Here is a 69,613-nt window from a genome sequence, read left to right on the forward strand (position 1 = left end):
AGATGCCCGAAAACTGATCCCTGGACCTCAGAAGAGTTCGCTGGAGGGAGACTGGAGTTACCGGCACTGAGACCACCGAGATATGCTGTGAAATTGAAATTTAAAGGGCAAGAACAAACAAAACCCAGCAGGGCTCAGCAGGTGTCCTTCCCTTTTTCTTTGAACACAAACTCGGCCGTGAAAGTGGCAGGGGAAGAGTGAGGGCTGGGGAGCCGGGAAGGTTCCAGTCAAGTTTTTGCTTTCTGCTTCCTACTTGAATAATAAAAACAAGTAAACTTGAGAGAGAGGGCCAGAGAGGAGAAAGACAGGTGCAGAGCTGAGGCTGGATCCCGAGACCAGCATCCCACTGGTTTGTGGTGGAGGGTGTGCTGGCCCGTGTGGGTGGGGGTCTCTGAGGAGTTGGGCCCCTCCAGTGTGCACTGCAAGGGTCCTTCCAACCGAGATCGGTCCAGTTGGGTCGCACTCCCCAGGTTCTCCTGTTATTATGAATTTCCTTTCTCCCACCCCCCCAGGTGCCACCAACTGGCAGCACCCGCAGCTGGTCCAGACTGCTCTCCCTCTGCACAGCCTGTCCAGGATCCTGGCCACCAGCCTGTGCTCCTCTGCCCCACCCAAAGTACCTAGTGGCCAAGTTTTTTTCCTTCCTTCCTTCCTTCCTCCCCCCCTTTCTGTTAGCAGGTAGCAGCAGTCCTCCTGCACTCTTTACCCTCCCCTCTTCCTAGGTCTCAACCCCTTCATTATCAGCCACCCAATTAAGTAATTGGGGCATCCAGCCCACCTGGCCTTCTGCAGGGGACATTTATGACTGGACACAAATACATGCACACTGGACACACGCTAAGGCAGTAACACACACATTCATACACTAGCTCACCCAAATCATGGAGGCTGCACCAGCAACACGCTCAGCCCGGACACAGTCACTTACCCCTCACCTCACTCCCCCCCCCCACACGCACATCATGGGCCCTGCCCCCACAAACACTCAATCAGCCCCCCAGACAGACCGAAGCACCTTCGCTCACCCGGGAATGCGAGCCAGAAAAGAGAAGCAAAGTCTGCAATCACGGCGCTTTAGGGGAAGGGTCATCGGCGCTCCCGCCCACAAACAAGTTGAACACACATCTTCACTGGGGTCTCTCAATCTCTGTTCGAGCCCCTTTCTGAGTCAAAGTAAGGGAACGAAGGACCCGGCCTCTCTTGGCGCTGGCAAGGCAGAAGCTAGACTCAGGCGGGCACGGGATCCTCTGAAAGCGCTGGGGACTCGGAAGCCTCGGAGGGCCGAGCGCTCTGCACAGGAACCCCCACCACCTGGCTTCCCAGCCCAGCTGGCTTCTAGCCACGCTGACCTCCGCGCCTCGATTTTCCAGGGAAGGTGGGACCTGGGACCAGGGCTGGCTGGGGTGGGGGCATCTCCACAGTAGCGGGGTGAGGCTGGCACAAGGAAACGCCCATCTGCTTCCCAAGTCTGAGGGTGCGGGCCCCGCGTGAGGGCCTCCAGGCCGTGGGGGAACCGGGCGTTTGCTGCCTACCACAGTCTCGGCCTCACTCGACCCTCTGGGCTCCTGGCCCCTCTCTGCACGTGTTTTCTCAACCCCCCGCGAGTGCGGGTCACTCCGTCAGTCCCCTGGCCTCTCTCGGGGTCATTTACCACATTCTAGGCCTTGCTCTCCCAGGATCGCCGGGACGCGCCTTCGGTCCCGCTTCGAATGCGGGTGGCGGTATGAGTCTGGGGGCAGGGGTGGGGCACTGAACCCCAGACCTGAGGCCCTGCCTCCAGCCTCCCCCCCACCAGCCGAGCGCCCGAGCAAGGCCAACCTCCTGTTTTCTGCTGGGTCTCGCCGGGGTCGCCTTCCTGGAGCACTTTGGTTATTGATCCCGCCGAAAGAGCTGGAGCGCGGAGCCTGAGCGTCCCCGGGGAAGGAGGGAGTGGGGAGCACAGAAGGCAAGGGACTGGGGGAGGGAGTTGATAAACTTTAGGGGTGGCCGTAGGGTTAGGCCAGCACCCCCAGAATACCACCCCAGCCTCCCTCTGCCGGACTGGGAGTGGGGCTAGATCGGGGGTGGAGGAGTGGGACCACCCTCCCATCCTTCGGCGCTGCTCCCTCGTGAGCCGCTGGGAGTCAGAGAACCCCGACTCGCGCCCAATCAGCAGGGATGGGTGGAGCAGCCGGGTAGGGGCGGGGCCCGAGGAGTAGGGGCCGGGCGGGGGGCGCGAGGGGCGGGGAGCCACGGGCTTGGCCAGCTCAGGCTGGCCGGGCGGTGGAGAAGGCGGCGGTGGCGGCCGGCATGGGCGATGGGGGCGCGGAGCGCGACCGCGGCCCGGCACGCCGGGATTCGCGCGGCGGGCGCGGCGGGGACCGCGGCGGAGCGGAGGACTCGGGCGCCGATGCCGGCCGCCGCAGCCCAAGGGAGATTGCGGGGACCTCCGCCTCTAGCCCCGCGGGCTCCAGAGAGAGCGGCGCCGACAGCGACGGCCAGCCCGGGCTCGGAGAGGCAGACCACTGCCGCCGCATCCTGGTGCGAGGTAAGCGGACAGTTCTCGGTTCTGGCCCACCGGACCCCCACCCTAGCCCTTCGGCTGCCTCCACCTCCCAGTTCACACAGACAGCCAGTCATCAGTCAGTCATTCATTCAGCAAATACTATTTTGAGCTTCTATTGTGTGCTGAACACTGAGCTGAGTGCAGGGGACAAAGCGGCGAACGGGACCAAAGAGATGTCCGTGTCACCGCCTTACAGTTCTCAGCCTCTCGGGCCGGCCGCTCACCCTAGGCCCATCCCAGCTGGGTACGGCGGCGGGGACCGGGATACAAGTGCGGGGTGCGGACAGCCGGGTCCCCGCCCCGCGTCCCTCACGGCTGGTGCGGAGAAAAGCGTCACGAGCGCTCCGCGGGGTCAGGACGAGGAAGGACCAGCGTCCGGGACCGCGGGAGGGAAAGGCCGGCGCTCCGCTCAGCGGCCGGGACGCTTCCCGGTCGCCTGACCAGCCTCGTTTCCCGTTCCCGGCGACGCAGACCGCACCGGTTGCTCGCGGGAGAGGGCATCGGGACGCGGAGGGCGGCGTGCGGCGCTTGCCCGCCTGGGCTTTGCTCTTTCGGCTCGCGCTTCCTCTCGGCGTCTGGGCCCAGCCGGCTCTCGGTGCGGCCTTCCCCCGGCCTGGCCTTTCGCGTCTCTCCCGTTCTCCCTCGCCCTTCGCCCTCCTCTCTTCTTTCCTGGCTTTTCGCTCCGCCGAGCTCTCCTTCCCAGCCCTCTTTTCCTGCAAGCGCTTCTGGACTGCGCTCGAGTACCCAGCTCTGCCTGGTCTCCTCGCCGCGAGGCCGACCCCCAAAGCCACCCTCACGCGAAGCTCTAGATCAGCTTTCGCCGGATCCGGGCCTCGCCCAGAGAGATGGAAGGAGAAAGGGGATTCCGGGCACTTGCCTTCAGGCTGCCCCTAGGCCGCGGCCAGAGCCTGAGATCTGTTTCCCCCACTGTCTCTGAGCGCCGGGACCCGGAGACCGAGCGCCCAGAAGAGGCCACACGCGGGGAACGGCTCCCCCGACCTCCTTCTCCTACTGCCTGGCTCGGCTTCCTCCCGCTGCCCTTTTACTGCCTCAACTTCCGGAGCGCCCGCCTGCCAGCCGCGGGGCTTTGGGAGTCGACCGGCTAGAGCTGATTTCCGCAACCACCGCGGCCGCCTGGGGAAGAGGAACCAGCTTGAGACTGGCTCCAGGACCCTCCAGCACCAGGATCCCGAGTTTGTCTGATCTGAGCTGGGCCACCCACACTCAGACTGGGATACTGTGGCCCGGTTGCCCACAGCCTCCCCACGGCTGCTGAGTTTGGGTAGATCTGGGAATGGGGGACAGGGCCAGGGCAGAGCATGGAGGCAGCCCAATCTAAAGTCGGCTGATGACCGTCTTGGACACAGACTCAGCGACCCATGTCTTCCTGAAACACTCCTGGTGTCAGGTGTGGTCACCTAGAGATGGGGCGGTAATCGATGTTCAGGACACAGGCTGAGGGATGAGGGTGGTCCCCACCCGGCAGCAATTCCATCAGGTGTGTGGACCTGCTGGGCACCTGGGGTTAAATCAGATCCCTTTTCATAGACTATGGGGAGTCCTGAATGCAAGATGTCAACATCCACCTTGGAGCTCTATTGAGAAAATTTGCCTGGCTTCCAGAAATGGAGAAATCAGTCCCTTAAATTACCCACACTCCCTGTTTAAGACCCTCAAATCCCTGCCTGTGACACTCACCACCTCATACCCCATCTATGGGTATTTGTGAGTTGTGGACAACTGAGAGTTCTGTGCCCACCTACCATCCCTTCCACTCCACTAACTCTGCTTGTATAACAAATAAGTTCTATGTACAGATGTCAGTTTAGTAACTCCCAGGTGTAGACTTAGAGGAGGTAGGAGTCAAAAGTGACCCTCCACCCTGTGGGATGGGAGCCACCCATGCTAGGAGCAATCTAGAGCTGAGTAGAGATGGACCCCCCCCCCCCCCCCCCCCCCACTGTATGTGAGATAGCTTGTGTGCATTGTCAGGAGATATACTTTTATAAATGCATGTATGCATACACAGCAATGCCATTATATCTGTACAATATAATGGTAATGTAGTATAGAGGGTGTATTTACATGCCTAAAAGAAATAAAAGGTAAACAGGGCCCTCTGCCCTTTCTCATTTAATGAAAAGGCAGTTATTACAGGCCTGAGATACCAGGCACGTCATTTGGCACTAATCCCTCCCAGCCAGGGTCACCTGTGTCACTCCTGGCCCCAAAGGGACTCAGGGTGGAGGCTCTGACAGATGAAAGGCCTGGTACTGGTGAAGGGAAGTCTGCAGCGCATTGGCCTCCAGATGAAATGTCCCTCCAGTGTGCTCTTAGCAGAGAGTACATTTCACCCTTGATCTCCCAGGACACATCCTCCCAAAGTACTTCTGGAGGAAACCATAAAAAGGTGGAAGGGAGGTTTTTGCCATCGCATCCCATCAGGTTGTGGGGAAAGAACCCCACTTCCCTTGGGTCTTTGCACTTCTTTCTGCCTCTTTTCCACTAGGGACTTGCTACCTGAGGGCCCCACCCCAGCATAGCCCATCTGTTGGGGGAGTTCCAAGGCACAGGGGAATAGAAGGAAAGTGTGGGGGGCTGGAATAAAGTGAAGGTGGTTTAGAGTCCTTTAAACTTGAGCCAGTTCCTTTGCCTCTCTGTGCCTCAGTTTCCACATCTGTACAGAGGAACCTATAGCTGTTACCTTGAAAGTCAGTGCTAAAGGTCAGAGGTGATGTCTATAAAACTGCAAACACCCAGCGGGACCTCTATAAATATTCTGTTGAATGAAAGGGGGTGCTCTGAGGTGACCTACAAACCACTCTGGGAATGGGCCCCCTTCCTCAGAAGCCTCCCCCAGCTCACCCCCGCCCCTTACAGACTCCAAGGATTCCACGCCTTTTCCCCTTGGCTAAATGCTGCCCTGCATTGGGAGGTGGGCAGCCCTGGGGGGTTGAGAACAGCTGATGAAAGGAGGATTAGTGCCACCTTGCAGACCACGAGGTGTGGCCTTCCCCAATCCCCTTGGAGGAACCCCTCACTCCACCAATCACTCAAGTTTCCGGCTGCCTCCCCGAAATGCGGGTCAGGGAGCCAGGGAGGCTGACCGTGCTGCATCCCCGCCTCAAAATGGAGGCCACTTCGTGCCACACATGGACACAAACAAGGCCACAAGGATGACAGGGGCGTGTGCACACAGGCAGGCCAGCGCACCTCACCGCACACACAGCTAGGCTTCTACGGGACCAGACAGTGGCTTAGGCCACCCCACACCTCTGCGTGCACAGCCCATTGGCCAGTGACGGGTATGGATGGGGGTCCTTTTGTTTTATATTTAGGAAGGACGCACCAACTGCGAGGAGGAGGAGGAGGAGGAGGAGGAGGAGGAGGAGGAGGAGGAGGCGGCGGCGGCGGCGGCGGCAGCCGGAACAAACAGGCCTCCTCCCAGCTGTGGCTCTAACCGCCCGGTGCAGCCGAGGTACAACGGCCTTTTCGGTGGAGCCGGGATACCGGCGGTTAGAAGAGGTGGACCAACTCTCACCCACAACTTCCTGCAACCTCAGTCTCTGCTGGCACCCGCGCACTCAGATGAGCCTACCTGATTCCCAGATTAATCCGGATGCAAATTCAACAATCCATCTGAATAGAGCCCGTAATGGCCGCCTGTTGATGTCACCGAACTTTTATGAACAATGTACGGCGCTGCTACCTGCTCTCTTGAAGCGGTCCCTCAGGCCTATGCATCTCAAAATGCCATTTGGGCCACATCCTGTGTCCTCAGCCCTGTGGCCACCTTGACCCTGGTGAAGCAGGATCAGGCTGCCCCCAGAGGGCTCTCCCTTTTAAGAACTGCGGCCAGAGCTCCCCTCATTTCCACACTTCTCTGGGAACAGGAGGGCAGGAAAAATTAGGGATCCCTTGGCTGAGTGAACAACCGGCCACCACACCACCACCCATTATCCGGAGTGCTTTCACCTGGGAGCTTTATGGATGCACCTGGGAGCTAAGGACGTAAGAAAGCCCACAAAGACCCAGACCTCCGGCTCCTGCTGGCAATTCTCCTTGTGGATGTGGGTGTGGGGAAGGGAAGCATTTAGCGGGGTCCACCGCTCCCCACCCCCATCGGAGAGCAGTGCTGGGGCAGTCCAGAACCGGGAGCCTCTGAACACTTATAGACTGCACAATGGTATACACCAGGCAGGGTCCTGGCAGCCAGACTCATCGGAAGACGCTGGGCAAGGGGCCAAGACTTCTAGGGCTTGAGCTGAGAGAGGCCTGGGGAAACAGACTCTCCCTCCCACTCCAGCAGCCAGATCTGGGTTTAGCGTCATTCCGAATCTGCTGGCTTTCTGCTTGGATTTACTGAAGCCACTGGACCTACAGGAGCTCAGCTGGGACCTTGCAGGCCTCACCCTGCAAGTCGCAGTGGCTCTACAAGGGCACACCTACCCACTTGCCCAGTAGGCATTTTGGCAACTGTGAAGGTGGGGCAGATTGTTGTATCGAAATGAGCACTGGATTTGGGGTCACAGCTCTTCCACCCTGGATGGACCTCTGACCATAACCTCAATATGAGTCTCTTAATAGATACAATAACCAGGACCAGGCCTCAGGCAGCAGTTGAAAGGTTTGAACGGTTCATGCAAGGGACTGCACTTTGGAATTTTGTTTTTTATTTTCATTTTTGGTTTTGGGATTTGTGGGGGTATTAGGTTTCTTTTTTTTTTTTTAATTTTTCTGGGTTTGTTTTGTTTTATGTTTGTTATGTTTTTCCTTTTGTTTTGTTTGTTTTTGGCAGAAGGACCCACATTCTCAGCAAGGGTCTGACTGGGCTCTATCGTTTTGGTCTTATTTTTCCCTTTGTTTACATGCGTGCTGCGCCCCCCTCTCCCCCCCCAACTCGCAAGCAGCCCAGCAACCAAATGTGTTGTCTTGTTGGTGTCTTTTGTGTGCACTGTTTTCATTTTCAGGGAACTTTGCGTGGCTCCTTGTGTTCTCATGCTACTTTTGTTGTTCTGGGCAGTGGCTTGGACTCCGGTTCAGTGCACCCACCGCAGGGTCAGAGCTTCTAGGTGCCCCCCTCCACCTTCACCCGCTTTGACCCTGCTGGGCAAGGAGGCTGATTTTCCCCGAAGCTGGGGGGATGAGTGAGTACATGCACTGGCAAGGAGGAAGGGGACCACGGGAGCGTGTGTCCTTGGGCTTATATAGGTCGTTTGGATGTCGTTTGGGGCATTGGCCCACGGTGCACCACCTGTAGGGAGAGAGCATCTATGGGTCCTGTTGGCTCTATACCATTTCCTCAATTACCCCTGACTGAGCCTGGGGTCAGAGTAGCCCTGAGCTCCCTCCCTGTATCTCTCCGATTTGTATTGGGGGTGGGGTGGGGTGGGAATACGAATCATATTAATTTTGTTTCTATTTCCTGTTTGCTTAATATAAAATAAAGATTGGCCTTACGCTTCGTAAAGCCGGTAGCGGGTTACCGGCAATGTATCCCGCCGAGTTCCCTACCCCAGTTTGAGAAACTGATAGAGGACACCGAGGCTGAGCCGGCCTGTCCAGGAATCCCTGCGAGCTGGGTAGTCTAGGCGCCTGGTTCGTCCCCCACCGCATCCAGGAGGGAGGTTGGAGGATCTGAAGGTGCCAGGGTGGCACTGACTACTGCGGAAAGAAGTCTCAGCGCCAGGCCCGGATCTTGTCCCCAAAGCAGAGGAGTGGGCGGACCTGGGAAAGCCCGGGTGGCGAGCGCAGAAGTGGGGAGTCGGTTGTAAGGTCCTAGCTGGGGCCCCGCAAAGGCCTCTCAACCATCTCTCTCTGTCACCATGTTCACCCGCGGTCTTGCCCTTCACACGTTGATTCTTTCTACAAACATTAATGAATACCTACTATGTGCCAGACCGACCCGGCAGGGGCTGCTGGCTCCCAGCTTCCCAACCGAGAGCCTGTCTCTCTCTGAACACTGCGGGGTGCGGGCTTCCTGACCAACCCCCCCTCCCCCACCCCGGGGCGGCCCGCGGAAGTGGCTGGGGAAGCGATGCCTGCGCTAAGTTCGAAGGGGGCAGGTGCCCGAGGCCGGGTTCCCTTGATGCCGCCCCCGCACCACAGAAGAGGCTGTCACCGCGCCCAGCCAAATCCATGATCTCCACAGATATGTTCTTGGCACACAGTATACACTCACTAAATATTTGTCGAATGAGTGAAAGGAGACAAAACTGTCAACATCTCTCATCTCATTTGGTAAAAGACGGCAACGCCCTTTCCCCCCGGGGACGACGTTCGTTCTGAGAGGACATCCTCATTTTTTGACGTTACAATGTTGTTCCTTACAACTGTTACAATATAAATTTGACCATGCCACATTTTTGGCATTTTGTGCAGTCCTCAACTTTGGGAACCCCCGAAATATAAAACGTGGAAAACCTCAAATACGGTTCTTTTACTGGTAGCTGGGTCGGCAGGGCCTCCAGCTGGGACTGGAGCAGGAGGTCGCTCCAGGAGCAGGGCGGCGAGCGGAGGGTAGTGAGGCTCCCGCCTGTCTGCGGCTGCTTAGTGTGTGGTTCCACCAGCAAAGCCAGCCAGGGGGCGAGAAAGAAATAGCTGGATAAATCTGCGCCCCTCCTCCCCGCTCAATTCACAGGCCTCCAGTTATCCGCTGGAGCTTGAAATCACTGGGTGACTAAAGCCTGGGTTTGTTTGGTGGTTTGCTCCCGCGGCCGCTGCCCAGCCACCCACCCTCGCGGGGACCAGTCGACTCGTGGAGCTGCGGGGAAGCCAGGGCTGGGCGTGCAGGGCCACACTTACAAAGTAGATAGGTAGCTAGAGGATTGGATTTCAAAAAGTTATGCGTGCTCAACATAAAACAAAACAAAACTGAACCCGAAGCGGTAGAAGGCTCCCCCAAATAGCCACCATTCTCAGTTTCAGGTGGGCCCTTCCAGATTTTCCCACTCTCATATGTAAACATTAGCAAAAGTGGAATCGTATTACATAAGCCGTTTTGCAACTTACCTTTAAACAAAATTTAATCCGCAGGGGTCATCTTTTCGGGTCAACCATTTCGCGCTGTTCCGTGACCGTGACCGAAAGTATCCCTTTGGTTGGGGAAAGCCGAATTCTCCCCACCTCTGCAGGGAGGGTCCAGTTGGTTTTACCTAATGTAAACACTGTGGAATAAACTTCCAAGGCACAGGTCTTTGCGCACTTGAGTATTTCCGTGAAATAGATTCCTAGCAGTGGAACTGTTGCTTCAAAAGGTTTACCCATACTACAGTTTTTAAAAACGTGTTTTGCTTAATTTGAAAATGGTAATTAGCTCCTGTGATTCCGACATCAAAACGTTGTGCTGTTAAGTACACCGTGAAAAATCCCTCCCATCCCTGCCCTCTCTCTTCCAGTTCCCACCTGGCTCTGAGGCAGCCATTTTTTACTTTCTGGTTTGTCCTTCCAAAAGACATTCACGCTTATGCAAGTGAATGCTGCTCTGTTGTTTTCTTGCTTTTATTTATTTATTTTTTACTCATATATGACACCTCCCTATATTTTTCTGCACCTTGCTATTTTCACTTACCAGTACATTTGGGGATGTAAAGAACGTCTTGTCCCTTTTTCACAGATGTATAGTATTCCATTTATATGGACTGGGTGGGGCCATAATGCATGTTGGATAACCCATGTCCTATTGGTGGAACAGTTAGCTTTTTTCTTATATGTTGCTATTATATACAATTCTGCAATAAACTTGTTCCTTGGTCATTTCCACGTGTGTAGGTATATGTCAGAGAAGTTCCTAAAAGGTGGAAGAGTATGTTAGTTTCTAATTTAGAAGATAATGCCAAATTCCCTCCATAGATGATACACCACCCGTGCCTTATCTACCCACCTCTGCTCCCCCACCCCTCTCCCCAGTCCCAGCAGCAATGCCTGAAAGTGCTTGTAGCCCCAAATCTTGCCATCGCAGTTTAGGCTTTATATCTTGAAAGATATTGTCAAGTTGCTCTTTGCGGGGGAAAGTTTGCAGTTTATATCCCCATCTTTTTCCTCTGCCCATATTGGGCATAGATATCTTTTCTACCTTTGCCAGTCATATAGGTGATAAGTAGTACCTCATTGACATTCTAATTTTTATTTCATTGATTATTAGTGAAGTTGACTATCTTCTCATATTTGCCGGCCAGGGTATTTCTTCTGGTGTTATCTAACAACTCATTTCCTTTGACCACTTTTAATTTTCAAATATTCCTTTCCTTACTGATTTGTAGAAACTCAGCATTAAGGATAGTAGCTCATTGCTTTCAATATGTGTTGCAGTTTTTTAAAGTTCATAATTTGCTTCTAATTTGTTTCTGATGCCTTTTGTTTTCTAAAGTGTAAAATAACTTTCTAATTATAAATCCAACCATGTTTGTTTTGCCATATCATGTATAAACGGAAAGGTCTTCATTTTTTCCTGCATAAAGCATGTACACTCCCAAGATGGAACCAACCAAACACTCATTAGTAATTGAAAAAGATAAATATTTTCTTTTTGTAATACGTTGCAAAAGTGGGAAATTTTTTGCAAATTTTTTTCCATTTAATAAACATTTGTAGAAATCTTGCTTGCTGTCTAAAACTGCCTCATTCTTTTAACAGCTACATGGTATTCCATTCTGCAGATATCATTAATTTAACCAGTCCTCTATTGATGGGTATTTAAGTTGGTTCTACTTTTTCGCTATTACAAGCAATGTCTCAGTGAACATCTTTGGATCCTAATTTGGACAGATGGTTTTTTAAAGTCTCATTTATGAGACAATCTGAAAAATGTGTAACCAAGTGGGACTTTTTTATATTAAGGAATGATTGATAATGTCTTTGGCTGAGACAGTATTGTTGTTATTTTGCAAAGGAAGTTTTTTTTTTCAGAGACACATATAAAAATATTTCTGGATGAAATATGATGTCTGAGATTTGCTTAAAATTATGAGGATAGAGAAGACACAGGATTATTCATGAATTTATAATTGTTGAAGTTGGGGGATAGGTATGTCAGGGCTCATTATACTACTTTCTCTAATTTTGTGTATGTTTGAAATTTCTCATAATAAAATGTTTAAAATAATAGGCATTATTTCACACATATGTTAAAGTTATGACAGATATTTCTGAATTCCATGCCCAAAATTTATACTCCCAGCAATTGTGTATAAATGTGTCATTTCACCTCACCCTCCCAACCAGGATATACTGAATCTTTTAGAGTGAGATCTTGTCAAGTGAAAAACATTTTTATTGACATTTTTAATCACTAGTAAGGTTAAGCATATATATTCATGTACTTATTCTTCATCTTAATTTCCTGTTCTGTGAATTTTTTTATTCATGTGCTTGGTTATTTCTCTATTGGTTTATTGTTTTCTTATAGTTGTGAATGCTACTTTTATACTAAGGAAGTAATCTCTTATGTTATATGTGCTGTAAACATGCCCAAGTCTTTTTCTTTTTTTAATGTTTTTTGTTTAATATTTTTTAATGTTTATTTATTATTTTGGAGAGAGAGAAACAGACAGAGTGAGAGTGGGAAGCAGAGAGAGAGACAGACAGACAGACAGACAGAATCTGAAGCAGGCTCCAGGCTCCAAGCTGTCAGCACAGAGCCCGATGGAGGGCTCGAACTCATGAACCATGAAACCATGACCTGAGCCGAAGTCAGTTGTTCAATCAACTGAGCCACCCAGGCAGCCCTCTTTTTCTTTTTTTAAACTTTGTTGTGAGGTTTTTGTTTTTTTTTTACTGAACTCAAATTTAAATTGTAATCACATCTAACGGTCATTCCTTTTGGGGATTGTAGTTCTCTGTTAGAAAGGTCTTCTACCAAAGATAAAACTGCATTTTGCTACATAGTCTTTGTGACAAACCAAACAATAAAAATGTACACAAGGTAAGATAGAAGAAATCTTTTCTCCCTGACCAGCTTTCACTCCTAAACAGTGAAGAGAAGAGAGGTGTTCATCCTGCAGACTTGATCCTACACAAGCACAAGTTCACACACACACACACACACACACACACACACACACAGTGTTGTTTTACTCGTTGTTCTTTATAAAAATAGTTTATACATACTTGCCGTTTTTTATATAGCAGTATGTAATGGACATCCATCAAGTCAGTATATGGGGATGTACCTCATTCTTGTTAATGTCTACATAAAAACCAAAGGCATCACTAATACTGTTCCATTGATAAACATTCAACTCTTTCTTTTATTTTTCTCTTACAAACTATTCCACAAACAGTAAATCTATCTTTATCAAGTATATCAATAGTTCTCTGGAGTCAAAACCTTTATAAAATTTCTAGGACAACAGAACTATGCCATTTTTAATTTAGCTAGGCATTGTGAAATTGCCCTCTAAAAATATTCTCAACAACAGAGCTTGAGAGAACCTTTATTTCCCCCAGCTTTGCCAGCACATTTTCTCTAGTCTGATAGGTAAAATACGGCATCTGGAAAAAAGAAAAAACTAGCTGTCATTTGCTGTTCTAACTTTTCATTTTCTCTGATTCTCTCTAAGCTTGAGTACCTTTTCATAGTTATTAGACACTTACATTTCTTCCTCTCTGAATAACCCATTCATATAATTTGCTCAGTTTCCCTCTGGGTTGCTCGACTTTACTCCTTGGTCTATAGAGGCTGTGTATTTAGACATTAAGGCTCTGCTATGCATGTAGTATGAATATTTTCTCCTAATCTGTCCTTTGTCTTTTAACTGTCTCTTATCCTGCAGAAGCTTTTATTTCTAGGTGCTCAAATCTATCATTTATTTTTTAAAAATTTGTCTATGTGGGGCACCTTGGTGACTCAGTCAGTTAAGTGTCCAACTTCGGCTCAGGTCATGATCTCGTTGTCCAAGAGTTCAAGCCCTGCATTGGGCTCTGTGCTGACAGCTCAGAGCCTGGAGCCTGCTTCGGATTCTGTGTCTCCCTCTCTCTCTGCCCCTCCCCTGCTCTCTCTCTCTCTCTCTCTCCAAAATAAATAAATATTTAAAAAATTATTTATGTATTTCTTTAATTTTTAGAGCTTATTTTTTATATTAAAATTTTTCTTCTATATTGTGTTTATTTTTACATGCAGTGTGAGATGAATTATTTCAAATAACGAGCTAATTGTCCAAAAGCCAGGTCTTTAATAATCCTATCTTTCCTCCCACTAACTGAAATGTCCTCATATATGCATGAATTTGCTTCCAAACTCTCATGCCAGCATCGTACCATTTTCATTGCCATAGATTTGTAATATATTTTGCTGTATGGTAATGCAAGTATTTTCTCCTCATTCTTTAACATTCTTTCCTTAACTGGTCTTCCATTTTCAATTTTCCTATTCAACTTGAGGATGAATTTTCCATAAGGAATTTTTATAATAATCACATCGTGGATCAAGGAAGGAAGGACTTTGTCACACGTAAAAATAAGCACATGAGCAGCTTGCCGTGCAAAGGAACTAGTCTGGTGTTGGGAGATGAAATCAGTTAGGGTTTTGTGGGAAGCTACTGGGAGGAATACCAGAAAGGGGTAGTAGTTCATCCTATTCATCCTAGAGGTCAGGGGCATTAGCTAGCCATTATCAGAGATCACCCCCTCCCAAGGCAAAGGCTGGTTGGACAGAATCACCCTTTCCTGTCCCCCTAGGGCTCACTCCTCCTTGAGGAGACCAGAAAGGCAGCAAGACTCAGGAGTCATTCCCTTTAGACTCCTGCATTTTCACCCTACCCACAAAAAGGCGCTGGAATTAAATCTGTCCTTCCTTCCTGGTGCTTCCCCCAAACTCCACCCAGAAAAGGAACAATTCAGGAAAGGGGGCTGTGTCAGTAAGGATGGGCTAGGTTTTGCTGCAGAGACAACCCCAAATCTTAGAGTTTTAACAGAACACAGGTGTGTTTCTCACTCACATGATAAGTCTATCACGAGTGGGCATAGGCTCATCTTCATACTCAGAAATTCAGGCTGATGATGCTTCATCTTGACTCTTGATTCCAGGACCATCACAGTAGGGGGAAGAGGGTGTGGCAAATTATGAACCAGCTTTTAAAGTGTTCATCTGAAGGTGACTTCATCTTTTCATTTGGCTGAAGTAAGTCATGTGGTCATATCTAATTTCAAAGCGCAGAAAATTAGTGCAACCCTACCATGTGCCTGGAAGGAGTTGGGAACACTGGTGAACAGCATTCATGATTTATCCACTATCTTAACTTTGATGAGTAGCCTTCTCTGGCTGTCATAGCTAAAATAGCAAACACACACACAATGGTTATTGGGTTTCGGTTATTTGGAGAGGATCAGTAATATCCTCTTATCTTGTTTTATTGTCTTCCCAGCATTTCTCATTACATTACATATTCATTTTTTTAATTTATTATCTTCCTCTCTCTGCAATAGAAGGTCTATGGAAGCAAGGACCTTGTTTATTTTGCTCATTTCTATACCCCCCAGACCCTGGAAAAGTATTTGGTGCATAGTAAGTGCTCATCAAATATATGTTGAGTGGTTGAATATGCCTAGTTGTTTATTTACATAAATGAGATATTACTACATATGTTATCCTATAACTTTCTTTCTCTTCATGTCAGTTCGTATCGATATTTTGTCATTCTTTTAAATTGCTACACAGTATTTTGTAGTATATGCATTAGGGTAATTTGTTCAGCCGTTTCCCTTGTGGGGAACCGTGAGGTGGCTTTCAGATTTTCAGCATCTTGAACACTGCTGCAGCAAACATCTTTGAATATACCTTGGAGCAGATGAGCCCATGCTTTGTCTGGATAAATACTTACTAGAATAAAATTGTTAGGATAAAATTTACATGCGTTTAAGGTTGACAAATGCAACCTTAAAAGGTGGTGACAATTTACGGCCCTACCAACATTGAATGGGAGTGTGGAATCCCCTACAGCTCACCATTGATCTATTAATCATTTATTAATGTCTTTCCAATCCTACAGGAAAGAAATGATTTTCCATGGTTGTGTGAGTTTACATCATCCTGATTTCTGTGAAGCTGTACTCATTTTTCATGTGTTTACTGGTCATTTGGCATCTTTTTCTGGGAATGGCCCACATAAATTATTTGACTATTTTTCCTCCTGGACTATTTCCCTTTTAAAAAATCATTTATTGGGGCGCCTGGGTGGCGCAGTCGGTTAAGCATCCGACTTCAGCCAGGTCACGATCTTGCGGTCCGTGAGTTCGAGCCCCGCGTCAGGCTCTGGGCTGATGGCTCAGAGCCTGGAGCCTGCTTCTGATTCTGTGTCTCCCTCTCTCTCTGCCCCTCCCCCGTTCATGCTCTGTCTCTCTCTGTCCCAAAAATAAATAAACGTTGAAAAAAAAATTAAAAAAAAAATAAATAAAAAATCATTTATTTATAGTTGCATTATTTGTCATTTCTTTATCTTTTTAAAGTTTTTCCTTCAAGTTTGTTTCATTTTACTTTGGCTTTGGTACTTTTGTCATACAAAAGGGTTTAGCTTTAATATAGTTGGTTATATCCTTTGTCTATATGTCTCCATATATCCTTTGTCTTTATGGCTCCAGTTTTATATCTTGTTCTTCCCAAGCTTAGGATTATAAAAATATCATCCTATGTTTTCTTTTTTTTTAATTTTTTAAAGTTTTTATTTATTTTTGAGACAGAGAGAGACAGAGCATGAGCAGGGGAGGGGCAGAGAGAGGGGGAGACACAGAATCCGAAGCAGGCTCCAGGCTCTGAGCTGTCAGCACAGAGCCCAATGCGGGGCTTGAACTCATGAACTCTGAGTTCATGACCTGAGCCAAAGTCAGATGCTTAACTGATTGAGCCACCCAGGTGCCCCTCATCCTATATTTTCTTTTAGTGCTTTTATCATTTTATGGCCTATGATTTTCCCTCTAATCCATTTGAAACTTGTCATTTATGATGAAAGACAGGAATTTAACTTAATTTTATTACAAATAGGTAATTTATGGTTACTAATCTACGTAACTACATTTATTGACTACGCTGATCTTTCTCCATTTAGAATGTTCCTGTTATCATAAATCCTATCAATACATATAGTGGGTCTAATTGTGCACTCTTGATTCCATTGTTTCCCACATTTCAATCACTTGAATATTCACCATTTCTGTTATGTTCCATTTATTTACTTAATATTTTAGCATAATACATTTAAGAAAAAAAATTTTTTTTTTTTTTTTTTTTGGGACAGAGAGAGGCAGAGCATGAACAGGGGAGGGGCAGAGAGAGAGGGAGACACAGAATCAGAAACAGGCTCCAGGCTCTGAGCAGTCAGCACAGAGCCCGACGCGGGGCTCGAACTCACGGACCGCGAGATCGTGACCTGGCTGAAGTCGGACCCTTAACCGACTGCGCCACCCAGGCGCCCCTTAAGAAAATTTTTAATGTTTATCTATTCTTGAGAGAGAGAGAGAGAGAGACATAGTTCAAACAGGAGAGGGGCAGAGAGAGACAGAGGAAGACACAGAATCTGAAGTAGGCTCCAGGCTCTGAGCTGTCAGCACAGAGCCTGACACAGGGGTCAAACTCACAAACCGCGAGATCATGACCTGAGCCAAAGTTGGACGCCTAATCGACTGAGCCACCCAGGCACCCCAAGCGTAATACATTTTAAAATTAAATACCTACTTCTGCATCATCCTAAGCACATAAAATCATAGGTTTAAATTTTTTTCTAGTAAACATTAAAATAAGTGCATAACTTTTGAAGTAACAAATGTTTATGTAGCATTTAAAATCATCTTACAGACCACAAGTGGAATGCAGAGGCACTTTAGGGAAATGCTGTTGTTACTTTTTCCACCAATGGATTTGTCCATCTCTGTGACAAAACCTCATTGTAGCTTCATGGTATGTTCTGTTGTTGTTGATGTCTTATTTTGAAATCATTTTAGACTCACAAGAAGTTGTAAAAATAGTACAGAGAGGTTTGGCAGAGAGGTCCTGTGTACCCATCACCTTCTCTCGGAGGTGGCAACTTACGTATTTATAAAACATTGTCAAAATCAGGAAATTGACATTGGTACAATATACTTGACTAGACTACAGACCTTCCTCGAATTTCACCCATTTTTCCATGCACTCATTTTTTGTCTTCATATATAGTTCTATGAAACTTTTATATGAAGCCACATTTATAGACCTATATGACCACTACCACGATCAAAATACAGGACTGTTCTGGGGCGCCTGGGTGGCTCAGTCGGTTAAGCGTCCGACTTCAGCTCAGGTCACGATCTCACGGTCCGTGAGTTCGAGCCCCGCGTCGGGCTCTGGGCTGATGGCTCAGAGCCTGGAGCCTGCTTCCGATTCTGTGTCTCCCTCTCTCTCTGCCCCTCCCCCGTTCATGCTCTGTCTCTCTCTGTCTCAAAAATAAATAAACGTTAAAAAAAAATTAAAAAAAAAAATACAGGACTGTTCTGTCACCATCAAGGAACTTCCTCAGGCTACCCCTTGACAGTCACACCCTCCCTTACCTAACCTCTGGCAACCATGGATCTGCTCTCTTCCTCTATAACTTTGTCATTGTGATAGTGTTCTATAAATGGACCCATGCAGTACATAATCTTGAGAACTGACTTTGGTTTTCTCCACTCAGTAGAATTCCCTGGAGATTCACCCAAATTGTCACGTCTGTCCATAGTCATTCCTTTTTATTGCTGAGTCATATCCCATAGTATAACTGTACCCCAGTTTGCTTAACCATTCACCTATTGAACATTTGGCTTGTTTCCATTTAGGGACTATTATAAATAAATAAAGCAGCTATGAGCATTCACGTATAGGTTTTGATGTGAACCTAAGATTTTGTTTCTCTAGGATAAATGCAAAGGAGTGTGGTCACTGGGTTTTATGGTAAGTGTATGTTTAACTCTTTGAGAAACTGCCAGGTCGTTTTCCAGAGTGACTGCACCATTTACATTCCCACCAGCAGTGTAGAAAGTTCTACTTTCTCTGTATCCTCACCAGCCTTTGACACTCTCAGTATCATTTCTTTTAGCTATCCTTTTTTTTTTTAATTTTTTTTTAACGTTTATTTATTTTTGAGACAGCGCATGAACAGGGGAGGGGAAGAGAGAGAGAGGGAGACACAGAATCAGAAGCAGGCTCCAGGCTCTGAGCCATCAGCCCAGAGCCCGACGCGGGGCTCGAACTCACCGACCGCGATATCGTGACCTGAGCTGAAGCCGGACGCTTAACCGACTGAGCCACCCAGGCGCCCCTCTTTTAGCTATCCTAATATGTATCTCTTGTGGTTTTAATTCGCCTTTCCCTAATGGCTGGTGATGTTGAATATCTTTTCATATGCTCATTTTTATGGCACGTTTTGATATCTGGCGGGCAAGTTGCCTTTCTTATATGATTCCTGCCTTCCTCGACCCTGAGAGGAAGAGCTAACCTTGGCTGTTCCCTGAGGCAGGAATGCTTGTGTTAGCTCTTCCACAAAGAAGAAAGGGTGAGGGACATCTATGAGTTGACCTCAGTGGTCTGGAACACAGGCTTAGAGCTCTAGGTGGGCTCCAGGAGGCTCTCTGGGAAGAGGATGTAAAGCTTCCAGCACCACATACAACACCCACCACCCCTCCTCCAGTCCACACCCCCCCAAAACACTTCTAATAAAATCAGTGCCTTTGGATATGGAGTCATTTGGGTTTTGTGAGGGAAGTTCTGAGACCGGTCCCACAGTTGGAAATAATAGGATCTGAGCAAAGGGGACCCAGTTGATGGGGCCGCAAATATTACCCCACCTTTTCAGAATGTAGAAAGTACCGGAGAGGGAAAGCTTGAGTTGTCCCAAAAGGCCTGTGGGGTTTCCACCTCCACTCCAAGAGCCGGGCCCATGTCCATCTGATGTGCTCTGCCCAGTGTGGGGGGAGGGCCACCTCTGAGAGTGACATCCCCTGACCCAGACACATCTTCTTCCCAGGGTTGACTGAGCACAAAGGTTCTTGAGAACCTCTGAGATCAGGGGCAGGACTTGCAAGGCAGGAGGAGCTAACACATACTCTGGAGGAGTAAATGTTAGCTGGCCGGGGCAGGAGCCAGGAAGAACCACTCTCATAAATCATATGGTGGAGGATTTGGAAGGAGAGATGTTAGACTCATTCTCTAAAGCAGGGATTCTAAAAGTAGAATCTATAGTGGTGAGGCTCACAGGAGCCTCCTGGAAGACAGCAACATTCCAAATGCAGGTCCTTTCCTATGTCTTCCAGGGCACTTGATGAACCCATCCAGAAGATTCCATTTTTTTTACCCATGACCAAAGGTCTCTTCATTATAACCTATCCACTGAATCATTAAACATTGCTAAAAGAGGGTATTCGTAAAGGAAAATAAGGTTGTTTCTAGACCTTATGGAACACTGTCAGTGTGACCTCAGGGAGGTTATTTAAAATGTGTTCCTCCATTTCCCTATCTGTAAAATGGGACTAATAATAGTTCCAGCTTCACTGAGAACATTGGGAAGTTTCAAGTCCTCAAAACCGTGCCTGGCCTCGAGCAAACACGGCCCAGGTGTCAGCTTTCGTTCTGACTGAAACACGAGCAGCCAGGCCACTCACTTCTGGCCACACGGCAGAATGTGTGACCCCCGGGGGAGGGTTAAAACTCCCCCAACTGTGGAGGGTTGCTCTGTCACCTGTGCTTGATCAGCAGTGCCTGCGTTGGTTGATCAGGGCTGCCTTGAGCTGGTGGGTTTTCTGCCGACACTCATCTTTCTCCCTAATGGTAAACTACTGTTAGTTCAGCTTCATTGTCAGCAGTGTCATATGCTGGGAATGGTTTGCTAAGTCCTACAGAATACAAGACTGCATATTTCCACGTGCCAATTTTTGACACAAATAACTAATAACTAGATTTCCAGCTATCCGAGTGTGTGGTTCAAACATGTTATCATCTCTGCCCCTATTGCTAAAGCTGATGTATATATACAGCCCACCCTCCCCCAAATCATATTTTACTTTTGCTGAACACTTTGTTGCCATTTCTCAGTTCTTTAAGTGGAAGTATCTGGTGAACGTAGGCTGCAAGGTTTTCAATGTCTCTTAAGTAGCCTCCAAAATTTTGGAGACCCTGTGCATGGATGGCATTGGTTTAGGATCCAGGGGGGTGGCCTATTGTTCAGGACGACGTACGTGGGGAGTGGCAGAAATCTCCTCTGTAGAAGGCACCCCAGCAGCTTGATGTAGTGGCAATGGTCCTTGGACTCCTTCCTGGGGACCCCAGCTTCCCAGGCTGCCCTCTGCCCCTTACCAGCTAGCCTCTTCATGGAACCCAGGAGGGTCTGGGGACCCAGGTGCTCATGCATGCATACACACCCAGCACAGGACCTGGCTCAGGACATCTCCTCCAGTAAGCCTTACCTGCCCGGTCATACCCAATTCTAGCCCGTCCTTTCCTCTACACTTGAGGACTTAGTATATCTGTTTCCATTTATTCTTTTATTCTACTGAGGAAACAGAATCCTGGCTGGGTCAGAGTGAATTCTTTCTGCCCACGCTACGGTGGTAGACTTGAAATTTGTAACAAGGCCCATTCACACACATATACCCAATAGACACGATATACTGCGTTGGATGATTAAAGAAGCTAGGTCCAGAGAGGGTAAGCAACTTGTCAGAGGTCACAGAGCCAGGCCCCGGCTCAACGAGCTCCCTGTTAGATCACACTGCCTCCTGTTAATATGACTGTTGGTGGCCTATATCCTTAATTAGTGAACTAACCTGCCTCTTGTCATGGCCCCTGCAGATGCCAAAGGGACCATCCGGGAGATTGTCCTGCCTAAGGGTTTGGACCTGGACCGGCCCAAGCGGACCCGCACATCCTTCACGGCTGAGCAGCTGTACCGCCTGGAAATGGAGTTCCAGCGCTGCCAGTATGTGGTGGGCCGAGAGCGCACCGAGCTGGCCCGCCAGCTGAACCTCTCCGAGACCCAGGTAAGAGTGCAGGGCCAGGCCACTCCACCCCTGCCCTACAGCCTGGGAACTTCGTGGGGTGTGAGGCCTATGGGCTGCTGCAGGGAGACCCAGCTTTTGAGGAGTTCAGACACGCATTAGGGAAAGGCTTGGAGTTATAGGCAAACCAGAGCAATGAATATAGCGCTGACAAGAGAGAGCTGGCATATGCCAACAGGGGGCCTTCCAGATACGTCAGGCACTTTGGATGGAACATGGGAAAAGGCCAGAGAAATAGGAAGGAGGGGCATCCAGGATGCAGGGAGTTACTTGGGGCTGTTGGTGCGTGAGGGACCCTGCAGGAAAGGACGGTGAGGGGTTGGCTTGCTGGGAGCAAAGCTTCCAGGGAAGAGAAGAAATGATCCAAAATTGGATAGGGGACTTCTCATTTCCCCCTCCTGGGCTTCTCCCCATCCTCCGTACATGCCCTGCATCCCACTGTGCCTCAGAAGCTCTTGCTGGAGAGAAGGAGTCTGAACACCCCCTTTACTCAGGAATGCCTTCGCATTTTAACAATAATAAGCTTAACCCAAAGAAAAAGCTTTTGTAAAGTGAGCACCCCCTCTGCGCGAATGGAGGCATTTCAAGCTGGTAACAGCGACACATAATGATAACAATAATACTAATAATACCTAGTACTCACGGTGCGGAGGCAGGGCTCTAAGTGCTCTGCCTGCGGTAACTCACCAATGCCTCCCAACAACCCGATGATGTAGCTGCCTGTATTATCCCATTTTACAGAGGAGGAGAGGCTATGCCCAAGGTCATACAAAGAATACGCTCCAGAGCTAGGATTGGACAAGCAGTCTGGCATCTTTATGCCACCCGTAAACTGGCAACCATCCTGGGGCTTATAAAGAATGACTCGAGACCCTCAGTCAAGCAACAGCTCTGGTAGTTTAGCCTCATATATGGGGGAGCTCATGGATAGATGTATTACAGACATGACCAAAACAGGACTTACACAGGGTAGAGGCGAGGAAGGAGAGAGTGAGCAGGCAGACAGTCTGGAAGGGTGCGCTTCCTGGAGAAGGCTGTGGTGGGATATGCAGGGGTCCCTGCTGTGCCTGCTGCCGTGCTTCCCTTGGCACCCCCACTGCAATTCAGTCAGGACCGGCTGCTGTCCTGCGGGCCCAGGCCGTCTCCACCTGGACCTGTTGTCCGGCAGAGCCCCAAACAACACAGCAGATGGCCTGGGGCAGCGGGGGCCCTCCCTCCAGCGACACTCAGTCAGGAGGCTGGAAAGCCAGGCTCTGCCAGAGAGAGGGCTGCGGTGGCTGGGCCCGGCCAGAGCTCCTGGGGGGACATCAGGCATAGAGTCACCCCTCAGTACCTGCCCCTCTCGTCCTATCTGCCCTCTGCCTAGCCTAGTTTTGCCAGCACACTCTACCCTGAAACTTTGCTCTCCAAAGGCACCTCAGATGCCCAGGCCAGCAGCTCCTTCCCTGTCCTCATCTTTCCCCTGCCCTGCCCCCTATGCGCCCGACATTTATCTGCCCTTGGTGGTCAGGGCCAAGCCCCTCCTCTTCCAGGAAGACTTCTTGACTTCATCCCAAGAGACCCTTCCACATGTCTTGGTAAAGTGTGTGTGTGTGTGTGTGTGTGTGTGTGTGTGTGTGTGTACGTGGTGGGCACCAACTAGCACACACTTTCCAAGAACAAGAATGTGTCTGAAAGCCACATCTCCACTTCAGGCCTCCATGGGGAGCTCAGAACACAGCTGAGCTAACAGTGAGCCCTCAGTGAATCCTCAACTTACTGACTTGCTTACCACTCCCCTTTCTTTTTCCCCCGTCCCCGGGGTCTTACAGGTAACATATGGTACAGGAAACCTCTGTTGAGACCTTCCCCTATACCGGGCACTGCTCCAAGGGCTTGACGTGTCCTAACTCATTTATTCCTCTCACCACAATCTTATGGGATGGGAGTGAGGTTTTCTCCAGACAGCACTTCTGACACCAAATGTGTGGTGTTTTCTAACACCAACAGCAACCAAGTCCCCCTTTCTCAATCACCAACTGGTACTCAAACTATTCAATTCAATTCTGACACTGGCTCCTGGAGTTAGCACAGACACTATAGGTTACAGCTCAGTCTCACAGGACAGTCCCACATCAGATGCCAGTTGCATGTCCCTGGGGCCACCTGTACTTCCGACTGGTCAGCTGAAACATTGGGGGTTCCCTCGTCTTCCTCCTCGGGCTTGTCAATTTGTTGGAATGACTCACAGAACTCAGGAAAACACTTTACTTTCCTTTACTCGTTTATTGTAAAGGATACAACTCAGGGGGGCACCTGGGTGGCTCAGTTGGTTAAGCATCCAACTCTCGCTTTTGACTTAGGTCATGATTTTGCAGTTTGTGAATCTGAGCCCTGCACGAAGCTCTTAGCTGGTGGTGTGGAGCCTGCTTGGGATTCTCTCTCTCTCCCTCTCCCTCTGCCCCTCCCCCTGCTCTCTCAAAATAAAGGAATAAACTTAAAAAAAAAAGGATACAACTTAGAAATAGCCAAATTTTTGGGGTGGGAGGGAGAGAAATAGCCAATTGGAGAGATGCATACAGCAAGATGTTGGGGTGCAGGTGTTCAAGGAGCTTCTATACATTTTATGGATGTGCCACCCCCCAGAACTTCCTTGTGTTCAACCCAGAAGCTCTCTGAATCTCACTGTTCATGATTATTTATAACCCAGCCCCTCTCATCTCCCTGGGGAGCCAGGGTGGGGGTTCCAAACCTCTAATCACAGACGTGATCTTTTTGGAACCAGTGCACATCCTGAACTATATAAGGTCCACCCTGAGTCACCTTGTTAGCATAAACTCAGGTGTACTTTAAAGGGGCTTATTATGAATGACAAAGGGCACTCCTGTCACTCAGGAAATTCCAAGGGCTTTAGGGGCTCTGTATCAAGAATGAGGAACAAAAGTCAAATATGTACGTTTTAATTTTTTTTTAAGTAGGCTTCACACCCAATACAGATCCCAACACACAGTTTGAATTCATCACCCTGAGATCAAGACCTGAGCTGAGTTCAAGACCTGAGCTAAGATCAAGAGTGGGACACTTAACCAACTGAGTCACACAGGTGCCCCGAATATGTACACTTTTTCAATAACAGAATGCGGAACACCTGGGTGACTCAGCCAGCTGAGCCTCTGACTTGATTTCTGCTCAGGTCATAATCTCACAGTTTATGGGATTGGGCCTTGCGTCGGGTTCTGTGCACTGACAGAGTGGAGCCTGCTTGGGATTTTCTCTCTCTCTCTCTCTCTCTCTCTCTCTCTCTCTCTCTCTCTCTCCTTCTCTCTATACCTCTCCCGAAATTGTACTCTGTCTCTCCCTCTCAAAATTAATTAAATAAATAAATATTTTAAAAATACCAGAATAGGCCTTTATTATTTCTGTGTTAAAGAAAGGGAAACTGAGGCACAAAGAAATTAAATAACATGCTGAAAATTTAAAGCAGGAACATTTGGGGCACCTGGCTGGCTCAGTGGGTGGAACACATGACTCATGATCTCAGGATTGTGAGTTCGAGCCCCATGTTGGGCACAGAGATTACTTAAAAATAAAATATTAAAAAAATAAAAATAAAGCAGGCACATTCATTAGCTCACCAGATTAATCTTTATTAAAAGCTGGCTTTATGGGTACTATTATCCCCATTTCAGGAAACTCAGAAGGTTTATTAACTTGCCCTTGGTTATATAGCTAGAATTCTGTGGAATTCTCCATATATTCACCCATACGTTTGTTCAAAAATATTACTGCATACCTACTATATACTAGGTACTGTTCTAGGCACTGGGGATATATCAGAGAAAAAAATAGATCAGGCACCTAGCCTCAGGCAGCTTCCATTCTGCATGAGAAATACAAATAGCATTTATTTATTTTAATGTTTATTCTTCTTTTTTGAGAGAGAGAGAGAGACAGCGTGTGCGCGGGGGAGGGGCAGACAGAGAGGGAGACACAGAATCTGAAGTAGGCTCCAGGCTCTGAAGTGTCAGCACAGAGCCTGACGAGGGGCTTGAACTCACAAGCTGTGAGATCATGACCTGAGACAAAGTCAGACGCTTAACCAACTGAGTCACCCAGGTGCCCTGACAAATAGCATTCAAAAGAGTGATGAGAACTATGAGGCAGATAAAATGTGATATGATAGAGACTAGGAATCTTTGACTGGGGTCATCAGGAAAGGAGATGAATGACAGTGGGCTGAGGTGTGAATGACAGGGAAGAGACAGCCAGGACAAGCGCCAGAAGAGGAGTCAAGACACAGGGTAACAACTGTGAAGACCTGGAGGTGGGAACTAGCATAGAATATTCTGGAAGTGTCTGAAGGCCAGCGTGGCTGGAGTCGAAGCGTAATAGGGAAGGTAGGCGGCAGAGCATATAGTGTTTGGAGGCCATGATGAGGTGTTGAAGAGAGAGTGCCATGAGAGGACCAGCATTTTACAGAGCTCACTCTGGTCACCATCTGGAGAATGGTGAATGAGTGGATGAGGTGGGGGCCACTGCCATGTTGTCTTGAACTCTGAGTAATGGAGGAGAGAAGTGAACAGATCTGAGATGTCATCTAACTTGGAGATAGAACTGTTAGGACTCGTTCATCATGACTTACGTGCACAGGGCAAGGGAAAGAGAAATGGTTTGGGCTCGAACTGGTGAATGGTGAGAAGTGGTCAGTGATGCCATGTAACAGGTTGAGAAAGCTGGGGAGGAGCAGGAAGGTGGGAGAGGAATCTGGAGTTTTGTTTTGCATCAGTTCAGTTTGAGATCCAAGTGGAGATGTCAGGAAGGTATGTCAGATATTTCTCCGGGGGCTGGTGTTTCTCTGATTTTACCTAGGAGTCTTGGTCAGGCCTCTTTTGTGGGAAAGGTAAGAGATTCCTTCAAGTGTGCTCAAATAATAGAGGGACTCCTAAGGGATAGAACAGGAGGCACAATCTTGTGTAAGTCCAAGAACAGGGACCACGGTGTAGCCAGGCCTCCTAGGGACCGACCAAAAGCTGAAGACCATGTTGGATCCCAGGACTTCAACATCACATGCAGCTCTCCCCCTAGTGCTCTCCTGAATATGCCCCCAACTGCTCTCCAAGTGATTGCCTCCCTCTCTGTGTCCACTTCTCTTCCTCCTGCCAACCAGCATCTTTACCCCCTTCCTGGACATCAAGAGGGTCCTAATCCAGACAGAGAAAATGAGAACTTACTCAGGACCCGTTCTCACTCCATATCTCTTCCTTAACCACTATGTGCCCAGTTAAGTTGTCTGCATTTTTATTATTTTTTTAATGCTTATTTTTATTTTGAGAGAGAGGGGGTGGTAGAGACAGAGTGAGAGAGTGGGGGAGGGGCATACAGAGAGAGAGAGAGAGAGAGAGAGAGAGAGAGAATGAGAGAGAGAGAGAATCCCAAGTAGGCCCCACACTGTCAGTGCAGAGCTCCATGTGGGGCTCGAACTCACAAACAGTGAGATCATGACCTGAGCCGGAATCAAGAGTCAGATGCTTAACCGGAGCCACCCAGGTGCCCCAAGTTGTCTGCACTTTTAATGAGAACCCCCCTTATAGGACCTGGTGCGCAGAACCATGAAGCCTTCCCTTCCCACCACTTACAAAGTTCTGCAGGCTGAAGTGTCCTTCGGATATACGGACAGGGACCCAGGCAGAATGCAACTGATCTCTGGGCCTGGCCTTGCCCAGACCCCCAGGCTGTGCATTACAGGGAGGCCCTAGAGTGCAAGGAAGGGGTCTCAGAGGGATCTAGTTCTTGGACACACCAGAATAACTCCCACCCCCCACCCCAGAGTGGCATGTGCTCTTCTCCATATCTGAGAACAAGGATAGTCCCACTTAGTCTAGTTCTCCTTGTTTTTATACTTTATCACCCTGCTTTGTTTCAAGGAAAACATGTGGTGCTTAATTAAAGCAGTGTTTCTCAAAGTATGGCCTGCGGACCACTTATATGTAGGACCCCTGGGGTTCTCATTAAAATACAGATTCCAGCTTAGATTCCATGCTCAGCCCCCAGGCTCCAGTCAGAGTTTCTAGGAAAGACCTGACAACCTCTATATTAACCTCTGTATAACCTCAAACTAGATTGACCACATTAACCACATTGCTTAAAAGACTTCAGTGTCTCCAGGCACTTTGCTAAATCCATGATTATAGCTCATTGAGTGATTACAACAAACCTATGAGGAGGCATGATTATAATCCCCATTTTACAGATAAGGAAACTGAGGTACAGAAAGGTTAAGGAACTTGCCCCATGCCATTCCAACTAATTAATGAGAGAACCATAATTGACTCCAGGTTTGACCTCAGGATCTTTTCCACTATCTTGTTTGCTACTTCTACCAAAACACTTACTGTCTTGTAACACTTACTGACCTGTCCATTTTCCCCACTACTGGTGTCTGAGACCCATAGAGTTTTAGGTATTCCTGTTTTTTCAGCACCTGGCAATGCCTACACCTATTGGATGCTTGCTGTTCATGTGTTGTATGAATGACCACGGTCAGAGCAGGAAACAAGAAAAGAAGATGTGGCAATAGAGGAAGGAAAGGTGGGAGGCTGGCCCCAGGACTCCCCTCATTCTGCTGGCATGAGGGACTTTTTTAAGGCCAGGCTCCCAGGATCCAGGCTGAGGACAAACTGCCAAGTCCCAATACTGACAGCATCACCACTTGGCTTGGATAAGAGCAGCTCTGATTCTTCAGCAATTGTCCTCAGCCCCTTACCCATCACCTCTTCCCCAAGATGGCTTCTTCCAGAACAGCAGAATAGGCGGTACCTTCCAGATTACAAAAACCAGGGCCATCCCAGATACACAAGTGCCATTCATAGGAATGTGCCCACAGTCACAGGAAGCAGCCTCTTAGAGATTCATGCCATCTCCAAATCAACAAGGAGCTTGGGATTTAACACCAACCATGAGCCCAAAGAGGGTGATGGATGATCTCCCAGAAAATACCTCCCTAGTCCGGGCAGCCAGTTGAAAACCATGGCTCATGGACCACGGTGTGGTCTGGCAAGGAATTAGAGGGTGAAAGGTACCAAGCATTCACTGAGTTCCAGGGGAACCAGGAGAGGGAGGAGGCAAGATGCAGCCCACAGGAAGACCACAGAAGGGCACCAAGAAGACAAGCGGAGGCCAAAGCCTCCGAAAGTGTGCTTCTGGATAGCACCCTGGCCTACCCAGCATGCAAATGAACTGGGCCTTGAAGGACCTGTACCCAGATTTAACCCTGAGAGAGGGTATCCCCTGTGGTGGAACTGAAAGCTTCCTGGAGGAGAGGAGGGATGAGCCCAGAGGCTTTGAGCCCGTCTCTCACTCAGTTTGTCCCTTGTTTGGTGAGCCTTATGAATCAGCCCTTTAGGGACTATGGGACTCATGGTAGGAGGTAGACAGGCAGGGTGCCTCTCCCCAACCCTTGCAGTTCTAGCACCTTCCATCACAGTTCACAGATTACAATCACACACAGAACTTAAAAAAAAAAAAAAAAAAAAGGATACATAGGCCCCTCCCCCTAGAGATTTAGTGAGTAGGCATGTGGCATGGGCATTGGGATTTTGAAAAACATGACTCCAGATAATTTTAAAATGCAGCCCAGATTGACAAGCCCCAATGTAGCCCATAAGGGCCCAAGACATAGGCCTGCCAGATCCCAGCCCCTGCCTCACTTCCTCTCCAGGAGCCTCCTCCTCCCAGAGCCAGCCACATCCACCCTATCTTGTACCCCTGGAGCTGCAGAAGGACAAGACACTTTGCAAAAGCTTTGTCATTCCTTATTGGTCACACTCCTTATTACTGCCACTCCCTTTGTTGCTGGGAGTGGGTTAATGCCACCATCCCACTGGACCCTCAGCTTCCCCAGGACAGGAATCATGACTTCTGGGCCTGTCCTCTCCCACTAGTTCAGAGCTGTGAACAGAGAAGGGAGCAATAAATGATGACTCCAATTCAGGGTGGGCCAGGCACCACGTGAGGCCCTCTACCTGGACTTCCTTATCTGATCCCTGCGACAGCCCAGGTATTTTTGTCCCCATTTTTGAGATGAGAAACTGAGGCTGGGGAGTTCGTGGGGTGGTGCCTAGGTCCTAAAAGGGTGGCTGCTCACTGAGGCAGAGAAGCCAGGGGGGCTTCCCAGCAGGGGAGGGAATGCAACCACACGCAGAGCCACTTTCCCAAGGATCTGGTGGGAGAAGCAACTGAGTTCCGGGAGTGACAAACATAGAGGGTTTTCTTCTTTCCAAACGCTTCCTTCAACCATATTTGGCTGCCTGTCCCTTGGCCTTCCCTTACTGCTATTTCCTTCAAATGTCACCTCTTCAGAGAGGCTATGTTTACCACGCATTAATAAGCTAGTCCCCTCCCCGGCCACTCCCCTCTTTATCCTGCAGCCTTTTTCCAAACCAGTGCCTCTCAAAGGGTGGTTCTTGGGCTGCTGTGCACCCCGTTCTGTCCCCAGCAAACTCTTATCTGTCTAGGACAGGTTAAGTGCAGAGATGGAAGTAAGTGTAATCCATTTTCATTGTATTTGACAAAAACATTGGTCCACAACACACTGGAAAACTTTAAAAAGTGGTTCCTCGGCACAAATAATTTGAGAGATGCTGTTCAAAGCACTCAGAGCCACCTGACAGTCACGGCTGTTTGTTTTCATTTCCTGTGCACCATCCGCCTCCCTGTCTGTGCCGTCCCCTCCACATCAAGGATTCCCTCCACTCTCGTCACTGCTGATTCCCTGAGTCTAGAGCAGCACCCAGCAGGCAGCAGGCACTAGAGGGCGAGGGTCCCTTACTGGTTCACCCAGAGCAGGCTGGTGTGGAGAGACCTTAATGACACTCTGAATACTCTTCTTCCCCCTTTCACTCCACCCTTACTCCCCCCACTCTCTGTCCCCTTGCCCTCCACGCCCTTCCTCTTCTTTTCTCCTCCCACCTGACCCCACTTTGCTTTGCTTGTCCCCTCTCCCTTCCCGACACCCCTCCCTGTCCTCCACCCAAGGTGAAGGTCTGGTTCCAGAACCGCCGCACCAAGCAGAAGAAAGACCAGAGCAGAGACCTGGAGAAGCGGGCGTCCTCCTCGGCCTCCGAGGCCTTTGCCACATCCAACATCCTGCGGCTGCTGGAGCAGGGCCGGCTGCTGTCTGTGCCTAGGGCCCCCGGCCTCCTGGCGCTGACCCCTGGCCCATTGGGCCTGCCTGCCGGCCACAGGGGCACCTCACTGGGTGACCCCAGGAACTCCTCCCCGTGCCTCAACCCACTGACCTCAGCGTCGGCGTCCCCGCCCCTGCCACCCCCTCCACCGGCCCTCTGCTTTTCCACTGCCCCACTCCTGGACCTGTCTGCCTGCTATGAACTGGGCTCCTCGGCCTTCGCACCCTACAGCAGGCTAGAACGGAGAGTGGGCAGCCCCAGCGGCAGCGGCGGTGACAAGAAAGCCAACATTTAAGCCTCCACCTCCCTGCCACACCAGTCCCCAAGCACGGCACCACCCCTGCCTCCCCTGCCCCATGGACTGCCCTGAGCAGGCTCCCAGAGAGGCGGGCAGCCTCACATCTGGCCCCACCTGCCTTTCAACTCAGAGACTGTTGCCCAGAAGGCCTTGGTCCCGCAGCTTGTGTGTGCGAGTGCAGTGTGCGTGTGTGTGCCTCTCACTGAAATAAAAGGAAAACAATGACAAGAAGGGAAACAGAGTCTCCACAGCACCACCACTGCCCCTCGATCCCATCCCTCCCTCTCCTCACCGGGAAGGAAAATGGGCTGAGCCAGGAGACCTCTAATGGGAGGGAGCAAAAACTGGAGCCATGTTCACAGTTACGGGGGATGGGGTACCAGGCTCCTACTCCCAATTAGAGCTTCTGCCTGGGCATTGCAAAGCCCATGACAGCCACATGGACGCTTCTGCTGGTTAAGCATTGCTCTTTGCAAGGTCCTCTTCGAAACATAAAAATATTTGAAAGGTAGAAATGTCAAATTCTTCAAGAGGGTAGACAATGACAGGTGCCTGGGTGGCTCAGTTGGTTAGGCCAGGCTGTTAAGCAACTCTTGGTTTCGGCTCAGGTCATGATCTCATGGTTCAAGAGGTCCAGCCCCACACTGGGTACCCTCCCTCCCCCTCACCCCAACAGCATGGAACCTGCCTGGGATTCTCTCTCTCCCTCTCTCTCTGCCCCTCCCTGGGCTTGCTTGCGTGCTCTCTCTCTCTCAAAGTAAATTACAAAAAAAAGGGGGGGCGCCTGGGTGACTCAGTCGGTTGAGCGACCGGCTTCGGCTCAGGTCACGATCTCACAGTTTGTGAGCTCGAGCCCCGCATCGGGCTTTGTGCTGATGGCTCAGAGCCTGGAGCCTGCTTCTGATTCTGTGTCTCCCTCTCTCTCTGTCCCTCCCCCACTCGTGCTCTGTCTCTCTCTGTCTCAGAAATAAACATTAAAAAAAAAAAAAAAGGAGGGCAGACGATGAAAGGTGAGATCAGGATCTAGAAGAGAGCCAGACAATGGATATAAGAGGTAAATCCAGGCAAGATCCCACATGCCTAAGAGGGCATGCTCATCACAATCCCCACAACACAAAGCACTTTTTTAAAAAAAATGTGGGTTTTTTCCCTCAAGTAAGACACTTGTATTTAACTTTTTGTTTTGCAATGACCGTGGATTTACAAGAGGTTACAAAGATACTTTAGAGAATTCCTTGTACCCTCCACCCAGTTTCCCCCAATGGTTACATCTTCCATAACCAAAGTGTAATATCAAAACCAGGAAATTGACATTGGCACTGTGTGTGTGTGAGTGTGTGTGAGTGTGTGTGTGTGTGTGTGTGTGTGTGTAGTTCCCTGTCATTTTGGCCCCTGTGTAAGATCTGTGGAACCGCCACTACGATCAAGATGTAGCACTGCCTATTACCACAAAGCTCTCCCCTTCATAGTCACCCCTGACCCACGAGACTTCTTTGAAAGAATGGAAATCGTGAGAGAGGGCCCAGGGACCAGAAATGGGTCCTCAAATCAGAGGCCAGAGGTGACATTTCAACTCCATTCGGGAAAAAAGACGGGCACAGTCTGTTCCAGTCTGCTCTTAGAAACACGTTTGGTTTCAGATTGGCTGTCCTTAGTCACCCAGACAGGGATCCCCAGACAACTGTGTTCCTCCCTTCCCTCTGCATTGGCAGTATAGTTTGGGGAGGTGCTTAGAAATGCCAGGACATCCTGAGTCTGGAATAAAACATGGGGTGACCAGGGGAGACCTTGGGTTCAGCCAGCCCCTAGTGTCTACCTTGCCTTGTCCAGCAGACCTGTGCCACACACAACTCCTTTAGCCACTCACACAAAGAGGGTTCCTCCATTTGTACTTTCTGTTCTGGGCTGAAAAATGTCAGGACAGACCTGCCCCATGAGACCGTACAGGTGAAATATAAAGAGGTAAGACAGAGTCCTCTGCCCAGATGGAGAGAGACCTGCCCTGCTTCCCTGGGAGTTCTGGATACTGTGAGAGAGAAAGGCTTAAAGAAACCCAAGTCTGATGCAGGAGACAAACTCAGTTCTTTTGGGGCTCAGAGCCTAGCAGCAGTGACAAGAGAGAATTCTCCAAAAGGACATGACAAAGGAAAGACACCACATATGTGGTGAATCAGGAGTGTTGAGAAGGCTTCCTGTAGGAGGTGGCACTGAAGTTGGCACAAGAATGATCCTCTATAGATGTTCAAAAAAAAAGGTGATGATTGAATTGTGCAGGGGAAGAATTATGTAGGTATGGTTAGGGCAAGGGGTACAGGGTGAGGGCAGGTCAGGGGGAGGGGGGGCCATAAGGAAAAGATGTGGAGAGAGGGCAGCCTGCCAGAAACTGCATGTGGTGGGGAGAACAGGATGAGATGTGGTATGGAGCAAGGGCCTGTGAGAGCGCCTGAGGTTCCAGGGGGAGGAGCTGAGTTCACACCAGCACCTCCCAGATCTGGAAGAGCTCCAGGGCCAGAGGCTGGTTTCCCTGTTTACAGTCAACTCCTGCAGGAGAGGAGGGGTGAGGGGAGGGGTGGCCACAGGGGCAGTCTGGTAAGCTCACTCCGGCTCCAGCTGGGCCCGAAGTGTTGCACTCACCACCAGCAGGCTCAGGCACTCGGGTCCGGCCTGCCACCTCGCCATGGCCACGAAGGCAGACGGTAGGCCCGGGGGGCTCCCCAGCGGTGGCTGTGACCTGGGCATAGCCCAAGAGCACATGCAAGCGGTCACCCGAAACTACATCACCCACCCCCGTGTCAGTGAGTACAAATCCCCAGAGGGTGAGGTTGGGGTGGGCTGCTGGGTCCCCAGGCTCTGCTTCTCAGGCTCAGGGAAAGGGGAGGACCGAGACTGAGGAAGACCAAGGGGGCTCTTGGTCCAGCAGAGTGATGTGGTGGACTGCCTGGACGAGGAGCGACCTCTGCAGATGGAGGGATGGGGTCCCCAGCCCAGGCTACCCCAGCGGAGAGGGCAGGGGTGTCCTTGCAGGAACCTCTCGGTCATCACCCTTATCCTGCGCTGAGACCCCAAGTTCAGAGAGAGCTCCCAATGGGCCCAAGTGTGTGTTTGTGATACACGCTCCTGTGTGAATATGTGCGTGTTTGGAGTACGAGCATGTGTACCAGAACATTCAGCAGGAGGAAATGTATGATCAAGTGTTCTTAGGGAATATGTGTGGCAAGGCCAAGTATGTGCATTTTCAGGATGGAGAAATACATAATAACACTGTGTGTGTCACGTCAGTGGGCACATGTCATGTGTGCCTTACATGTGTCTGTGTGTATAATGCAGGGGAAGGATGTGTGTGCTCTCCCACTCGGGTGCGGATATGTGTAAATATGTGTGTGACAGCTTGCATGTGTGTATGATCAGAGTGAGGAAATGTGACAGTATATGTGCATGCTTTTACATTCAGACTGAGGGTGAATGTGTGTTTATGTGCACGAGTGTGCGTGCTCATGGGGACAACATGGGTATGCGGTCAGGTGATGTCTTATGTCTGTGTATGTACAGTTGGGGGAGGGTGAGTGCCTGGCATGGCCATGGGTGCTGGATTATTTACCCTTGTAGACTTCCTAGGTGTGCCCAGATGTCTGGGGCACAGAAAGCGGTGAGGTTCTGAGGACCAGAGGGAGAGACCCCTCCATCTGTCCTTGCCAAGGTCATTCTCCAATTCTCAGATTCTCAGACAGCCCCACACTGGAGTAAACCGGCCTGGCCAGCACCAGCCAAGCAGAGCCAGAGGCTCCTAACAGGGTGTGTATGGAGAGAAGCTGGCCCTCTCTAGTTACCTAGGCCATAGTGGGAGTGACCTGACGGGGCAGCTGCGAGCTAGGTCTGCATTGAATGGAGTTGGCACCCACCCAGAACAGAGCAAGTACAGAGGGGGCAGGTCCAGAGAGGGCAGGTCTGGGGTGCTTAGGAGCAGAGCAGGGCGTGAGCAGGCACCTCCAGAGGCCTGAGGCAGGCACTGAGGGGTGGAGTGCATTCCAGCAAGGAGAAACTGAGTGAGACCGGATGTACCAAGGAGGCCCTGCAGGCCCTGCGTCTTGGAGGTATGGGGGAGGGCAGAGATCCAGATTCTCCCCTGGGGCAAAGCAGGGGTCACGAAGGCCCAGAAATTCGCAGTGACTGGAGCCCCCTGGAGTCCAGAGCTCAGGCCTGGAGACCTGAGCCCAGTTGTCTCAAGTTGTCTAACTCTCATCCAGACCCAAGTGATGGCCCACCCCTGCGGGACCCTCCCCCCACCATCACTCCCTTCAGTGTGCCCTCCCAGGGACCCTGTGGGTGCAACCTCACCCCAGGGCCTCCTGCAGCCAGTTCCCTCCAGCCACGACCTTATTTACAGTCAACAAGCCCTGGAGATTTGACCCAGACTGGAACCCAGGGGTGTCAGCGCCCCCATGCCTGCTTGTGTGTCACTCCATGTGGACCCCACCTGGGTGAATGTGTCACACCCAACAGCTGACCCAGAGACTAGGGTCTGCAGAGGGGGAGCCCCTCCACCACGACTCTGCTCCCTGTGTTAAAGATGTTCCCGCAGTGACAAAGGCTACCTGTGCTTTTGCTGCATACTAGTGTCCTCACAGGGCGCCCCCAGGGGCCAGCCCCAGCCTGACAGCCTCCACCCCTCGGAGCATACTGAGTTCCTCAGTGTGCTTCTGCACCCACAGCTTTCTCTGTTTCCACCTTCCGCCTCTGGGGCCTGAGGGATTTCCTCTCTGAGGGGTGAGGACCAAAACCTAGAGCTGCTACCCTCAGTTGGCTGGAGGCAGGACTCCTGCCCTGGCCTCCTACCTGAGCACTGTATGCGCTCTGGGCAGGAGAACTTTATGCAGAGACAGAAAGAGCCCAGGAGGAGAGCTGGGGATCCCAGGGGGGCAGGGGATGGGGCAGCTGGCTCCCAACTCCAGGGCTTCCTCAGTCATAGATGGGGTGAGTCCAATAGAAGGCTTCCTGGAGGAGGAAGTGAACCAAACAGGCCTGAGGCATTAAGGGTGATTTCACTGCAGTGGCTGAGGGAATGGGCCAGAAGGGAGGGGGCAGGGTAGAATAAGGTGGGGAGTGAACCCTAGCAATATCCACCCTGGGCAGAAAGGAACTCCTTCTCCTCCTTCAGAGCTAGAACTCTCTCCCTGAGGGGAGGCAGCAGCTTGGGGCTTCAACCATTGTGTGGGGCAAAAGATGCTAGGTGGGGTGGGAGGGAAGGGGGGAGGGGAGTAGTGCGCAGCACGAGCAAAGGATGGATGTCCGGCTGTCAGCCCTGCTGGAGGGACAGAGCCTGGTCAGATGATCACCCAGAGGCTGGAATGCCAAACCACTGAGGCAGGCTTTGCCGCCTGCCTCAGTTTCCTCAACTGAGAGGCCAGGAAGGTCACACTGAGTTTCACCGGGCAGGGTCTTGGGCTGATTCTAAGAAGCCTGGTCTTCCAGCCCCTGCCCTCCCTCCCCTAATCCCTCTGGAGGGGATCAGGGAGGAGGTGAGGGACCTACTGCCCCGGGCTTGCCCCCACCCCCACCTCACGCATGGGCGCCTGGCTCAGCCGGCTCCCAGGACGCTGCAGGTGTGGCTGGGCAGGCCCTAATTAGTGGGCTGCATGGAGCCCCGCTGAGCCTTTGACCGGGAAGGCAGTGGGGAGATGGGGGCAGGGAGGGGCTCCAGGCCTGCGGCCCTAAGTGCAACCCAAAGTGTCAGCTGGGACAATGGAGAAGGGGAGGGGGCAGAGCAGAGGGAGGGAGTGTCTGCAAAGTCTCAGGAAGGCCTATTGAGGGAGTGCCCCTCAGAGGTCTTCTGGGCCAGCCCACTGCCTCCTCGCTACCCCCACCTTTCACCTCTCCAGGGTTGAAGGGTATGTCCCAAGGCTGGGGGAGTGCCACAGGATGCAGACTGATTTGTGGTGTGCCCCAGGAGAAATCAGCCAACTTCTGGTCCTTAATTTGCCACTGCATGCAATGGACACAATCAGTTGGGGGTGGATGCAAACAAAAGGCCTGGCTTCATGTCAAGGACACTTTTGTTGCTTAGCCACCACCTTGGTGGTGTCCAAACTAGACAGCTTCTAAGAAAAGATATGGTCTAGTCTGACTGGGGAGGCACAGAGTTTTAGTCTGAGGGGAGAGACATGATCCATCTCATTAAGGACTGACAAGCTGGAGAACAGGACGCCTTCTACAGTGGCATGGCTGAGGGCTGTGGCACTTCAGTGGGGAGCAGAGCCAGTGGCTGCCGGAGTCAGTTAAGGGCAGGGCACTGAAGGACGTGAAAAGTCGGGTGATAAACAGAAACAGCCACAGTGGAGTATCTGCAGTGAAAGGTCTAGGCTGTGGAGTGATGGACTCCTCCAGCAAGCATTTGGGAAGTCTACTAGAGCGAGGCCCTAGGGCTCTGGAAATCCAGAAAGGCGGCTTATAGCTGAGGCTGGTGGGATAAGATAGAGGCTTACAGACCACATGCTGGGCACCCAGCCCAAGGGCCCGGCCAGCAAGCAGCACTTCGTCCTGGCCCCTAGGCTACTCCCTGCCACTCACTGCTGCCCTCCCAAGGTAGAGATATTGGATGTCCAGGTTAACAGGCTTCCCTCGACAGAAGCTGTGAAATGTGGGGAACCGCTGTGAAGGAAGAGAGGAAGTTGAAAGACCTGTCTCCTAGGTAGAACTGGAAAGTGTTCCCTGGGGCTTTCTGGATGTTGGGCTCCTTCCCCTCCCACACTCACCTCCCATCCAGCCTACCCACTCTGCATCTTGCTTCTGCCATCTCATCCCTTTTGGCTGGTCTGGTATTTTCTCTATAGGGCCAGCAAGAGGCTTGTCCCAGTGCTTTTTATTTTTATTTTTTCAATGTTTATTTATTTTGGGGGGGACAGAGAGAGACAGAGCATGAACGGGGGAGGGGCAGAGAGAGAGGGAGACACAGAATCGGAAACCGGCTCCAGGCTCTGAGCCATCAGCCCAGAGCCTGACGCGGGGCTCGAACTCACGGACCACGAGATCATGACCTGGCTGAAGTTGGACGCTTAACCGACTGCGCCACCCAGGCGCCCTGTCCCAGTGCTTTTTAAAATGAGGCTCTGATCCAGTGTACCTGGTCCTGTGGGGTGGCCTAGAGAGAAGCCAGGTTGGAGAGTGCAAGGAGAGGGTGGAAGGTGGAGAAAGGAAGTCAGCAATGGAGCACGTCTTGCCAGAAGTTGGGCTGTGAGGGGCAGCAGCTTTGGAAGGACTGGGGCAGAGGGAGGGTTTTAAGATGGGAGATACCAGAGTTGCATGATGGAAGTGGCACAGAGAAGGAGGCACTGGCCTTCGGCCCTAGGGAGTAGTCATCTCTGGGGTCTGGGCCTCAGGACCAGGAGAGGCTGGCCTAGAGGGGAGGTTGGATACCTCCTCTATGGGAACTCGGAGGAAGCTGAAAGAGTTCCCCTGCTCCAGGCCCAAGCCCTAGAAGAATGGATCTTCTGGCGCCTCTTGTTCTTGAGTGTTCCTAACAGTCCATAAGCTCAGAAGAGCCTTGCAAATATCCCCGCAGGGATCACCTTGCCCAGTCATCATCCTAGCCCATGCCCTGGTGAAAGGAATGCAGATCAGACAAAAACAGGGGGATGATCACTGAGCCCCATACTGGGGAAGGTGTGAGCTGGGGGCATTTAGTTTTCCTTGGTGTGGGGTGACTTGGCACCAGACTTGTATGAAAGCATGAGGGCTGGAAGCCAATGTGGTTTGACGGGAAGCAAGAGGTGGGGTCCCAGCCCCAGCTCTGCCACAAGCATGTTGGGTGACCCTGGCGTAGGTTTTCACCCTTCTGGACCCCATTCTCCTCCCCTTTTGAAAAGAGGCTTAGACCACTCTCTTCCCTTTGATGTCCTTCCAGTGAGTGACTCAGTGACCTCACGGACACTCTGGCCATCCTGCCATGCCACAGTCTCCGTGGTCTCATTCGTGCTTCACAGGGACCCCAGGGAAGAGCTATGTCTCCCAGGTTGTAGTTGAGGGAGAGTCCCAGGATCTCTCAGCCAGCCCCTAGCAGAACCAAGATAGGCTTCCTGTCTGCCAGTCCATGGCTTTCCTATTGGGGTCCCCAACACTGGAGTTTGGGGCTCCCCAACCTGGAGTTAGAGGCTCCCTGTAAGCTGAGCTCATTTCCCCATTTGTGGATCTCTCCAGCCACTAGGGCTGGGACATTCTACTTCTTCCTCTTTCCTTGTCACTCTCTCCCCTCTCCCACAGGCACCCAGGGAGCCCAGGTTGTCCAGGCAGGGACTCTGGCTGGTTTTTCTCACCCATGCATGCACCAGCCCCCACCCCTCACACACCCAGACATGCGCACATGCACCATGCTCAATGAGTGTCAGGTGATGGAGGGAAGTGTGGTCCTGGTGGGGGGCAGGGAAGGCAATTCTCTGCCCATTTCTAGCTGGGGGCCAGAAGCTTTTGGAAAATGTTGTGGGTCAGAGATGTAAGATGGGGGCTGAGGCCAGAGGGGAAGCAGCCTCAAGATAAGAAAGACCTCTTCGTAGTTGAGAGGGGAGGAGAGGATTCTGAGGGGCCTCTGCCCTTGCCCTGGCCCTCCCCCCAGCCTCCTGCAGGTGTCCAAGCCAGCAGGGAGCCCTGCGGGCAGGGGCATGACCCTTACAGCAATGGTGGCTGGCCCTGTCACAGCTAATGACCCTGACAGCCCAGACTGGGAAGGGGGTGGGGGTGGTGCATACAGGGAGAGAAAGCAGAAGATGCTTCTGTGTGTGTGTGTGTGTGTGTGTGTGTGTGTGTGTGTGTGTGTGTCTGGGTGTGAGACCTCACCTACCTCCGCTCCTCCCCCAGCCTACAGGACAGTGTGCAGCGTCAATGGGCCCTTGGTGGTGCTGGACCAGGTCAAGGTAAGATTCTTCCATATCTTCCCAGGCACCAAGGCCAAATCCCAGGGCTCCCCAGCCTCGGGTGCAGGATCTCTTCTAAACTGCCCTACCTCTAGCTGTCTGCCATGGGCCCATCTGTCCCTTCTAATTCCCTGTCCCCCATCCCCACACTCTTCCTCCCCAGCTGTCTCCCCCACCACCCTGGGTTTCCCTTCCTGCCTTTTCAGTGTCCCCCTCTGCCCGCTCTGGGCCCTCAGAGACCACTCTTTACTGCCAAGGGCCTGGGGGATCTGGGCTATTGTGCCTCTTTCTACAACGGTGGAATGGTTGTATTGAACTTCCTCACAAAGCTGGACGCCTTCACCTGCTGCTCCCGTGGGTCTTCTTTTAAAAGGAAGAGAAGGCAGAAGAGCCATGCCAGCTAACTTTTCTCCAGAGCTCAAGGTTTTCAGAGGCTTTTGGACTATCTCAGCCTGGGAACCAGCAGTGCGGGTGGGAAGTGAAGCGGGCCTCACGGAAGGAGATGGGATGTGGGCTCCTTCGTGTCCCCTGGGGCACCGCAGGACCAGGGCAGACTGACGGCATTTTGAGTTTGGGGTTGGGGATTCTTAAGGCATAAAGGGCCCTGCAAAGGTGCCAGATCACTCTGCTGTCCCCCTTCCACCCAACAGTTCCACCTCTCAGGCTCCTGCCAGACACCACCCTCCCCAGCCTGGAAATCTGGGGCCACCCTTGATCCCTCCCTTCCTGGACCCCATCTGTCAGTATCAGTGATCTATCTGCAACCTCCTACCCCACTGCTCCCTGATTATAGCCATGGTCTCTGGATCCCCAGCCTGGTGCCCTGCCATCCTCCATGCTGCCCCCCTGGAGCATTGACCCCTTTGCTCCCCTGCTTCAAACTCACCTAGCACGCACAGCACCTTCACCTTATAGGCCCCACGCTCTGTAAGGGTCCCTCCACACTTTTCCACTCTCACGATGCATCCTCTCCTTCCCCGACGCCCACTGTGCCACTACTTGGAAACCCACCCTGCCTCTGCATGGAGCTGCCTTTTGATGTCTCTAGGCCTTTGCTCCTACTTTTCCCTCTGCCTCTCCAACTACCTTTCCTCCATACCCTTTCTTCCTCTGACTCCTCCCCAAGGCTAGCTGAGAGGTCACTTCTTCTGGGAGTTTCACCCAGGCCCCTGGACAATGAGCCTGTCCCTCCTCTCCCTCTTCTGTACTGTCTTGTTGGCAGCATCCATCAAGGCATCGATCGGATCACCACCTGGCCACATGTCTCCTCCCTGCCCCCACAATGTCTCTCCTATTGGATATTACTCTTGAGCCCCCGGAGTCCCATACCGCACTTTTACGGAACACCCAGTCCATTGTAGGTGCTCAGTTTGTTCAGAGGAAGGGTGAGTAAGTGAATGAGATGAATGAATAAGTGTTAGAATGACTAAACCAGACCCTCTCGTTTCTGGAAACCAGATCCCAAGTTCATAGAGACCTTACTGTCTGACCCACTAGTGCTGGGGATGCCCTGGGAGGAAGTGTGGACCAACAGAATCAGGAACTCTAGAGAGCTGGGGAGATACAGAAGTCAGACTTTAAAAGCCCTCCAGGTGATGTGATGCTTCCTGAAGTTTGAGAAGCAGCTGTTTAGGTTTTCAAATCCTAGTTTCCTCATCTAATATAGAAGAGAGTTGTTGTGAGGATCAAATCAGATAAATGTATTTTTACTATTCCTCCTTGAGAACAGCTAGCGTTAGCTCTGCCTGGAAGACAGAAATGCTAATATGCTGGAGTAAACAGCTGGTGCCATCTGCCGCCCCCACTCATAGTATGGAGAGTCAGTACTTATGACATCCACTTTCCCAACTATAAAATGGGGCTAGACTGGGAAACGAGATAGACCCCCAGACCTATGGTTCTGTGATTATTGGATGCATCTCTCTCATAGAACAGAGTAACTGGGTGATGGATATACCCAGGGAACCCTGGACTTGCAGAGGGCAGGAAAAGAAGCAGTAACGTGTAGTCTCTTAAGTTCAAGAGGCGGAGAAGACAGCTTTATGTACTCCTCTCTGCGGCCCCACATCCCTATCCCCAGTCTAGAGTTGCTTGGGTAAAATACCCCAATTCATCCTCTACAGCGCCACCTTCTGCCAAAATTGAATCATACCCGCAATTAGGCCTCCCACTTCCATCCTTCTGAAATGGAAAAATTCTTGGGGGAAAACTTTTGTGTAGATCAGACGTTCTGAGCCCAGGCAATAAGGGACTCGAAATCGTATGCAAACCTTTGAAGCTGGGTATTCGTGTGTCTGTACATTTTTCTAGGGACAGTTTCCATGATTTCATCTGATTTTTGGAGGTCTGAGTGTAGAGCATAAAATGTTAAAGCCTAAACCCCTGAGTGTAGAGTGTAAAAATGACTCCTCCAGATTATTAAACAGCCCCAATATGACAAACAATTACACAGGAGTTTCACAGGCATTAAAGAGGAGTCTGGTTAGCTGACATCCACCTGCCTGGGATATATTAGATTTCACTTGAGCAGTGGTTTTTAAACTAGAGCATGCATGAGAATCCCCTGGAAGAACCCAAAGTTCTGATTCATCAGTCTGAGGTTGGGGCCCAGGAATCTGCATTTCTGACCAGCTCCCAAGCTGCTGCTGCTCGCCTGGGGCCCACACTTGAAGATCCCCTGCTCTACAAGATCTTCCGACTGCCGTATTTTGAGAAACAGCAGTCCTTACTGAGACTTGGAGAAAGCTCTCCCCTTATCCACCAGACTTGGCTCCAAGTGTCTGTGGCCACTTCCAAAGTTTTAAAAGAAAAAGCTTTCAGAAGTATGTGTATCAGCTCTGAAGACAGTTTCCGAAGAGGGGCTCCAAATTGCCCTGGGCATTGGCAGAAAGAGAGGCCTTGGAGGCCAGGGCTTCCCTGTACAAGTCCTGCCAGGCTTGCCAAGAACTTCCCAGTCCTCCGAGTGTGTAGAGCAGCTCCCCTCTGCCCGCCCCCCCCACCTCCGCTGGCTGAGAACTCAGTGAAGCACAGAAGGTTGTACTGAACCATCCGCACCCTCTGCGGTCCTCCTAGTAACCAAGAATGGGAGGTGAGAGGATCAGGCTCTGAAATGGGGCTCCTTTGAGTATAAACTCATTGTTGCATCCTGGAATTCTCCCCCTGCACTCCCTGTCCCAACTGGCTATGGGCATCCCTGTCCCAAATAACTCACACACGCACACACAGAGCCTAGTATTCTCTTCCTAAAGGATTCCAAACTATACACCCTCCATGACTGGGTGTGATGGTTCTGACAGTTCTTTCAGGCATCTGACTGTAATCTCTCTGCTATTTAAAGTTCGTTTCCTCTGATTTCACCTCTCAGGGACACACGGTGCGCCACCTCCTCCACTCTCCTTTCCTTCCGCCCTCCGTCCCCCACATAAATCCACATGAAAAATGATGGCTTTTTATCACCCGGCTGCCTGGTTTCTATTGGGCCCATGGCCTGATTTCTTTGGGGCCCAACCTGGCCTGTGCTCTCTCCAGCAGTTTTCCTCCTGAGGTTAACAGCCCACCATGCAAGGAGGCCAGTGGCTGCGTCAGGTGGACAGGCCTACAGAGCGGCAGAGGAATGCCCCGACTTTTTTAAAACTTCTTTCCGCGGGGGGCTTCCGGCCCTTGCTCTTGGGCCCCCTCTTGTGGTTGATGAGCCAAAGACCGCTAGACGTGAGCTGCCCCGCCGACCTCGGTGCATTCCTCCTGGGGGGAGCCCAGCTCTCTCAGCAACCCCACTCAGAGGGGCTGGTTTAGGGGGCAACGGAGGTCGCCTTCCTGGCATCCTTTTCACAGGACAAGGAGGGACCCAAGCTGGAGCTTCCTCCAGTGACTTGTCAGAACTGCAAACCCTCCTGTCTCAGGTTTGACGCCCCCCCCCTCCCTCGCAGGGATGCAGTGAGGGAATGCCCCCCACCCTGTCACACCCCACTGGGAAATTGAATCATAAGCCCTCCCTCCCAGACACTTAAAGTCACTATTTTAGGTAGAGCAGGGATTTACTGATAGTAATGATGGTGGTAACCAGTCGCACTGTACTTGAACATCCCAAATTTTTATCACATTTTAATTACCAAAAAAAAAAAATGCCCCTTATTACTAGTGAAACAAAAGACACGCAAATTTAACTATTTGCCCCTAACCTCCTTCCTCCCAGCCTCTTGAGACAGCCACTATAAAGATCCTGCTGTAAAGGGGCAAATAGATAGTATGTTAGAGGTTTACATTGGTGTTAGTCTCTTAAAACGTATCAAGGATTCCCTCCATGTCAGTAGTTGCCCATTTTATTCATTCTTCTCAAGAGCAACATAGTAGGCGATAGCATGGATGTGCTGTGGTTTATTCAATGGTTCCATTTTTTTAATGGTTCCATTATTGATAGACATTCAGTGTGTTACCAGGCTTTGCTATTGCAAATGGTACAGCAAAATAGAGCCCCTTTACACTAGTGCCTTTATTGCTATAAGATAGATCCTCCAGAATGAAGTTGCTGGTTCAAAGTGTATATTGATTTTAAAATAGATTTCAAATAGATATTGATGATTTGGGGCAACATTGCTAGCCCGGCAAGGTTGTGGTGATTCACATTCCAGTCAACCGTGTGTTAAAGGACCCACCCTCCAGCATCCTTGCCAGCCCTGAATATGTTCTTTCCTGGAATTTTGTCTATCTAATTGATGAAAACTAGTACCTTCCTGTTTTTATTTACATTTGAGGATCTTTTTATAAGTTTGGATTTTACTTTGTCCTCTGTGAAATCTTCCTACATACTGAGGTGTACATTTTGAGCTGTGGGTGCTCCTTTTTTATTGTTCACGTTTGTTTTTGGTATTTTGCCATGCAGACATTTCAAATGTTTGTACAATCAAATATGTCTATTTTTGCATTTATGGCTTCTGGATTCCATACCTTGCTTAAAGACATCTCTCTTATCCAGCTTTTCTAGGAAAGCTGAGAAAAGGAAAGAAGAAAAACTCTTCTGGTTTTCTGTTTGTTTTAGCTTTGTATTTAAAGGTTTTATATGCCTGAATGTATTTCTGTTTATGACGTGGGTATCTTCTAAGTCGATACCCAGTTACGTTAGTAGCACCCTTTGGTCAACAGATTTTGGTTTTCCCCATGAAGTAATATACTGCATTTGTTCTATAACAGTTTCATAAAATCTGGGATCTGTTTCTGGACTCTAATCTCTCCCACTTCTCTGTCTGCTTCACACCAACACTTAACCATTTGACTTTGGCAGTTTTAGAACACGTTTTAATATCTGATACATCAAATCCTCCACCTTGACTATTTTTGGATATTCTCAGACACTTATGAATTTTAAGATGTTTGGGGCGCCTGGGTGGCGCAGTCGGTTAAGCGTCCGACTTCAGCCAGGTCACGATCTCGCGGTCCGGGAGTTCGAGCCCCGCGTCAGGCTCTGGGCTGATGGCTCAGAGCCTGGAGCCTGTTTCTGATTCTGTGTCTCCCTCTCTCTCTGCCCCTCCCCCGTTCATGCTCTGTCTCTCTCTGTCCCAAAAATAAATAAACGTTGAAAAAAAATTTGAATTTTAAGATGTTTATTAAGTTCCAGAAGAAACAGCAATTTGCTGGAAATGCATTTAATTTCTATGCTTTTGAAAAGGATTTATATTTTTATGACAGTAAGTCATTCTGTCTTGGAAAACACTATTGTTCTCCATTTGTTCAGGGCTTGCTTTATATCCTCAGTAAGATTTTATTATTTTCTGGTACCTTTCCTGTTAAATTTTTTTCCAGATATTGTATGGCTTTGGGCCCTATTGTGAATGCAATGTTTTTCTTAATTTCCTCTTTCGTTTATGGCTGGAATAGAAAAAAAACAGTTATTGGTTTTTTTTAAATCAGTGTATAGGTGACAGTGGTACAACAGATGGATTTTTATATATTTATCTTGTATACAACCAACTTCTTTTATTAATTCTGGGCATTTTTTGTTTTGTTTTTTAAGTAGAGCCTCTTGGGTTTTTCTAGGTATACAGTATCATCTGCAAATGAAGGGAATTATGTCTGCTTTTCTATTGGCAGACTTTAATTTTACTTGTGATTTTGAAGCAATTTCAAATTTATAAAAAGTGGCAAAAATAAAAATAGTGCAAGGAACATGCATATGGCCAACTGTTAACACTTTATTCCATTTGTTGTATCTTCTGCTCTGAGTGTGTGTATGTGTGTGTGCATAGTTTTTTTCCTAGGTCTTTTAAGGGTAAGTCATCCCCCAAAACTCCAGCATTTATTTCCAAAGAATACGGATATTCTCTTACATAACAACAGTAATTATCAATATCTGAAATTTACACTGATACTTTTACCTAATCTACATCTATATTCCAATTTATCAGCTGACCTAATAAAGTCTTTTATAGCATTTTTCCCCTCCAGCAGGGGATCCAGCCTCATCATGTCTGTTTAGCCTTCTGTAATCTGGCACATGTTCACAGCCTTTCTTTGACATTTCTGAAGAATACAATCTCCTCTCACTACCTTTAAAAAAAATAAAAAATAAATAAATAAATAAATAAATAAATAAAGCATTTTCTATTTATGTTTATTGGTATACTTTTTCTTTTTTCTTTTTTGGTCTTATTGTATAAACTACAATTTCCAAAACACATTAAGTAACAATGGTGATACAGACATCTCTGTGTGTTATTGATTTTATTAGGAATAAAAATGGATTTAACATTTCACCATTTAGAAGCTTATTGAAGTTGGTTTTGTAAATAGTCTAGTGTTCAAGGAGTTGCCTTCCATTCCTGTCCTACACAGGATTGTATAAGAAATGCTGCCAAATTTTATCAAAAGCCTCTGTGGTTTCTATTTACATAATTCTGTAGCGTTTCTCTTATAATTCATACGTACAAACTCCCTATTATGAATTATATTGTCAAATGTTGAGATTGCCAGAAGTTGATTGATCTAGGCTTGCATTCTTTTAATAAACCCTATTTGGTTAAACTTGTTTGTTTATTTAATACACTATTTGATTTCACTGGCTAATAGTTTATTTATAACCTCTGCATCCATAAGAGAAATTGGTCTATGGGTTTTTGGGGGGGTCCTATCTTTACTGGATTTGGGGTTGGGGGAGTTTTCTATTTTAGGTTTTGTTTCCTTCTAATGTTTATTTTCTGTTCCTCTTATTATTTTGGCTAGTTCTTCCAGTGTAATGCTGAACAGAATGATGATAGCAGGCATTATTGTTTTGCTCCTAATTTTAAAGGGAATGTTTTATACATTATATCAGAGTATGGTATTTTCTGTGTTTTGTGGATGCTTTTTGGAGTTAAGGAATTTCCCTTTTAGTTTTTGAGAGTTTTGTTCTTTAATCATGGATATCAAGATTCCCTAATCATCAAAATTTTTTAATCAGGGATAGTTTTTTTTAAAGCTTTTTCTAGAATGTTTTAAGATGATCACAGTTTTTTTAAAATCTTTGAATCCATTAATAAGGTAAATTACATTATTAGATTTCTAATATTAGACTAACCTTGAATTCCTAGAATAATTCCAACGTGGTCTTTTTAATTTTTATTTGTGTGTAGGTGTGTGTGTATTTGTCTTCATTTTTTGTTTTTTAATATTTTTCTTTTATCGTTTGGTTTGTAACTTGACTTTTTTTATACTTTTCTGGATTTGATTTGTGAGTATTTTGTTCAGGACTTTTTCATCTATATTCATATGTGAGATTGTGTATAATTTTCTCATAATTATATTATTTTGTATCAAGGTTATCCTTGCCCCATAAATTAATTAAAGACCATCTCTTTTCCATTAGTCTTTTTTTTAATATGAAATTTATTGGCAAATTGGTCTCTATACAACACCCAGTGCTCATCCCAACAGGTGCCCTCCTCGATGTCCATCATCCACTTTCCCCTCCCTCCCATCCTCCCATCAACCCTCAGTTTATTCTCAGTTTTTAAGAGTCTCTTATGGTTTGCCTCCCTCCCTCTCTAACTTTTTTTTTCTCTTCCCCTTCCCCATGGTCTTCTGTTAAGTTTATTAAGATCCACATAAGAGTGAAAACATATGGTATCTGTCTTTCTCTGTATGACTTATTTCACTTAGCATAACACTCTCCAGTTCCATCCATGTTGCTACAAAAGGCCGTATTTCATTCTTTCCCATTGCCAAGTAGTATTACATTGTATATATAAACCACAACTTCTTTATCCATTTGTCAGTTAATGGACATTTAAGCTCTTTCCATAATTTAGCTATTGTTGAGAGTGCTGCTATAAACATTGGGGTACAAGTGCCCCTATGCATCAGCACTCCTGTATCCCTTGGGTAAATTCCTAGCAGTGCTATTGCTGGGTCATAGGGTAGATCTATTTTTAATTTTTTGAGGAACCTCCAAACTGTTTTCCAGAGAGGCTGCACCAGTTTGCATTCCCACCAACAGTGCAAGGAGCTTCCCGTTTCTCCACATCCTTGCCAGCATCTGTAGTCTCCTGATTTGTTCATTTTAGCCACTCTGACTGGTGTGAGGTGGTATCTCAGTGTGGTTTTGATTTGTATTTCCCTCATGAGGAGTGACATTGAGCATCTTTTCATGTGCCTGTTGGCCATCTGGATGTCTTCTTTAGAGAAGTGTCTATTCATGTCTTCTGCCCATTTCTTCACTGGATTATTTGTTTTTGAGGTGTGAAATTTGGTGAGTTCTTTATAGATTTTGGATACTAGCCCTTTGTCTGATATGTCATTTGCAAATATTTTTTCCCATTCCGTCAGTTGCCTTTTAGTTTTGTTGATTGTTTCCTTTGTAGTGCAGAAGTTTTTCATCTTCATGAGGTCCCAATAGTTCATTTTTGCTTTTAATTCCCTTGCCTTTGGAGATGTGTCAAGTAAGAAATTGCTGAGGCTGAGGTCAGAGAGGTTTTTTCCTGCTTTCTCGTCTAGGGTTTTGATGGTTTCCTGTCTCACATTTAGGTCCTTCATCCATTTTTAATTTTTGTGAATGGTGTAAGAAAGTGGTCTAGTTTCATTCTTCTGCATGTTGCTGTCCAGTTCCCCCAGCACCATTTGTTAAAGAAACTGTCTTTTTTCCATTGGATATTCTTTCCTGCTTTGTCAAAGATTAGTTGGCCATACATTTGTGGGTCTAATTCTGGAGTCTCCATTCTATTCCATTGGTCTATATGTCTGTTTTTGTGCCAATACCATGCTGTCTTGATTATTACAGCTTTGTAGTAGAGGCTAAAGTCTGGGATTGTGATGCCTCCCACTTTGGTCTTCTTCAATATTATTTTGGCTATTCAGGGTCTTTTATGGTTCCATACAAATTTTAGGATTGCTTGTTCTAGCTTCGAGAAGAATGCTGGTGCAATTTTGACTGGGATTGCATTGAATGTGTAGATTGCTTTGGGTAGTGTTGACATTTTAACAATATTTATTCTTCCAATCCATGAGCACAGAATGTTTTTCCATTTCTTTGTATCTTCTTCAATTTCCTTCATAAGCTTTCTATAGTTTTCAGCATACAGATCTTTTACATCTTTGGTTAGGTTTATTCCTATGTACTTTATGATTCTTGGTGCAATTGTGAATGGGATCAGTATCTTTATTTGTCTTTCTATTGCTTCATTATTAGTGTATAAGAATGCAACTGATTTTTGTACATTAATTTTGTATCCTGCAACTTTGCTGAATTCATGTATCAGTTATCCATTACTTTTGACGAACTCAAGTAAACTTCAAATTATTTGTTCTTTGATTGTTAGAACTCACTTGTAAAACTCTCTGGGACTGGTGTTTTCTTTGTGGAAAGATTTTACCTATGCAGTATCTTAAAAATTGTAGGACTATTCCAGCTTTCTGTTTAGTTTTTGATTGGTTTTGGTTTGAGTTGTATTCTTTTGGGACTTTATCCATTTCATCTAAGTTCCGAACTGTATTGCATAAAGTTGTTTATAATTCCTTTTTGTTACTTTTTAATATTATCAGTATAGCTAGTTTTGGCTTTTTTATTCCAACAATTATTTATGTCTTTACCCTTTTCTTAATGAGTGTTGCTAGAGATTTGTCTAGTTTTTTTTTTTTTTTTTAATGTTTATTTATTTTTGAGAGAGAGACAGAGCATGAGCCAGGGAGGGGCAGAGAGAGGGAGACACAGAATCTGAAGCAGGCTCTAGGCTCTGAGCTGTCAGCACAGGGCCCGATGCGGGGCTTGAACCCACAAACTGCAAGATCATGACCTGAGCTGAAATCAGACGCTTAACCAACTGAGCCACCCAGGTGCCCCTAGAGATTTGTCTATTTTATGAGGCTTTTCAAAGAACCAATTTGGATTTTGATCTTCCTTGTTATATATTTGTTCTCTGTATTAATGATTTCTGCCCTTCTAATATTTCTTTTACTATATTGTTTTTTTTTAAGGATTTTCTTTTGATTCCATTTAGTTAACATACAGTGTTATATTAGTTTCAGGTGTACAACTAGTGATTCAACAATTCTGTACCTCAGCCGGTGCTCATCACAAGTGTCCTCCCTAATCCCCATTCCCTATTTCACCCATCCCCCCATCCTACTTTATTGGGGGTTTTAATGCTGTTCTTTTTTCTAACTTTTCACGTTGCATACTCTTAAATTTCCTCAATTTTTTTTTCTTTTTTAATGTAAGCATTCAAAGCTTAAATGCATCACAGATGTTGATATATAGTTTTTCATTATTAGTGCAAAATATGTTCTAATTCTACATTCTCTATATTAGGTGTTTAAATTTCCAAATATATGTTTTTTCTAACTATCTTTTTATTATTGATTTCAAACTTATTTTGATTATGGTCAGAAAACATGGTACAGCTTGATTTATTCTATAGGTCATGACATGAAGTGATACCCTTTTTCATTCTTTTCTATTTCATTTATCATTTAAGTTTTTATTTCCTCTGATATCCAAAGGAGTTATTTAGAGGAGTACATTAACTTCTAGGAACACTGTGGGGAGGGGGGATAAAAAAAATATCATATTTTTATCATTTATCTTTATCAAATTACGATTATGGGGGTGCCTGGGTGGCTCAGTTGGTTAAGCATCTGATTTCTGCTCAGGTCATGATCTCGTGGTTCATGAGTTCAAGCCCCCACATCTGGCTCTGCACTGACAGTGTGGAGCCTGCTTGGGATATTCTCTCTCTCTCTTCCCCTGTCCCACTTGTGCTAGTTCTCTCTCTCTCTTTCTCAAAATAAATAAACTTAAAAAAAAAAAGATTATGATTATGACTTACTCCCTGAAGTAAATCAAACACCTGGGAAGCAAGGTGAGGGAGCCTGAAGGATGCTATGCATTCTCTCTGGTACCTCCCCAGAAAGAAAGTGCAAGTACAGGTACAGGGCTTAGCTCTCTTGGTGCTGACAGCCAGTGTCAGTGGGGAGGGTCTGCTCTCTCAGCCCAGACTCCTTGGCCCAGCTCATAGCCTCTTCTAGATGTGGGGAAAGACCAGGAACCTGGTTTCCTGAGCATGTGCAGACTGCAGAGCTCAGGTTTCCCTTGGGGCAGACCTCCACCTGCCTGACCTGCTGCCTATGGTCCTGGAGGGACAGCCTAATCATTTTTTAATTAAATTATAATTCACATATCATAACCTTCATTCTTTTTTTTTTTCAACGTTTTATTTTTTTTTTTATTTATTTTTGGGACAGAGAGAGACAGAGCATGAACGGGGGAGGGGCAGAGAGAGAAAGAGACACAGAATCGGAAACAGGCTCCAGGCTCCGAGCCATCAGCCCAGAGCCTGACGCAGGGCTCGAACTCACAGACCGCGAGATCGTGACCTGGCTGAAGTCGGACGCTTAACCGACTGCGCCACCCAGGCGCCCCAACCTTCATTCTTTTAAAGTGCACAGTTCAGTGGCTTTTCGTATATACACAGAGTTATGCAACCATCACAACTGCTTGATTCCAGAACATTTTCATCTCCTCCAAAAGAACACCTGTACCTGTTAGTCATCACCCCCAATCCTCTCTCCGTCCAGCCCCCAGCAACTCCTAATCTTTCTATCTTCATGGATTTGGCTATTTCAGACACTTCGTATCAATGGAATCATATAAGACGTGGCCTGTTGTGTCTGGCTTCTCTTAGCATGTTTCAAGGCTCATCTATGTTGCAGCATATTATCATATTTCATTCCTTTTTAAGGCTGGATAATATTCCATGCTACAGATACACCATCTTTTGTTTAACCATTCATCAGTTTGTGGACATTTGGGTTGTTTTCACTTTAGGGCTATTATGAATAATGAGGCTACTTGATTACGAACACTTATATGCTTTCATACACAAGTTTCTGTGTGGTCATGTGTTTTCATTCCTCTTGGGTTTAATACCTGGGAGTGTAATTGCTGGCTCATCCAGTATCTCTGTATTTAACCTTTCGAGGAAGTGCTAGACTGTGTTCCAAAGTGGTGGCACCATTTTACATTCCCACCAGCAGTGTCCGAGGGTTCCAAATTCTCCACACCCTCAACAACACTCATGATCATCTGTCTTTTTTATTACAGCCACATTCGTGTGAAGTGGCATCTCATTGGTCTGCATTTCTTTAGTGGCTAATGACATTGAGCATCAACATGTGCTTATGTGCTTACTGGTTGTTTGCATATCTTCTTCAGAGAAATATGTATTTAGATCCTTTGCCCATTTTTTAAGGTAGGGTATTTGTATTTTTACTTTTGAGTTGTAAGAGTTCTTTATATATTCTAGATATTAGCCTGGTTCTTTTTAAACTGACAAGAAAAGATACAACACTTGATCATAGCCAAAAGAGAAGTGATTGCCTCATTCATTTTATTCCTGAATGCTGTGAGGATGACATGTGAATCAACCCCAGCCCCATAGCTAGGGAAAGACTGCCACTGGCACAAGGGGACACCTGGCAGCCCAGGAGAGCACTGTGCCAGTGTTTTCACCATTAGTCCACAGGGGCAGAAACAACTGTCCACGGGACCTGAACAGCCGTAATAACTACTACATTTTACAGAGCTATTACAAGGTGCCGGGCACCAGCTAATGACTTTACACATATCACTTTCTCTCCATACTAGCTCTTTGAAGTAGGTATTATTATCATCCCCATTTGAAAGATGAGGCTCAGAGACATTAAGGAACTTCCACAAGGTCACACAGCTTCTAAGCATCAGAGCTTCAATTCTCACCCTGGTCTCCCAACTCTAAAGTTGACACCCCTACCCGTCCAGGTACACTGACTCCCAAACAGAATTCAAACGTTGTACTTCCCAGCCCCTCAAGCTCACTTCCAAGAGGGGAGATAGAAGCTTGAGACAGGGTCAGGGAGGGATGTGGAGAGACAGGGACTTCACCTCTGGTCTCACCATTGCTCTGGTCTCATGTCTGCTCTCCTCTCCTGCTAGTTTGCCCAGTACGCTGAGATTGTCAACTTCACCCTCCCTGATGGGACTCAGAGAAGCGGGCAGGTGCTTGAGGTGTCAGGGACCAAGGCAATTGTTCAGGTAAGTGGTGTCAGTGACATGTTGGCTGAATAAATGAACAGACCCAAAGTTCCTGACTATCTTATAAGCTCTGAGGGCAAAAAAAAGTCCTATTTTCCCAGAGTGTCTTGCCTAGAGCTGGGTTCCAAGGGAGCATAGAATGGAAGGCCCCATTGGCCCCCACAAGCCCCTTATTAGAGTAACCTCTTGTCCCGTAGGTGTTTGAAGGAACCTCTGGGATCGATGCCCAGAAGACCACCTGTGAATTCACAGGGGACATCCTACGGACTCCAGTGTCAGAGGACATGCTAGGTAAGGGTGGGGGTGAGGTGGGATGGGGAGCTCCTGCGTCCTCCCAACCTAGCTTCTCTAACCACTTAGCACTGCATAGCCATTGACTCTTTGCATATCTGCCTCCCTGTGAGTTCGTAGAGGTCGGAGGTTTTGTCCTCTCTTTGACCCCCAGGTCCAGCTCAGGGCTGGACATGCAGCAGATGTCCAGTAAATGAGGAAGGCAGTTTCAATAAAGTGGAGGCACAGTAGGTAACCATCTATTTGTGGTTAGGCTGAAACAGAGTGCACATCCTCCAACTTTCTCCCAAGATCTGCCATACCTGGACCTCTCCTCTTTCCAGCCCTAAAACCCTCCATTAGAGTCATTTCCTGGGCCAAGGCCTCAGCTGTAAAGATTTCCAGGCAAGGAGGGAAGATCCCCAAGGAAACAGTCACTGTAGCCAGCTCTCTGGGGATAACGGAGGGTTGAGGGGAGAGGGACATGTAAGAGGCAGGTGGGAGCCGGTGGTGATGTGGATGGTGAGCAGCAGTGAGGGAGACGTGGGGCTGGCCCTAAGCATCTCCCAACATCCTCCCCCACCCTCAGGTCGGGTTTTCAATGGCTCCGGTAAGCCCATTGACAAGGGGCCAGTGGTCATGGCAGAGGACTTCCTGGACATCAATGGTGAGTGACCAGAGAGGCTCTGGACAGCTTTCAGGATCCAGCTTCCAACCACCTTCCCCACCCGTAGCCATCACCTTTGCCACCTTGCCTTTGGAAGTTCTGCACCAGACACAGGCCAGGGGCAATTGGCCAGGGCTCACCTCCAAAGGCTCGTCAGACTACCAGGCAGATCAGGTGTGCTCTGAGCACTGTAGAGGCCTGTATGTCCCCAAATCTGCCACAGAGCCTGAGATACTGCCGTAAGCCCTTCATATCCAGTTCCTTTAAATGCCATCATCATGTGCAAAGTTCCATGTGTGCCCCAGGACCATCACTTTCCTGCCTTCCAGTTCCCTGTCCCCACCCCTCAGAGCTGCCTGGGGTGGCTTGCAGAAGCAAACACAGCCCCTTCCCGCTGGGAGGCCATCCTGAGTCCTCCAATCCTGTCAGTTCTGAGGACAAGATGGAGGCCCACAGAGGTCTGTGGCTGGCCCCAAACAACTCAGCAAGTCAGAGGCAGAGCGGAGCAAACACATCCACTCAGACAGCTCCCCAGGTCATCCTCAGTTCCTTCGTGCCCCACAAAACACCTGCTCAGCCTGGACTCCTCCCACCTGCCTGCTGCTTCCAATGTGCCAGGTAGTGCTATCCAAGGGAGTACTGAACTGTGGCTATTTAAATACGAATTAATTCAAATGGAATCAACTTTCATTTCAAAACCACATCTCATGCGCCCAATGCCACATGTGGCTAGGGCTAGTGTAACTGGGCAGTGTAGTTGGAGCACATTTTCATCACCACAGAAAATTCTGTCAAATAGTGCTGCTCTGGAGTCTGGAGAAGGGTTGGGGGAGGGCAGGGAGGGACTTGAGCCCTTGAGCATGGGTCCATGATCGTCCTCTCCCAGGCCAGCCCATCAACCCCCATGACCGCATCTACCCTGAGGAGATGATTCAGACGGGCATCTCTCCCATCGATGTCATGAATAGCATTGCCCGTGGTCAGAAGATCCCTATCTTCTCAGCAGCCGGGCTCCCCCACAATGAGGTGAGGCCTGCGGGGTCCTGCGGACATGACCAAGAGGAAGGGATGAGGCAGAGGCCAGGGCTGGTGGGCCAGTGAGGACGGTCTCCTGTGTCAAGCAGTCAGGGACCAGACAAGCAGGGGTCTTCGCCATCCAGACTGGCAGTTGTCCTCTGGCAGCTCATGGACTTGGAGCTGCATAGGCCTCCTCATTGTCCCCAAGCAGGTCTTCAAGCCTCCACCCTGGGAAAGGCTGTAGGGCCTGGGGCAGCCCTTTCGCCTTTCTGCCCTGGGATCCCTCCTGCCAAAGGCCTTGGCAGGAGGATGGATTGGAAATTGCTCCATCCATCATCCTCAGTGGTGCTGAGTGGGCTGGACTCTGGGTCTGGGCTCTGGTTCTGACATTCTTCCTCCCAATCCACTCCACCCCAGATTGCCGCCCAGATCTGCCGCCAGGCTGGGCTGGTGAAGAAGTCCAAGGCTGTGCTGGATTATCACGATGACAACTTTGCCATTGTCTTTGCAGCCATGGGGGTAAGAGGAGCTGGGCAGATTGGCAAGTTCTGGCAGCCTTGTCTCCCTTGGACCCTGGCTCTGTCTGATCTGATGAGGGAGGCATAATCCTTCTCCCTGAGAGGCTGTCAGAGTCCAGGCCTGCCTGGTGGGAGAGGCAAAAGCATGACTGAAGGTGGGCTCAGTGACTAGGACAGTGTGTCCCTCAAGCCATCCCAAAGGACATGGCAGCTATAAGATGAGCCCAGGATGACCTGGAGGAGGGAGAAGCCAGGGAATTTGGGGAGACAAGACACCTTCAGAGAGGGGATATGATGGGGCCCTCAGAGGGCCAGAGGAGGGTTTTAGCAGGGGAGCAGCTGGCTAAGTAAGGGGTTGGGATGGCACTGAGCAGAGCTCAACCTGAAGAAATCTGAACTCTTTGGGAACCTGATGAGATCCCAAAGATGAGAGCAACCCAGCCCCTGCCTTCTCAAGTACAAGGTCATCCCAGGAACTGTTAGCCAGTCAGTCAACAGGCTTTACTGAGAAGAGATGGGAGGGGCCAGGGCCCCTGCCCTTAGGCTGCAGGGACCCCTCTCCAGCCCTCCCTGCTGTGTGTCCAGGTGAACATGGAGACAGCCAGGTTCTTCAAGTCCGACTTCGAGCAGAATGGTACCATGGGGAACGTCTGCCTCTTCCTGAACTTGGCCAACGACCCCACGTGAGCCATCCCCTGGTACCCAGACTGCCTTCAGGCAGCAGGCCCCGTCCCCTCCCAAAATCCAGAGTACCAGGGCTCAGAAGTATCCCAGAACCACAGCCATTGGCTCAACCCCTGGTTGTGCAGAGGGGAAAACTGAGGCTCGGTAAGGGGTAGGGACAGCCCACAACCCTGCCTGCCACCTGCAGTCCTCTGTCCTTCCTATAGTCTGCATCCAGCCACTGTCCCAAGTCAGGGCTCCTCATCCTTGCACCACCACCAAAGTCCCCACTATAGACAGATTTCCTTAAACGCTTTGTTTGCAAAAACTGCTATTTGTTAATTTTTTTTATTTGAGTATAGTTGACATATACTGTCACGTTAGTTTTAGGTGTGCAACATTGTGACTGAATTTCTCTATAGGGTATGCTGTGCTCACAAGTGTAGCTGCCATCCGTCCCTAAGCAACATCATTACCATACCACTGACTATATTCCCTCCGCTGTGCCTTTCATCCCTGTGACTTATTCATTCCATAACTGGAAGCCTGGATCTCCCGCTCCCCTTCACCCATTTCACCCATCTCCCCACCCCTTCCCTCTAGCAACCATTCGTTTATTCTCTGTATGTATAGGTCTGATTCTGCTTTTTTGTTTGTTTATTCATCTGGAAAAACTGCTATTTTTAAAGTTTAGGAAATGTGAGTTTAAATCAGTAGGTCAGGTGGATGAAGAAAAAACATCTAATAAGCTGTCCTGGGTACTGAAGGTATTCCTAAAAGTAAGTAACAGAATTCTGGAGGCCAGGATGATGTCACCAGAGGAAAGGCCCACAGGCTCAGAGCTTGAGGATTGAGGGCACCTGGAGCCAGAAGAAGGGATTCAGGAGAGCTCCAAGTGGAAGGGGGCTGCCAAGCGGGCAGGGCAAGTGTACAGAGCACGCCCACTACGTGTGCTCTGGGGTAGTGAGGGGAACATTACAGAAAGAATCCAGAGGGTGCCCCAGCTGAGCCAAGTGCGGGGGGATGAGGGGGCAGGGGAGGCTGGGGAAGAGAGAGCTACAGCAGGAGCCCTGCCCCTGCCTAGCTCTGATGGGCCAGAGCCCCTAAATTTTGGGCCTGCAGGGACAGGGTGCTGTCACCCTTGCCAGACACTCCTGGCCCTGCCTGTCCCACTCTCACCCAACTCTCTGCCTGTCCCAGGCTCCCTACCCCTTCCTACCTTGAACAGGAAGGAGGAGTGTCAGGATCGGCGGACTGTCCACCCCCAAGAACCATAGCCATGACCTGGGGGCTAGGAGCGGAGGCTCATCTTGTCCACTCCTCTGCTGCTATGCACGGTTCCCTTTCCACTCAGCACTGGGGCTAAACGGACCTCTGAGCTCTCTAAACACTGGCTGTACCTCCAGGATCGAGCGGATCATCACCCCACGCCTGGCACTGACCACTGCTGAATTTCTCGCCTACCAGTGTGAGAAGCACGTGCTGGTCATACTGACTGACATGAGTTCCTACGCAGAGGCCTTGCGGGAGGTGAGGCAGCTGGTGAAGGGTGTCAGGGTCACGCCTGCCTCTCCCTGGTCCCTACACCCCAAAGCTCTCCCACCCAGACCTGCCCCTATTCCATTTCTCATAGTCACTGAACCTCCCACTCGCCCTTCCTTGTATTAGCCTCTTGCCCCCTTCCTTACCCCAGTGACACTGATATCGCAGGTCTCCGCTGCCAGAGAGGAGGTGCCCGGGCGCCGAGGTTTCCCAGGATACATGTACACAGACCTGGCCACCATCTATGAGCGGGCAGGCCGTGTGGAGGGCCGGGGAGGATCCATCACTCAGATCCCCATCCTCACCATGCCCAATGATGGTGAGCCTCTTCACTGCCCAATACCCTCTGCAGCCCTACTGCCCTCCTTTCCCACTGGGATGCTTAAAGGGCTCACGGTTTTTTGCATAGATGTGCAGTAGCTCTGTTCATCCATCAAGGAGTTCACTGTCTTTTCCTCGCCTCCACATACCCCATCACTCCCATGAGAGGAATAGAACCCACGTGGCCCTGATTGGGTGGAGATGTGGACCGTGTCTACACTGAGACCAGTGCATTTCTTTGCAGATATCACCCACCCAATCCCAGACCTGACGGGCTTCATCACAGAGGGACAGATCTACGTGGATAGACAGCTTCATAACAGACAGGTACTGTCCCCTCCCTACCCACCTAGTGCTCTCCTCACCACCCCCAGAGACACTGGCTGTCTGATGCCCCATCACCTGCCGTGCTTGATTTCTCTGTGAATTAGGAGGGGCCAGGCAAGTCTAACTCCAAAGAGGAGATGACCCGGGAAGACTGTGTGGTTCACAGACACAAGACAAGTCTGGCTAGAATCCAGCCTACCTGACTGGAACCTTGAGAAAATAATCTTTCTGATCCTAGGTTTCCTTACCTATAAAATAGAAATAATAGTATTTATCACACAGTGGAGTGCGTGGCGGCATGTAGAAAGCATCCAGCAGATAGTAGATACTAAATGAATACCACTTCTCTTTCCTTTCCGGTAATTTGCTTTGGTGAACAAAACAATGGGTAACTGACACAAGTAGATGGTGAATAATGTGCTAACAGGTGAGAAAATGTGTCTGTCCCATCTGAGGTTAAAGGCAACCCCTGTGACTTTTTCCTCTTTGTTTAGTAGGTTCCTTCTTTGCAGCTATTAACTAGGAAGCTTTAACCTGGTTTTTGTCCAAATAACCAAAAGTTATTAAGTAGTGACTTTCATTACCTAATGTCATGTCATCTCCACCCTCCACCCTCCTGTCCAGGAGCACACCTATAGACACCCGCATCCCAAGCCCTAGAATCTGTGGGCCATAAAGGAGGGCAGGGTATGAGCAGTCCACCTCTCTGTCAGATGAGTGAGGACCAGTCTCTTAAGATTCTCAGGGGGAGGAGAGACAAGTAGGGGTAGGAAAGAAAGGAAAGTTTGGACCCTGCCTTCTGCCACTCGCTTCTTTTGCTCCCCCAGATCTATCCCCCCATCAATGTGCTCCCTTCCCTGTCGAGGCTAATGAAGTCCGCCATTGGGGAGGGCATGACGAGAAAGGACCATGGAGATGTCTCCAACCAACTGGTAAGAAGGAGAGGGCCCAGGGGCAGGCGGGTAAGTTAGTTTCAGAAGCTGGAGGTTTGTGCCGGTACCCGGACCACGAGCTTTTCTCTGGCAAAATCCCTCCCCCTTTAGGGTCCCCACACAGCCAAATTGGGGGCCATTGGACTTCTGTGATATGCCTGAGGTGACCGATGGACCGTCCCTCCCCCCTTCACCCAGTATGCTTGCTATGCCATCGGGAAGGATGTGCAGGCCATGAAGGCGGTGGTGGGGGAGGAGGCGCTCACTTCCGAGGACCTGCTCTACCTGGAATTCCTGCAGAAGTTCGAGAAGAACTTCATCAACCAGGGTGAGGCGCATTGGGGGTGGTCAGGCAGTAACTCCCTTACCTGGCTACATATGCACGCACGCACGCACATGCACACACTCCTACTCTGTCCCTAGGTCCCTACGAGAACCGCTCCGTGTTTGAGTCCTTGGACCTGGGCTGGAAGCTGTTGCGCATCTTCCCCAAGGAGATGCTGAAGCGCATCCCGCAGAGCGTGTTGGATGAGTTCTACTCCCGCGAGGGGGCGCCGCAGGACCCCGCGTCAGACACAGCGCTCTAGCCCTGCCCACAGTCAGACCCCAGACTGTGTCCTGGGACCCCTGCTACACCCGTTCTACGCACGCCTCGAGTTCCACACACCCAACCAACCGCTTGAGTGCTCACGGTCTGCACCCCGCCCACTCCCACGCTTCATCCCTCTGCCTGGAGTCCCTGCACTGGGCAAGAACAAAAGGTTGTTAAGCCTGTATCAAGCACTTGAGAATCACCTAGAGAACTTTGCAAAATACCAAGGCCCAGGCTCCAAACCAGATCAATTAATACGAATCTGTAGGCAGAAGTCCTCTGCATCAGTATTTTTCCCCCAGGTACAGCCAGATGGCAGCCACTGGTATAGAGACTGCAAGATAACCCACGGAAGGATAATTAAGGTTGACACACTCTCTAACCCCAACACATACATAGGGCTTGCTGTCATCCTTAGGATCCTAGCACCCCAGAAACAACAGCCCACAGAATCCCCCAACTGCCAGGACCTCCTCAAGCTTTGTCCCTGCAACACATTGTCACTTTATCTTAATTTGTTCATTAGAAGCCAGTTGTTAAGGCCCCACCTGGGGAAGGTATCCAGTAGAATTTGCTGGCTTTTAAGGTGCATAGGAGGGGTGCTGATGCCTTTGGACCACTGGGGTTGGGAAGGCAAGTGGGCTACCAGAAGAGGTTTCCCTGGAATGAGGGAGAGCTGCTTCAGGGTGGAGAATCTGCATTTTTGTCCCTCCCTGTAGGTCTCTGTGGTCTTGGGAGAAACTGCGCCCCCCTTCTTAGATTTCTCTGGGGGAAACACCAGGAATGATGTGGCACAGAGGGGAGAAGGTAGTCAGAAGTGGGTGGTATGGTCGGGTATATCTACATTTGACCCTGGGGCCTCAGTAAACCTCTGATAAGCTTGGGGTCATTCCCCCCTGAGAAGGGATGGAATGTGGATATGGTTCAGTAATACTCAACAGTGACTCCAGCAACACTGATGGCCTGACTGCCATGTATTGTAAAAACTTAAAAAGGCAAACTGAGGAAAACATTGACAGCAAAATATGTATAAAGGGTTACTATGTTAATAGGTTTTACAAAACAGTAAGAAAACACTTTTAGGACCCTCAAAGAACAATGTGAATAAACAGATGATTCCCAGAAGAGAAAAACACTGATGATGATTTAACTCTTGGTAGTAATCAGGAAGTCAAATAAGAACATTCCCACTACCAAATTAACAAATGTTTATTTAAAGTCATACTATTCAGTGCTGGTGATGATGGTTCAAGTATTTGCTTTTAATAATAGCAAATTCATAGAAAGCTGGCCCAGTCTCACTGCTCCAATTCCCTCCCTCCTTGTTTGGTAGGTAGTAGTATTCCCATTTTGCCAGTGCAGAAACTAAGACACAGAGGTCAAGTAACTCATCCAAAGTCACACAGGTGATGTGCAGCGAACCTGCTTGACTGCAGGTAGAAGTATAAATGAAGGGGGGCCTGCGAGTCTCAGTTGGTTAAGTGATCTCGGCTCAGGTTTCTTGCATGGGGGCTGGTGTGGGTTCCAGCCTGGGTCCGACTCTGTGCTGACAGCTTGGAGCCTGGAGCCTGCTTCAGATTCTGTGTCTCCCTCTCCCTCTGCCCCTCCCCTGCTCATGCTCATGCACGCGTGCGCTCTCTCTCTCTCAAAAACAAATAAACATTAAAAAAAAAAATGAAGTGTAAATGAATATGAAACTTGCCGGCGGGCAGTTTGGAAACACATACCAACCCTTTAAGAATGTTCATTCCTTTTTACCTAGTAATTCTACTTCCAGGAATCCATCCTAAGGAAACAACCAAGATGAATAATTTTGTTTTCCAACGCACACGTGAAATGATAGCATGTCCATTATGATGTTGTGTTGCGGTTGCGTCATAATGTACGTTTAGTACGTGGCATGACAGTGGGGGCCAGTTCATGATAAAACGCTAAACGAAAAGAAGTCCAAAAAAATATCTATATGATATGTACATACGTATCGTAACAGACTGTGGTTTCTGTGGGTGGTTGGATTCTGATTTTCTCGTCATCTTTTTCTCTGTTTTTACAATCAGCACTTATTAATTTTATAATCAGAAACAAAACCTCTGTGTCTTTTGGTTTGTGTGTGGTTGATGCTGTTTCCAAGGCGCGCAGGGCGGCGGGGATCCCGCGGCAGGATCTCCTGAAGACGGCCTGCCCGGCCGAGATAGCCAGGGACGCTAACGGGTCTTCGCCGCCCGGGAGCCGGCGGTTACTAAGCCGCGAGGTGGCGCGGCTCCTCGGAGGAGCGGCGCTGCCCAGAGCGCAAGTTCGAATACCCTCGGGAGGGTGGCGCGGGCGGGGGCAGTCCCCGCAAACAAGTGTCGCCATGCCGCCAGCGGAGAAATTCTCCCACAAGGTCTCCTGGGGTGGTTCGTCGCCCAAGCAGCCCAGGTGAGCCGGGGATGAGGTGGTCCCGGGCTGCAGGGCCTCCCAGGAGGGGCAGGGCCCAGTTGGGGTGGGGGCCTTGTGCAGGAGCCCGAGGAGCCCGAGAGCCGGGCTGGGGTCCGGGCTTGCCTCCGGAGAGGTGCCCGGGGACAGTGGCTTCCTCATTGCCCTGCTGACCAGCGAACCCTGGCCTGGCCTCCAGAAACACCCCGGTGCTCAGTGACAGCCCTCGCCGTCACGCACGTCCCCTCTGCAGGGCTTCCGGCCCAGACTGGGACTCCGCTTTCTCACTCACCTCCTCGCTTCCAACCCTCCACTTGCGCTACAACTCTAACCCGGATGAGTGGGACAAGAGGGCCATAGGGAGCTACTACGAGTTGTACGCGGCGGCGCTGGGCAACCTGGAATGGTTGCGGTTCTGTCTGAGTCGGCACGGTGAGGAAATCCCGGCAGATGACAAGGTGAGGCCTTGGAGCTTGGGGGCAAGACCTGAAGTCCTCTGCACTCACAAAAATCTCCTGACATACTTGTTCCCTGGCAAAGATGTGCCTATGCAGCATCCGCAGATGTCCTTTTCTGTGTAGATTGTCCTAATTCACCTTGCTACTGTGGGAGAGCCATTTGGGGGCAGCCAGCAAGGGTGCGCACATATGGGGCTAGGGGGTGGGAAAGGAGTGTGAGCAAGGGATCCCTGGGGGTCAGGGAAGAGGGATGGGTAATCCTAAGGAATTGCTCTCTAGGTTAGTCGTGAGCCCTGCTCAGGCTTCTCCTGCCCTCCTCTGGTCTCCACAGGGTTTCACTGCCATCCACTTCGCAGCCCAGAGTGGCAAGCTTGCATGCCTGAAGGTCTTGGTAGAGGAGTACAAGTTTCCCGTGGACCTGCCCACCAACAATGGCCAGACACCCCTGCACCTGGCCATCCACAAGGACAACAAGACCATGATCCTCCCCTGCATTCACTACCTGCTTAAGCAAGGGGCGGCCCTCAACACGTGAGTCCAGCCTGTGTCCAGAAAGTGTCTTGGAGCGTGGGCAGATAGGAACCCCACTTCCAGATAGGCAGATCCATGCAGGACAGGGAGAGGGCTATGGGGTGACAAGGATTGGGTCCCACATAATGCAGCCAACGAGCCCACATAGTGTGGTAAGGAGATCAGGCTCTGGGAGAGGACAGGCCTAGTTCACATCCCAGCTTTGCCATCTGCTAGCAAACGGAAAGACCTCAGGGAAGCCACTCGACCCTTAGCCTCAGTGCTCTGGTTCCCCAGCTTGTCAGTACACTAGAGTCACCTGTGGAGCTTCACAAATACCAGTGCCTGTGGTTTCAATCAAAGGTTGAAATTGGTATGGGGTGTGGTCTGGGCCTTGGAAAGCCGAAAATATCCCCAAGTATTTCTAATTTGCAGCAAAGTTTGGAAACTATTTCCTCAGTGTTTTCAACTGAAATTTGAGAGGATGACATGAGACTATTGTGATAATGGAGGAAGTACATGAAAAGGGCATGGATGGCATATGAGGGACTGCACTCATTCGTATACACAGAGCGCCAAGCCAGAGTTGAGGAATAGAGCAGTGAAGACATAGAAACGGTCCCTGCTGTTATGAAGCTGATATACTAGTGCAGGAGCAGACAGGAAGTTAACTAATAAATGATCAAAATGACAATGTAGTGAGTGGTTACAAGAAATAAACAGGGTGATGAGGTGGTGAGTAAAAGAGGCAGGGAGAGGATCCATCTTGGAAGGGGAAGTCACCTCTAAGGACATGACATTCAAATTGCAGCCTGAAAACTGGGAGCAAGCCAGCCATGCAAAGAACCAGGGAAAAGTGTCCCAGGCAGAGGGAATATGATGCGCAAAAGATCACATGTTGGCAAAGAGTGGGGCAAGGTCAGAAGATGAGGCTGAGGTGGAGGCAGGGCTCAGGTCATTCAGGCCTTGTGCGTCATGGCCAGGCAGGGGTAGGTACAGGAGGGCTGACTGACTTATGAACCAGTAAGGTTAGTGCCTCTAAGCTCCAGCCAACCCAGCTCTTCTTCCAGCAGTTCTTAACAGTTGCATTTCCGTATAATCAGACTTTTATCATTCACTTAGTCCAAACCCTCCTTCCACAGTGGAGGAAACTGAAGCTTAGAGAGGAGAAGGGATGTGCCAGAGTCACCCAGTGGGCTGGTGGCAGAGCAAGTCTGGAAGCCAGTTTGCCCACCTCTCTGATGGGCAGATGCCCTTTGTCCCTCCTCTCTGCCCTCTTCCCCCCCGGTGGGGCCCTCTACAGTCAGACGTGCAATGGCTCCACACCCCTCCACCTGGCGGCCTGCCAGGGCCTGCTGAAATGTGTGAAGGTCCTGGTGCAAAATGGGGCCGATGTCCATGCCCGAGATGCCATGGGCTGCAAACCCATCGACTACTGCAAAATATGGAATCACCGCAACTGTGCCAGGTGAGAGAGTGAGAACCACCCACAGCCTGCTGCCCTTCCCCTGGGGCCCTCACCTAAGAACTTTTGAGAGGGGGGTCCGGGCTGGGAGAGAAGTCTGCTGAGGAGACTCCTGCCCAGGATATTCTTCTCAGGGCTTTCCGTAGGGCCTCAATCCTTTGGGTTTAGCATTACCCTTCCTTGCCCAGAGGCCCTGGGTCCTCAGCAAGAGGGTGGTGATCAGACCATCAGACACTTTCCTCTCTCACCTCAAATGACAGTAGTTAGTCAGAGGGGCCTTGAGCAGTGGAGGAATGTGTCTCTGGTGGCTACTCTCACCCATATCAGGCCTTCACCAGCCAGTCTTCCCAGTCTTGGTTAAAGCTCAGTCATCAGAAGGATGACACACACCCCCACCTTGGCACCAGGTTCTTGAAGGATGCCATGTGGAAACGGGACAAGAAGGACTTTGCTTGTGAGATGGGGAAATTGAAGATGCTCAAGGACCAGCTGGCCCTCATGGAACAGGACTACCTGACTGAGTATCAAGTAAGGGGGAGGGGTGGACAGGGGTGCCCAGCAGCCACTGCTATCCAAGCATGTGAGCAGAGGACAAGTGCACTCACATGCACAGTTATTTAGAAGAGTGGCTGGTAGCAATCCCACCCAGAAAAAGCCTCCCTCTCCCCATCCTCTGAAATTCCGCCCTTAAAAGCCACTCCTTTACGTCAAAAGTCTTGTTTTGTGTTAGAAAGCAAATACAGCTTAAATTAGCAAGAATTTATGGCACCCCTCCCTAGTGCATTGCCTCCTTCTGGATTAGGAGGAAAATCTCTAATGAGACCCATTCCCTGCGTATACTGGGATTCACATTGGTTAAACAGACCCATCCTTTGGGGCACCTGGCTGGCTCAATCCGTGGAGCATGTGACTCTTGATCTCAGGGTTGTGAATTCAAGCCCCACATTGATTGTAGAGATTACTTAAAAATAAAATCTTAAACATATCCATCCTTTCCAACACACTGTACTCTGTGCTAGGAACCTGCTGGACCCTGAGGCGCCAAAGATAAATGAGATGTGGTCCCCTCACTCAAGAAGCTTAGGGTCTAGTAAAGGAGGTGGGTTATATTCCCACAGAGGAGGAAGGGTCCAGGAAGATGCCAGAGAGATAATGCTTAAGAGGATCTTTAAAGATGGGCAGCAGTTGGCCATAAGAAGAAGGGAAGGGGTAACCAAACAGAAGGAACAGACAGCCTTGTGGACAGGCCTAGAGGTACAGGAGAATGTGGTATATGCTGAGAGTAGGGGATCAGATGTGAGTTGGAGATTGACAAACTAGAGACTTGGCAGGGGCTCAGATCTATCATGGACCTGGGCTGGGTAAGAATGGGGAAGTAGCTAAAGGATTTTAAGCAGGTGTCATTATATAGGATGCGAGTCCAAAAAACCAAAAGGAAGATCCTGGGAATCCTAAGTGAATCCATAAGTGGGGAGGGCATCAGGCCTGGCAAAATCCAGTACTCCAGCTTGGTTCCAGCTGCATTTTTCTCCAGCTTTCTCAACCCTACCCTCTTCTGTTGTTAGTGTCACCCAGTCCCATGTGCCCAGAGGAGGCAAAGCTCATCCATTCCCATGACTCTAAACTTTCCCAGAAGCCCCTTGCAGCTCTCCCCTTATCTCTTACTGGCCTCATTGGATCATATGTCCATTCTTGCTCCAATCCCTAGAGGTAAAGGAAAGCCATGTGCTGGCTGACCTGCGTCTGGGGCAAGGCTGATGGAATTATTATGATTGGCTTAGCCTAATCAGAGCCTATCTCCCAAGCTGGGTCAATCTCCATACCACTTGATTGCTTAGCAACAATCTGGGAAGTGAGACACTGAAACAAGGGTATGGAAAGGGGGCAGTTCTGTGACAAGTTGAAGGTTCAGTTCTAGTAGAGGCAGAAACAGAGAGGTAGGCTGAGTCATCACCACCTGGTGCAAAGAGCCAGCCAACTATATACCCTGACATACAAGGCCTACCACTTCAAGAAGCCTGCCCAGATCGACTCCCCTGGTTCCAGACCTTCCAAACCTTTCTTTCTCCTTCCAGAGTCAAGGATTTGCCTTTCCCCCCATCAAACCAGAGGTTCTCTTAGGGAAGGACATATCTCCACTACCAGACTGGGGGCTTCTTTGGGGGTGGAGGCTTGTCTCCCCCATGAGACCTGAGGTTCCCCATAGGGCAGGGACTGTATCTCCCACTCACGCTGGAGACCTAGGGCAGAGGCTGTGTCAGATTGGAGGTTTCCTCTATGGGAGAGGGTCTATCTGCCCCATCAGCCCAGGGGCTCCCATAGGGTAATAGCTGTCTCCCTGTCAGAACAAGGGCTCCCATAAGGCAGGAGTTCCTCCCATCAGACTTAGGTTTCCCCTGGGGCAGCACTGTATGATGGGTGGCCAATGACACCTGAGGTTTTCGAGGGCTATAGCCACAGGGCCCCCTTCCACAGAAGCGGGGAGGGGGCAGCCCTCCACAACTATCTTGTACCCTCTGATATTGCAGAAAAAGCACCAAATTCTGAGAGAAGCTAATTTCAAGAAGTGGCTCCACTGCAAGCAGCTGCTCCGAGGCCAATCCCTGATCCGGACCGCGAAGCGAGAGCCTTGTACCCCACGCCAGGCTATGGCCCTCTCCAAGGCCACCAAGTACCAGGGACTGAGGCCTCCCAAGAGCTTCTACCCCTCCCCAGAGGCGCGCCTGCGAGAGACACCGCGGCCCAAGCTGCAGCCCTTGAGGACACACACGCCCATGCAGCCCATGGTCAGGCGGCCCAAGTCATGGAATGTTAGCAACAATCCTGCCAGATCACCCACCACCCAGATCGGCTACACGCAGGGCATCCGCCTGGGTGTGCATCCAGACCCCAGCTCAGAGCATGACTTCCGCAGCTTCCTCAAGGTGAGGTCCGACAGGCACGGTAGTGCCAAACTGTGCACAGTGGCCGGCAACCAGGTGGCACCTGTGCCCCAGCTGCCTTTCGAGGTGATAGTCCAAGAGCTGTACCCTTCGGTGCGGCCATACAGGATGAAAGTGCCCCAGGGCTTTTGCTCTGTCAGCATGAAGGATGTGCCCCAGAAGCGGCACTTGGGTGATAACAACTTCTGGACTGACGCTCTGGCCATGAACCTGCGCGAGGCATTTGATGAAGCCTTCCTGGCAGCTGTGCAAGCCCATCAAAGGCTCCCCACTCGACCCTACCTGAAAAGTCCCCCATAAACTTATTTTGGTAGGCTCTCTACCTGAGGCAGCCCAACGGAGGCTGAGATGTGATTCATGGTGTGGACGGAGGACAGGGAGAAAAGTGCCCACAGGCTTCCCACTCTCCAGCACAAAGATCTGAGCTTCTCTCAACAAAAGCCTATATCCCAGGTCTCCCTTCTCCACAAAGAAATTTCTTGGACCCCCTCCCCCCCAGGAGATTTAAGTTAGGGCAAAGGCCTCAGAGTGGGTATCAGTCTCTATCCTGGGCCCTAGCATTGTAAAAGTGACACTTGGGTGTCCCCAATACCTCCCCTCCCTCTCAGCCCACCAGGAACAAGGCTTCCAGGATGAGGGACTGCTGGAAAATTCTGCCTCCTGTTCAGATTAAGTCCTTCAAGGTTTCTGTAGATCAGGGAGGCACAAGCAGCATATCTCGGGGGAAAGGAGGGAGGACATGTGGCTTCAGTTCGAGACTATAGAAGCACTTGCACTTCCTCCAGGTAGCTATCCTGGATCCCCTGCTATCCCCTGTACACATCACTACAAATCATTCATTAAACAAACATTTATTGAGTGCTTTCTATGTACCAGGCACCAAGCCAGGCACTGTTGATACAAAAACTGAAGGACAGTCCCTGCCCTCAAGGAGCTTACAGTCTAGTGGGGAAACAGACCAGTAAGCAGGCAAGTAAGCCTAGAGTGAATTGTGTGGTGTGCTGGGGGGGAGAGGGGACAGAGCTCAGAGGTAATGAAACCTAAGTTGAGAAGGTACCCAGGTGAGCAGAAGAAAGGGGAATCAAAGTGGCATCTCTGAATACAGGAGGCTGGAGCACATGGTGCAAGGTGGCAAGTGATGAGACCAGAGGCGAGCAGTAACCAGATATCACAAGTCTCACAAGCCATGCTAAGGGGTCTGGACTTTATCCTGAGAGCAGTAGGGAGCCATGAAAGGTTGTAGGCCAGGGAGTGACCTGATCAACTATACATTTTAAAGACAACTCTGGCTGTGGAACAGAGAAGCAGAAGGAGGCTGTCACAATAATCCAGGTATAAGTTGATGACAGTGGCAGTGGCTTGAATCAAGAGATGTTAGGAAAGTAAATTTAACAGTTTTTAGAGACTGGATGGGGGTGGGGAGGGGCCGAAAAAGAAAGCAGGGCTAGAAAGCTGGTTTCTGGTCTGGCTCCTGAGAGGTCTTGGGGCCACAGCAGGTACCCAAAAGAGGCAGGTTTACAGAGGACAGCAACAAGTGCCCTCTGGC

The 69,613-nt window shown here is 49.4% G+C and overlaps 4 protein-coding genes and 1 non-coding gene across 6 annotated transcripts in view; 4 read left to right on the forward strand and 1 right to left on the reverse strand.

Moving 5' to 3' along the window:
* Positions 1-2,289: 2,289 nt before the first annotated feature.
* VAX2 (ventral anterior homeobox 2) lies at positions 2,290-31,352 on the forward strand. Its single transcript, XM_030310792.1, has 3 exons — positions 2,290-2,527; positions 21,330-21,517; positions 30,548-31,352. The coding sequence occupies exons 1-3, from the start codon at positions 2,290-2,292 to the stop codon at positions 30,992-30,994; spliced, it is 873 nt and encodes a 290-aa protein (XP_030166652.1). The 3' UTR covers positions 30,995-31,352.
* Positions 31,353-33,599: 2,247 nt separating this feature from the next.
* On the forward strand, positions 33,600-60,467 carry ATP6V1B1 (ATPase H+ transporting V1 subunit B1). The gene is made up of 14 exons (XM_030310793.1): positions 33,600-33,792; positions 39,842-39,897; positions 53,330-53,428; positions 53,626-53,719; positions 54,288-54,365; positions 55,252-55,391; positions 55,800-55,901; positions 56,486-56,583; positions 57,970-58,093; positions 58,274-58,424; positions 58,671-58,753; positions 59,581-59,685; positions 59,884-60,013; positions 60,109-60,467. Exons 1-14 carry the CDS (start codon positions 33,675-33,677, stop codon positions 60,270-60,272), a joined length of 1,542 nt encoding a protein of 513 aa, XP_030166653.1. The 5' UTR covers positions 33,600-33,674; the 3' UTR covers positions 60,273-60,467.
* Positions 34,593-34,667, forward strand: LOC115511376. The gene has a single exon (XR_003968037.1). It is a non-coding gene; the product is annotated as a small nucleolar RNA SNORD66 (small nucleolar RNA).
* A 2,163-nt stretch (positions 60,468-62,630) lies between the features above and the next one.
* ANKRD53 (ankyrin repeat domain 53) lies at positions 62,631-68,513 on the forward strand. Its single transcript, XM_030310794.1, has 6 exons — positions 62,631-62,695; positions 62,946-63,150; positions 63,482-63,681; positions 64,964-65,128; positions 65,533-65,653; positions 67,654-68,513. Exons 1-6 carry the CDS (start codon positions 62,631-62,633, stop codon positions 68,365-68,367), a joined length of 1,470 nt encoding a protein of 489 aa, XP_030166654.1. The 3' UTR covers positions 68,368-68,513.
* Positions 68,514-68,902: 389 nt separating this feature from the next.
* Positions 68,903-69,613, reverse strand: part of TEX261 (testis expressed 261) — an 8,916-nt gene continuing 8,205 nt past the window's right edge. For both annotated transcript variants that reach the window (XM_030310800.2, XM_030310799.1), the window contains exon 6: positions 68,903-69,613. This exon is cut by the window's right edge and continues 2,040 nt beyond it. The gene's annotated coding sequence lies outside the window, so the exon portion shown is untranslated.

Source organism: Lynx canadensis, chromosome A3 (assembly GCF_007474595.2).
Source record: "Lynx canadensis isolate LIC74 chromosome A3, mLynCan4.pri.v2, whole genome shotgun sequence".
Classification (NCBI taxonomy): Eukaryota; Metazoa; Chordata; class Mammalia; order Carnivora; family Felidae; genus Lynx; species Lynx canadensis.

Coding starts and splice junctions, on each gene's coding strand:
- VAX2 (XM_030310792.1), top strand. CDS start 2,290: ATGGGCGATGGGGGCGCGGAGCGCGACCGCGGCCCGGCACGCCGGGAT. Junction 2,528..21,329: donor CCGCCGCATCCTGGTGCGAG/GTAAGCGGACAG, acceptor TGGCCCCTGCAG/ATGCCAAAGGGACCATCCGG. Junction 21,518..30,547: donor TGAACCTCTCCGAGACCCAG/GTAAGAGTGCAG, acceptor CCTCCACCCAAG/GTGAAGGTCTGGTTCCAGAA.
- ATP6V1B1 (XM_030310793.1), top strand. CDS start 33,675: ATGGCCACGAAGGCAGACGGTAGGCCCGGGGGGCTCCCCAGCGGTGGC. Junction 53,429..53,625: donor GGACCAAGGCAATTGTTCAG/GTAAGTGGTGTC, acceptor CTTGTCCCGTAG/GTGTTTGAAGGAACCTCTGG. Junction 60,014..60,108: donor GAAGAACTTCATCAACCAGG/GTGAGGCGCATT, acceptor CTCTGTCCCTAG/GTCCCTACGAGAACCGCTCC.
- ANKRD53 (XM_030310794.1), top strand. CDS start 62,631: ATGCCGCCAGCGGAGAAATTCTCCCACAAGGTCTCCTGGGGTGGTTCG. Junction 63,151..63,481: donor AAATCCCGGCAGATGACAAG/GTGAGGCCTTGG, acceptor TGGTCTCCACAG/GGTTTCACTGCCATCCACTT. Junction 65,654..67,653: donor ACTACCTGACTGAGTATCAA/GTAAGGGGGAGG, acceptor CTGATATTGCAG/AAAAAGCACCAAATTCTGAG.